Source organism: Schistocerca americana, chromosome 4, assembly GCF_021461395.2.
Source record: "Schistocerca americana isolate TAMUIC-IGC-003095 chromosome 4, iqSchAmer2.1, whole genome shotgun sequence".
In the NCBI taxonomy this organism is placed as follows: domain Eukaryota; kingdom Metazoa; phylum Arthropoda; class Insecta; order Orthoptera; family Acrididae; genus Schistocerca; species Schistocerca americana.
The window spans coordinates 123,884,871-123,956,959 of NC_060122.1; positions in this window are offsets into that span (position 1 = coordinate 123,884,871).

Sequence of the window (72,089 nt, forward strand, 5' to 3'; positions counted from 1 at the left end):
ACAGAAAGCGCCCTAAAACCGTCTTTTGTTTGTTTCGCGGCCGTTAGCCACTAGTCACTTGAATCAGCAGTTGTCTTGTGACAGCCAGAGCGAGAGCACCAGCAGCAGCGAGTACTGTTTGTATAAAGCGTTTATTTTGCATTTTGTTTACGACCTTCCACTAAGGAAGGGATTCTATTTGTGTTTATCTGCTCTGCATAGTAACTAACAGTTCTTGATAAAACTTTACGTAGTTTTCGTGTTAGATTTCTTAGTGTTTTCTTGATCGTTTAGAACAGAAAGCGCCCTAAAACCGTCTTTTGTTTGTTTCGCGGCCGTTAGCCACTAGTCACTTGAATCAGCAGTTGTCTTGTGACAGCCAGAGCGAGAGCACCAGCAGCAGCGAGTACTGTTTGTATAAAGCGTTTATTTTGCATTTTGTTTACGACCTTCCACTAAGGAAGGGATTCTATTTGTGTTTATCTGCTCTGCATAGTAACTAACAGTTCTCGATAAAACTTTACGTAGTTTTCGTGTTAGATTTATTAGTGTTTTCTTGATCGTTTAGAACAGAAAGCGCCCTAAAACCGTCTTTTGTTTGTTTCGCGGCCGTTAGCCACTAGTCACTTGAATCAGCAGTTGTCTTGTGACAGCCAGAGCGAGAGCACCAGCAGCAGCGAGTACTGTTTGTATAAAGCGTTTATTTTGCATTTTGTTTACGTCCTTCCACTAAGGAAGGGATTCTATTTGTGTTTATCTGCTCTGCATAGTAACTAACAGTTCTTGCTAAAACTTTACGTAGTTTTCGTGTTAGATTTCTTAGTGTATTCTTGATCATTTAGAACAGAAAGCGCACTAAAACCGTCTTTTGTTTGTTTCGCGGCCATTAGCCACTAGTCACTTGAATCAGCAGTTGTCTTGTGACAGCCAGAGCGAGAGCACCAGCAGCAGCGAGTACTGTTTGTATAAAGCGTTTATTTTGCATTTTTTTACGACCTTCCACTAAGGAAGGGATTCTATTTGTGTTTATCTGCTCTGCATAGTAACTAACAGTTCTCGATAAAACTTTACGTAGTTTTCGTGTTAGATTTCTTAGTGTTTTCTTGATCGTTTGGAACAGAAAGCGCCCTAAAACCGTCTTTTGTTTGTTTCACGGCCGTTAGCCACTAGTCACTTGAATCAGCAGTTGTCTTGTGACAGCCAGAGCGAGAGCACCAGCAGCAGCGAGTACTGTTTGTATAAAGCGTTTATTTTGCATTTTGTTTACGACCTTCCACTAAGGAAGGGATTCTATTTGTGTTTATCTGCTCTGCATAGTAACTAACAGTTCTCGATAAAACTTTACGTAGTTTTCGTGTTAGATTTCTTAGTGTTTTCTTGATCGTTAAGAACAGAAAGCGCACTAAAACCGTCTTTTGTTTGTTTCGCGGCCGTTAGCCTCTAGTCACTTGAATCAGCAGTTGTCTTGTGACAGCCAGAGCGACAACACCAGCAGCAGCGAGTACTGTTTGTATAAAGCGTTTATTTTGCATTTTGTTTACGACCTTCCACTAAGGAAGGGATTCTATTTGTGTTTATCTGCTCTGCATAGTAACTAACAGTTCTCGATAAAACTTTACGTAGTTTTCGTGTTAGATTTCTTAATGTTTTCTTGATCGGTTAGAACAGAAAGCGCCCTAAAACCGTCTTTTGTTTGTTTCGCGGCCGTTAGCCACTAGTCACTTGAATCAGCAGTTGTCTTGTGACAGCCAGAGCGAGAGCACCAGCAGCAGCGAGTACTGTTTGTATAAAGCGTTTATTTTGCATTTTGTTTACGACCTTCCACTAAGGAAGGGATTCTATTTGTGTTTATCTGCTCTGCATAGTAACTAACAGTTCTTGATAAAACTTTACGTAGTTTTCGTGTTAGATTTCTTAGTGTTTTCTTGATCGTTTAGAACAGAAAGCGCCCTAAAACCGTCTTTTGTTTGTTTCGCGGCCGTTAGCCACTAGTCACTTGAATCAGCAGTTGTCTTGTGACAGCCAGAGCGAGAGCACCAGCAGCAGCGAGTACTGTTTGTATAAAGCGTGTTTGTACTTATTTGCTGCGCTTAGCTTTTAAATAGTTTTTCTGGGAAAGCCTAGCGTAGTTTTCGCGTCTCGTATTTCAGTGAGTGTTTCTTGATTATCAGAGTAGCTCATCAGAAGATTATCTTGGGAATTTGTCACCGTATAGAGTAGGGTAAACATAGTCATGTGTAGGGTCTGTGGTTGTTGTGAGCGGACGCAAGGAGAATTGGCCACTCTTCGGGGGCAGGTGGAGGCTTTGTCTGTTAGGCTCATCGAGCTCGAGGCGCATTCGTCGGCTCGTAGTGGCGTTGGGGCAACTGTGGTGAGACCTATGCCTACTTCGGTGGCCTTGGAATCACATGGAACCCCTGATGTCGCTGCGTCTTCCGGCAGTGAGCATCTTACCGGTCAGCCATGACTCCAGGGTGAATGGCGGACAGTGGTGGGCTCGCGCGTGCCTGGCCGTAAGGCGAGGGTGGGATCTGGCCGCGTGGCAGCTGCCTTACCCCTTTCCAACAGGTACGGGGTGCTTCCTAGTGGTGATGACATCGTTTCCGAGCCACCACAGGATGCCTCGCCTGTTGTGCCAGTGGCCGATTCTCCGGCAAGGTCCCGACAGTCACAGAGGGCGGGCCTATTAGTTATAGGGAGCTCCAACGTTAGGCGGGTTATGGAGCCCCTCAGGAAAATAGCGGGTAGGTCGGGGAAGAATGCCAGTGTGCACTCGGTGTGCTTGCCGGGGGGTCTCGTCCGTAATGTGGAGGAGGCCCTTCCGGCAGCTATTGAACGCACTGGGTGTGACCGGCTGCAGATAGTAGCACATGTCGGAACGAATGACGCCTGCCGCTTGGGTTCTGAGGCCATCCTTGGTTCCTTCCGCCGGCTGGCTGATTTGGTGAAGACAACCAGCATCGCACGCGGAGTGCAAGCTGAGCTTAATATCTGCAGCATAGTGCCCAGAGTCGATCGCGGTCCTCTGGTTTGGAGCCGTGTGGAGGGTCTAAACCAGAGGCTCAGACGACTCTGCGACTATAATGGTTGCAAATTCATCGACCTCCGTTATTGGGTGGAGAACTGTAGGGCCCCCCTAGACAGGTCAGGCGTGCACTACACACCGGAAGCAGCTACTAGGGTAGCAGAGTACGTGTGGCGTGCACACGGGGGTTTTTTAGGTTAGAGGGACCCCCCCCCCCCCCCCCCTTGGGCGAAACGATAAAATACCTGACGGCTTACCAGAGGACATTATCATCGTTGATAAAGAACGTCCGTCCTCAGAGACCAAAAACAGGAAAAGTTAACGTAATATTGGTAAACTGCAGGAGTATCCAGGGCAAGGTTCCTGAATTAGTATCTCTTATTGAAGGAAATAGTGCGCATATAGTATTAGGAACGGAAAGTTGGTTAAAACCGGAAGTGAACAGTAACGAAATCCTAGACACAGAATGGAATATATACCGCAAGGATAGGATAAACGCCAATGGTGGAGGAGTATTTATAGCAGTAAAGAATTCAATAATATCCAGTGAAGTTACTAGCGAATGTGAAATAATCTGGGTTAAGTATCAAAGGTGGGTCAGATATGATAGTCGGATGCTTCTATAGACCACCTGCATCAGCAACCGTAGTAGTTGAGCGCCTCAGAGAGAACCAGCAGAACGTCGTGAAGAAGTTTCGTGATCATACTATTGTAATAGGGGGAGACTTCAATCTACCAGGTATAGAATGGGATAGTCACACAATCAGAACTGGAGCCAGGGACAGAGACTCTTGTGACATTATCCTGACTGCCTTGTCCGAGAATTACTTCGAGCAGATAGTTAGAGAACCAACTCGTGAAGCTAACGTTTTAGACCTCATAGCAACAAATAGACCGGAACTTTTCGACTCCGTGAATGTAGAAGAGGGTATCAGTGATCATAAGTCAGTGGTTGCATCAATGACTACAAGTGTAATAAGAAATGCCAAGAAAGGAAGGAAAATATATTTGCTTAACAAGAGTGATAGGGCACAAATCGCAGAATATCTGAGTGACCACCATCAAACGTTCATTTCTGAGGAAGAGGATGTGGAACAAAAATGGAAAAAATTCAGAAACATCGTCCAGTACGCCTTAGATAAGTTCGTACCGACTAAGGTCCAAAGCGAGGGGAAAGATCCACCGTGGTATAACAATCATGTACGAAAGGTACTACGGAAACAAAGAAAGCTTCATCATAGGTTTAAGAGTAGTCGAATCATAGCTGATAAGGAAAAGCTGAACGAAGCGAAAAAGAGCGTAAAGAGAGCAATGAGAGAAGCATTCAACGAATTCGAACATAAAACATTGGCAAACAATCTAAACAAGAACCCTAAAAAGTTTTGGTCATATGTAAAATCGGTAAGCGCATCTAAATCCCCTATTCAGTCACTCGTTGACCACGATGGCACCGAAACAGAGGACGACCGAAGAAAGGCAGAAATACTGAATTCAGTGTTCCGAAACTGTTTCACTGCGGAAAATCGTAACACGGTCCCTGACTTCAGCCGTCGCACGGACGCCAAAATGGAAAATATTGAAATAAACGATATCGGAATTGAAAAACAACTGCTATCACTTAGTAGCGGAAAAGCATCCGGACCAGACGAGATACCCTTAAGATTCTACAGTGATTATGCTAAAGAACTTGCCCCCTTTCTATCAGCAATTTATCGTAGATCGCTGGAAGAACGTAAAGTACCTAGCGACTGGAAGAAAGCGCAGGTCGTTCCCATTTTCAAGAAGGGTCATAAATCAGATGCGAATAATTATAGGCCTATTTCGCTTACGTCAATCTGTTGAAGAATAATGGAACATGTTTTGTGTTCTCGTATTATGACGTTCTTAGATAATACAAATCTCCTTCATCATAACCAACATGGATTCCGCAAACAGAATCATGTAAAACTCAGCTCGCCCTATTTGCCCAAGAAATTCACAGTGCCGTGGACACTGGCGAGCAGATTGATGCCGTATTCCTGGACTTCAGGAAGGCATTTGATACGGTTCCGCACTTACGTTTAGTGAAAAAAATACGAGCTTACGGAATATCGGACCAGGTTTGTGATTGGATTCAGGATTTCCTAGAAGAAAGAACACAACATGTCATTCTTAACGGTTCAAAATCTGCAGATGTAGAGGTAATTTCCGGAGTACCGCAGGGAAGCGTGATAGGACCTTTATTGTTTACAATATACATAAATGACTTAGTTGACAACATCGGTAGCTCCGTGAGGCTATTTGCAGATGACACGGTTGTCTACAAGAAAGTAGCAACATCAGAAGACTCGTACGTACTCCAGGAGGACCTGCAGAGGATTAATGCATGGTGCGACAGCTGGCAGCTTTCCCTAAACGTAGATAAATGTAATATAATGCGCATACATAGGGGCAGAAATCCATTCCAGTACGATTATGCCATAGGTGGTAAATCATTGGAAGCGGTAACGACCGTAAAATACTTAGGAGTTACTATCCGGAGCGATCTGAAGTGGAATGATCACATAAAACAAATAGTGGGAAAAGCAGGCGCCAGGTTGAGATTCATAGGAAGAATTCTAAGAAAATGTGACTCATCGACGAAAGAAGTAGCTTACAAAACGCTTGTTCGTCCGATTCTTGAGTATTGCTCATCAGTATGGGACCCTTACCAGGTTGGATTAATAGAAGAGAAAGACATGATCCAGCGAAAAGCAGCGCGATTCGTCATGGGGACATTTAGTCAGCGCGAGAGCGTTACGGAGATGCTGAACAAGCTCCAGTGGCGGACACTTCAAGAAAGGCGTTACGCAATACGGAGAGGTTTATTATCGAAATTACGAGAGAGCACATTCCGGGAAGAGATGGGCAACATATTACTACCGCCCACATATATCTCGCGTAATGATCACAACGAAAAGATCCGAGAAATTAGAGCAAATACGGAGACTTACAAGCAGTCGTTCTTCCCACGCACAATTCGTGAATGGAACAGGGAAGGGGGGATCAGATAGTGGTACAATAAGTACCCTCCGCCACACACCGTAAGGTGGCTCGCGGAGTATAGATGTAGATGTAGATAGCTCCCTAGTTGTGTGTGTGAAATCTTATGGGACTTAACTGCTACAGTCATCAGTCCCTAAGCTTACACACTACGAAACCTAAATTATTCTAACGACAAGCACACACACCCATGCCCGAGGGAGGACTCGAACCTTCGCCAGGACCAGCTGCACAGTCCATGACTGCAGCGCATTAGACCGCTTGGCTAATCCCGCGTGGCTAGCTCCCTAGTTAGGCAGTTGCTTTTCTCCAACCAGTGATATGGGATGACAATGTTGCCCAAAGACTCATTTACTCTCGGATGGCAGGCACAGATGGGAACCTCTTAGGTTGTGGTTGCTGCATAGTACGGCGATCCAAACTAAAGGTGGTGAGATATGGTCGACTGAAACCTTGATAACATGTATACCTGTCTCACTTTCCCAAGCCGTCCTACATTAGACACTGTGACATCCCACTGTCCTAAAAATCCGGATATCACACGAGTTAGGTAGCTGACCAAATGGAGACCCACAATGACCACACATTTAATCTTCAGCTGATAAAGTTATCTTACAGGAGTACACAGCATCCCCGTGTGCTTGACAATGATCACTCAACATCTGAAATTGCACTACATAAATCCTACCAGCCTGGAAACAACGCTCAACACGAACAACACTCATACCCCTCTGGTGGTTGTTCTATCCACCAAGGAGAATTGTGGCCCTAAACATTTATACATCCACATATGGGTTGTATAAGTACGAAGCTACATTGGCATCTGATCACGTCTTCTTGATGCTTAATTTTTTTTTTTTTTGTCAGCCAGTGAATGTCAATTCAACAAATTACCTGTGAAAAGTACAATCTGAGGATTAGTTCCGCGTGGGATGTTAATTACATTAAAAGCATTTCAGTCGTCCTCTTAAATATATAGATGTTGTTATTGCCAGATCAAGAGTCCAACAAAAGCAATGTTATTTATTTTACTTAATCGTATGGCTTTGGGCCCCCATTGGGCAGACCGACCGCCGGGTGTCGTTCTTTCAATTTGACACCACTTCGGCGACCTGCAGTCGATGAGGATGAAAATGAGGACGGGACAACACCGAGTCGCTGAGCGGAGAAAATTCCCCGACCCAGCCGGGAATTGGAGCCGGGTCAGAAGGATTGACAGTCTGTCACGCTGACCATCCAGCTACCAGGGCGGACAACATAAGCACTGAGCTATTTTCTGAAAATGGTAAGAAGTTGTTTGGGATGTTACCTTGTAAGTTATTCCCTCCCATTATTCCACATATTGATATGTCGATTACAAGAGTTTTGTAAGTAAAAAGTCCTTATTTTAATTTTTGATCGGAATTTTGTTTGATGTTCCTGAAGACGGATATAAAGCTGCCGAAACGGTAATCCACTGATACTTATGACTTTTTGTATTCGAATGTGTGATAGCAATCATTGACTGCACAGCGAAGATGCCTTTCTTTTTGCTCGAAATGATAAACTACGGTCTGCACTCTGTTCTTGCACGCAACACATCTTTTTAGGGAATAACAAGAAGCTTCTTCTAAATGTCATCTACTAATTCTTCCATAATGTTGCCTATTAATGACATCTCCTCAACACGCTTACTTGAGGTAAACTTCGTAATTTTGCAACATCCGTTTTCGTATAGTGTCCTGAATCTGTTTAACCAGATCGAAGACGCCTGAGAATCGGTAATGTTCCTCTAGATTGTAACTCTGTGCATCTGGTATCGTAGATTCCGCTTGGTGGTGGTCCCTCGACTCTCACGAGCAATTGTAAACTTTTCGAATAGTTTACCAGTTTTGCTAGTTTCATTTTCCCGCATATTTGATGCTTCAGGTACACCTTTCTTGTATTAATAGAATTTATGTTTAGATTTTAGGAAACTGAACTGGCTTTGTGCACTGCTTAGCTTTAAACGTTTTCTCCCACCTTCGTTTAACGAAACAATTACAGTCTGTTCTTTGTCATTGAAAGCTATGACAGTACATGTTTTCTCTGACTTTGAAGGTATTGTATTTTTTTTAAAGATTTTTTCTAGGATAAGAGTCAGCATTCAAGCCACAATGCACAGAATTGTCAGAGTTTTTTTCTGTTTCTCCTAAAGTTTCCACAATGTCTAACGGAACATTGCCGGCGTTCGAATGAGTAACACACATGGAGGTCTTCAGGATAAGTGACTGATTTCAGCTGCAGAACAATTTCTTCATATTTCACTTTTGCAAAACTGACACCTTACTGGATACGTAATTACTGGAAAACTCTGGAATTTGCGCAAAGAACAATGCTATTAGTAAACATGTATGAAACAATAGCAAATAAAATTAATTCAGCTTTATGTAAATTGTTAACACTTAGCAATACTGTAAAGATAACTGATTATTATTACGTATATGAAATGAGTTACGAATTTGAACAAATACTAACTGTGATCAATTCTGTCCGAGAGACTATCAACAGAAACTCAAATTCACTTTGCAAATTACTATCATGTTGAGTCGTGTTCTCCATTTGCCGATGTGCCGTCAACCAACGCCATTTGCCCCCTGTGCTGTGCATGAGTTGGCTGCTGCAGCTACGATAAGAGTGTGCGTATCTCCAGCCACCTGCTGAGGTACGACTTTTGCAGTTTTCTACACATTTTTTTAAATACTTGCAGTGTGTCCTAGCAGCTAAAATCTAGACATTGTGCCTCTTTCAGAAAATTATATCTGTATAGAATATTTCAGGGCATGTCATGTTGGGCCTTTCCCCTGTGAGCTTCAAAAGGGGTATCTTGGCAATTATGTTGTGAAACTAGTTTCGTAAATGCTGGCTACGACATTAATTTACACTTCAGTTTCGACTTTTTATGAGTACTGAGGCACCATTTCTGATTTTGAAATGAAATTTGGGAAAGTTACATTCGAATTGCGGATTTCATGTTTGTCTGTTTAGAATCATCACAAAAGAAAAAAAAGAGAAACTTGCCTGAATTTGGGAGTGGATAAAGAGAAGATGTCAGTTCGGTTGCTTGTTGAGAAACTTTTGGTAAATTACTCAAGAAGGTACTTCAACCACCCAGAATGAAATTAAATAAATTCACAGGTCTTAGAACGCTTCAAGGTGCTGTTAGGAAAGAAGATACACCAACTGGGAATAAGACTGGAAAACACACAGCATTCTTTCTGACAAGTATAGCTGTTTATTCCTCGTCTCTGTAGTATTTGTATGAATTACAAAGTCAACAATTACGAACTTTTTTCCAGCCGATTCTGATTCCACGTACTCGAAGTTTCTGTTTCCCCCATTCTTTGGGTGTAATGCGCGTCTGTGCAACAGCATTTTATTGAAGTCAGTCTCTTCAGGACAGATCCGTATTGACCTAAGAGCATTTACAGAAATTTCCAAACGTAAAAAGGTATGATCATTAATCATTTATGTCCATTCAATCATTGCAGAATGAATTGTGGCGTATTAGTCGTGGGAGAGTATGGCTGGAGTTGCTGCTAGAGCGGACTCTTAAGCAACAGTAAATTGATTTTATTAATAGTTCTAACCATGCAACTACCGAAGCTCATGCATAAGACAAAAAGATACCAGATGTTTTCAGTCAGCTTTCCAAATCACTTAACATCTGACGTCTCTACCAAAGATGGTAAAAGTGACGTGGCCATCTGTCTGTCTTTCTGTGTGAATACGCTCCTCCAAGACTGGTAGACGAATACTCGTGGGTTTTCTGCACGTATCTTGATCACTGTTTGGGACACTGTGTATCTTTATTTCATCAAAATCGTATTTTGAAAAATTTTTATCCATATTTACAATAAAATGTATGTATGTGCACATATGTTCCACATCTGCGAAAGTATTTGTCCGACTTCCACCAAACTTGGTACACGTATCACTTACTGTGTGGAAAGAATCACTGTTGGGGTGAGACCCACCTACATGTCAAAGGGAGAGCAGTAAGGGTGCAGGGGGAACAGTAGCACAGCCAAAGACAATATTTTATTCATTCTTAATTACTGGAGAAGCATTTTGATAGTAAAAGCGTGAATGGTGTTTCAGACCATGAAGCACAAATTTTAACACTAAAAGGCCTTAGTACTCAAACAAATGTCACATTTAATTACAAACTATGCAGGAAACTTAATCCAACAGCAACAGAGTGTTTTCTAAACCATGTCAAGGAACAAGAGTGGCAGGATATTTCTCATGCTCTTTGAGAGTTGCTTTCCATTAGAACGATTTAAACGTGGTACTAGCAGTAATAGGCAGCCCAGGTGGCTGACTAGTGGGATAAAGATATCTTGTAGAACAAAGCGGGAATTATATCAAAGTGTTGGAGGTAGTCACAGTCAAGTTACAGCAGCCCATTACAAACAGTATTGTATAGTGCTTAAAAATGTTATTAGGACACCAAAGAGTATGTGGTATGCAAATAGAGTAGCTAATTCACAGGATAAAATTTAAACCATATGGTCAGTAGTGAAGGAAGTGTCTGGTCAGCAGCACAAGGTCGACGATACAAAGTCAGTTCGCAGTAAAAATATTGCTATTACTGATAAATCAAATAAATGTATAGTATTTAACAATCATTTTCTGAGAATTTCTGGTGAATTAAAGAAAAATTTAGTTTCTGCAGGGAATCACATCACTTTCTTGGCAAATGTCTTTCCGAGATTGATGTCTGAAATACTCCTCATTGATACAGACAAGAGGGAGACTAAGTCAATAATTAAATCGTGAAGACTAGGACTCTCATGGTTATGATGGAGTGCCTAGCAGGATGTTAAAGTATTGTGCTGTACATGTTAGCCCTGTATTTAGCCATATTTGTAATTTTTAGGAATGGCCGGTTTCCTGAACGATTAAAGTGCTCAATAGTAAAGCTGCTCTATAAAAGAGGGGAAAGTGATACTGTAGATAATTTTAGACCTAATTCTGTGCCATCAGTGTTCGCAAAAGTGTTAAAAAGGCTGTGCATGTAAGGATAATTGATCATTTTATATCTCACGATTTGCTATCAAATGTACAATTCGGCTTTAGAAGTCGTTTAACAACTGAAAGTACTGTATACTCTTTTCTCTGTGAGGAAGTGGATGGGTTAAACAAAAGGTTTCGAATGCTTGCCATTTGATTGTGTTGATCGGAAAATATTGCTCCAGAAGTAGGACAATTACCGAATATGGTCAGTAGCTCCCAACTGGTTCACCTCTTACTTTAGCAACAGACAGCGAAATGTCATGATTCACGACGTTGAGAATAGCTGTGATTTGGGGTCTGAGTGGGGTATGGTCAAGTGGAGGCTGCCCCAGGGATCAGTGTTGGTGCTAGTGCTGTTCCTTATTTACATAAATGATATGCCCTCTAGTATTATGTGCAACTCTAAAATATACCTGTTTTCTGATAACACTAGCTTGGTAGTAAAGCATGTTGTGTACAACATTGGCTCGGTTTCAAACAGTGAGGTTCATGACCTAAGTTCACAGCTTGTTGAAAATAAACTAACGTTAAATCACAGTAAGACTCAGTTTTTGTTTCTAACACACAATTCAACAAAACCTGACGTTTTAATTTCACAGAATGGGTATACGATTACTGAAACTGAACAATTCAAATTTGTAGTTGTTCATATATATAGTAAACTGTCGTGGAAATCCCACGTTCAGGATCTTGTACAAAGACTTGATACTGCCATTTTTACTATACGAACGGTATCTGAAGTGAGTGATAGTTCGACTCGAAAACTAGTCTACTTTGCTTATTTTCATTCGCTTATATGTTATGGTATTATATTTTGGGGTAACTCTTCCTATTGTAAAACGATAATTTTTACTGAGAAACGGGCTGTTCTGGCAATAAATGGTGTAAGTTCACGAACCTCTTGTCGACCCGTGTTCACTAGTCTGGGTTTTTTGACATTGGCCTCTCAATACATATATTCCTTACTGTCATATCTTGTTAACAATATTAGCTTATTCTCTAGAATATGCAGTTCTCACTCAGTTAATACTCGGCAGAAATCAAACCAGCATTTGGATCGGACTTCCTTAACTCTTATGCAGAAAGATGTGCAGTGTAGTGCTGCAACCATTTTCAATAAGCTACCACTCGAATTCAAAAATATTAGCAGTAATTCAAGCGTTTTCAAATCTTAACTGAAGAGTTTCCTGATGGGCCACTCCTGTTCTGTCGAGGGGTTCCTTGAGAAATTAAGCTGATTTTTATTGCGTTGTTGACTGCGTTTACTAATGCTTATGGACTGAGTTTTTTTTGGTTCATAAATATTTATTTTTATCGGTTATTACTTTTATGTTGTAATTTTATGTACTAACACGTTCCATGACCTTGGAGAGCAAGTCTCCTCCTCAGGCTGGTCCTACGGAGCTTGACGTGTAAATAAATAAATAAATAAAGAGGCAGGTTATCGTTTTTACGAGGCGAAACATCTTACCGATTCGCCCACCAGTCATCATCAAGGGAGGCCCCATCCCATGGACCGCTACTTACTTTGGGTGAAGCTCGACCAGCGCCTCACCTGACTCTCGCATGCCCGCGAGATCCAGAACAGGGCTGTGGGCGCGCATGTGCATTCTACCCCCTGCTCAACCGAAAGTCGACACACCATCTCCCCACCCCCGCCCCCCTCCCACTTTGGCTTTACGCTGGTTCGTAAAGTGTTCGAGTATGCAGCTATGGTATGAGGGTATGCCCCTACTTCCCACATCCCCGCCTTCTACGGTTGCAGAATTGCCCGTTGAAATTAGCACTGCACAAACCCGGGATCTACCCGATACATCATCTCGATGAGGACGTGGGCGTCTGGCTGCTACAGGACACGTTTTGCTCGACCACATGTGCGTTTTACGAAAAAGCGAGTGTCTCCCGTAACTGACTCACTAGCTGTTTGGGCCACCAACACCACCAGCGATCGACTAGACGCTGGCCAGCCCTCTTGTAGCCCCCGCCATTCCACCACAGGCCATTGCCCCACAACACTTCACACCACTCACATTGTCAGCCCAGGCAAGAACAGCACTTTGGTACTCACGCTGTCACAGGACGCGCCTGATATTCTCACCCTTCTGTGCAAAGTAAAGCAAAGCACAGCTGTCATTTTTACTCAAGGAATTCATGTAAAAAGGTTTCCAAAATTATCATGGATGGATGCTGCGAATCAACTAACTTGGAGCTAGGCGCATGGGATATTTCATTTCGGGAATCTTTACGGAATCAACATTTCGCGATCCATACTGTCAAGAGTGTGCTGAGAATACCTCATTTCAGTCATTACCCATAATGCAGTGACAAATGGAATTCATTTAACGACCAAGAGAAGCGACCGTTTGCTTAGAGATGTCAGTACCTACAGACAGGGAAAACTGCGTGAAATAATCGCAGAAATCAATGTGGGACGAATGACGAAATAAGACGTTAATGGGCTCTGGAAGCAGACGACTTTTGCGAGCGCCTTTGCTGACAACATGTCATCGCCTGAAGTGCCTCTCCTGGGCTCGTGACCATATCAGTTGGACTGGAAAACCGTGGCCTCCTCAGATGATGGTAGGGCTAGAGTATACCACAGACCCACGAAGTCATGGACCCAACTTCTAAACCAGGCACGGTGATAGTTGGTGGTGATTCCATAATGGTGTGGGCTGCGTGTGCATGGAATTCAACGTTTCCTGTTTATGTTCGCCTACTTGGAGACATTTTCCAGCCATTAATCCCAAACAACGATGGAATTTCATTGACGACATTGCGTCATGTCACTGGGCCACAATTCTTGATTAGTCAGACGAACATTCAGGAAAATTCGAGGAATGATTTGGCCACCCACGTAGGTCAACATGATACTCGTTGACCATTTATGGTACACAATCCAGAGTTCAGTTAGTGCACAATATCCTGCACCGGTAACCTCGGTAACGCTCTCGGAGTTATGGGTGGCTGGAGAGGCAGAATGGCTCAGTACGTATGCAGGGACTTTTTGAGTCCGTGTCATGGCGAGATGCAGCACTACACCCGCCAGCAGGAGATCCGACAAGATATTGAGACCTATCTCATCACCTCTGTCACCACAGTATATTCTAAGGAAGAAAATTGGCTACTTTAGAAAGTGTGTAGCACTAGATACTTACTGATTTGAAAAACTATGTTTACTCTCTAATAAAGCTATTTTTTCTCTGACTTTCGAACTATACTATATTTGTGAAAATGCTTTTATGGTTTGATATGTGTCACGTGATGCAATTCAAAGTAATGAATATTATGCTCATACAATCCTCAGTGAATTTTATCCACACATCCACAATATTTGTTGCATCATGTACACGTTGTAAGATGTATAGCTACTTCAATAGTGTAGAGCGACGTCCTGTTCATGCGCCTCTGTATGCAGCACTCTGCAGTGACGCTAAGCGTGCCGCCGCATCGTGCGTACGCACTGCTAGGATTGGATTGATTTGGGGGGAAGAGACCAAACAGCGAGGTCATCGGTCTCATCGGATTAGGGAAGGAAGGGGAAGGAAGTCAGCCGTGCCCTGTCAAAGGAACTATCCCGCCGTTTGCCAGAAGCGATTTAGGCAAATCACGGAAAACCTAAATCAGGATGGCCGGACGCGGGATTGAACCATCGTCCTCTCTCTGTACGCTTTGTTTGAGAGGGAGGGGGGAGAGGGGAGAAGAGGGGAGCACATCATGAGCTACGCTTACATCAACAGGTAAATACGTGAGGGAAGATGATGTTATGCACGATGATTCTGTACTTCTACTCTGTATCATACGTTTTTAGTCATAATTCTGTGACCATGTTGTAGACCATTCTTTGATTTAAATTCTGAGCAAGACATTCCTAGCAGTGTTAAAACCCGGTTAATTCGTTAAAAATAGTGACCGATGGCAGTTTCCTTTCAATTGCACGTGAAGTAACTTAGTTACTCATACTCACTGTAAGAAAACTAACGGTATGCATGCACAGCCATACGTAACAGCTAACAATCACATAAAAATCCAGGTAAAGAAGCTCTCGCCCCACAGCAATAGTAAAAATTGAAAGGGGCACAAATGAATATACAGTCAGAAAAACTCAACCTAATGTACATCTATCACCCGAAATAAATGCTTCACAACACAGGCATTAACTTTAGAAAAGGAGCACCCAGTATAACCGATAAAGACACACGCTGGCAACAAGACAGAAAAAAGAACACCCAGCTATGACTAACGCCTTAAGCAAACAATGATAGACAATACTGACAACATACGCAATATAGGAGGACTAGTCGGAAAGTGAGGTCCGATACGGCTCAAAATGGAAACGACAGTGAAAATCTGATGAAGCGTTGCACAGATGTATTGGGCAATGTACGAAGTATGCCTGTCGATCGCGTCACGTCGCTCTTTTCAAGTCTGAGCACGCACAGAGCTACCTAGAACAATAATGCCTCAAGCCAAACTGGGTGCCCGCTACGGGAATTCATCTGATTTCATGAGACGCCACGTAATGTAGGCCTACCTGTCATGCATTTCCTTCTTCATGACAATTGTCGGCCGCATACTGCAAGGGCAATGAGGACGTTCCTGCAGCGATGGGAAGTATTTGATGACCCACCAGACAGCCTGGACGTGGCCCCCTTTGCTCACAAGATTCGCTGAGTATAAAGACAACATTTTGACACAGACGACAAACTGCAGACCAGAGTAGAAAAGTGGCGGAGAGCACGGATGGCTGTCTTCTATGATGAGGAGATTGGAAAGTTGGTACAACGCTACATCAGATGTATAAGTCGGAGCGGCGACTGTGTAGAGAAGTAGCTGTTAAGAGTAGCAAACTGTTGTCAATAAAGGAGTTTTGCCTTTCATTGTGGTTGCCATTTCGCTACCTATCAGACTTTACTCTCCCAACAGCCCTTGTACAGCGTCAAAATAACAAACCGTGCGTCAGTTGTCAACACACACACACATAAGAGGCATCTTGAAGCACCAAAATACAGTTCCTTAAATAATTAAGTGTTTCACAATGTTCAGGCCCCACACGGCCAAATGATGTTTCAGCACATTTCAATGCTCTTATTACAGGCCCAGTAGAGGGCTCAAAGTGTTTAATCACTGCAGAACCTTGTGAATATGTAAAATGCCACCACAGACGCAAAGGCCAGGGCCACAAAATGACATAAGTCACTGTCATGCACAACCTTCTACTCGTAACACCTGCAGATTCACACTGTATACAGACCTTGGTCTTGGGCGTTTCTTACCTTGGTGCATCAAGCTGCCGCTACTAATTGTGATACGACCTGCACAGAAATCGTACAGTTGCGACGCACCTGGCGCCCTTCTCTGGTTGGTGCCTCAAGTCGCCGCTTGTGCGTTGAACCGTCGCCGGTCTAACCGGATACCTTTCTTCTGCAAACGCTTCCTGGTTCACATCTGCTTTACGTTATGGATGTACAGAAGTAAACACCATCCGCTGATGCAACTCAACGATTCCTCGCTCCGACAGCAGAATACACCCAGTGTTGACCATTCCCAATGCCACTGCCTCGCTGTGCCACTGCCTCGCTGCTTCAGCTCAGTCCGCTGCAGCTCCATAGTCCAGTCATACCGATGCAAAAGAAATTCGTCCGACGTGGTAAGCATGGCCTCCGACACCTCAACGATGTCTTGTCAAAGCTGCTGTCAACAGCCGAGCACTGGCTCCCACTTCAAAGTTGCCAATCCAGGTCCACGCTTCCGAACTCACTAGCAGACCTGCACAATCACAGCGGAACCTCCCCGTGGCGCTGCTTCTGTCTAATAGCCCACATTCATATCTTCTGACGCGACTGGAGAACCGGACCTACGCTATTTTACGGCACAGTAGTTAGGACAGTCATTCAGAGATCATATCTCGAAGAATTGTTTCAGGTGCACACTATATCACACTTAGTTCTTGTAATGATTATCTGCAACACGCCACAAGCAACCATAAATAGTACATCGACCCAAAAACCAACAATTATCACTATCTACACTACTGGCCATTAAAATTGCCACACCAACAAGAAATGCAGATGATAAACGGGGCCGGCCGTGGTGGTCTAGTGGTTCTAGGCGCTCAGTTCGGAACCGGGTCTCTGCCACGGTCGCAGGTTCGAATCCTGCCACGGGCATGGATGTGTGTGATGTCCTTAGGTTAGTTAGGTTTAATTAGTTCTAAGTTCTAGGGGACTGATGACCACAGATGTTAAGTCCCATAGTGCTCAGAGCCATTTTTTGATAAACGGGTATTCATTGGAAAAATATATTACACTGGAACTGACATGTGATTACATTTTCACGCAATTTTGGCGCATAGATACTGAGAAATCAGTACACAGAACAACAACCTCCGACCCTAATAACGGCCTTGATACGCCTGAGCATTGAGCGAAACACAGCTTGGATGGCTTGTACAGGTACAGCTGCCCATGCAGCTTCAACACGATACCACAGTTCATCAAGAGTACTGACTGGCGTATTGTGACGAGCCAGTTCCTCGGCCACCATTCACCAGACGTTTTCATTCGGTGAGAGATCTGGAGAATGTGCTGGCCAGGGCAGCAGTCGAACATTTTCTGTATCCAGAAAGGCCCGTATAGGACCTGCAACATGCGGTCGCCCATTATCCTGCTGAAATTAAGGGTTTTGCAGGGATCGAATGAAGGGTAGAGCCACGGGTCGTAACGCATCTGAAATGTAACGTGCACTCTTCAAGGTGCCGTCAATGCGAACAATAGGTGACCGAAACGTGTAACCAATGGCACCCCATACCATCACGCCGGGTGATACGCCAGTATGGCGATGACAAATACACGCATCCAATGTGCGTTCAACGAGGTGAAGTCAAACACGGAAGCGACCATCATAGGCTGTAAACGGAGCCTGGATTCATCCGAAAAAATGACGTTTTGCCATTCGTGCACCCAGATTCGTCGTTGAGTACACCATCGCAGGCGCTCCTGTCTGTGATGCAACGTCAAGAGTAACCGCAGCCATGGTATCCATGCTGATAGTCCATGCTGCTGCAAACATCGTCGAACTGTTCGTGTAGATGGTTGTTGTATTGCAAGCATCCCCAGTTGTTGATTCAGGTATCGAGACGTGGCTGCACGATCCATTACAGCCATGCGGATAAGATGCCTGTCCTCCCCGACTGCTAGTGATACGAGGCCGTTGGGATCCACCGATTCCATAATCTGCTAACAGTCATTGGATCTCTTAAGGGGTTGATTTGGGATTGAATTGTCAACGACATTACTTTTTACGTAACATTTACAAAAGCGGATTTCCGTTTTATACCCTCACGGGCAGGATGAAATTGATAATGTTAACGAAGTACACAACTGTGCTGGCTGCGTCATAGCCCAATCAATAGAGACCAGAAAGGGTCGAATATCAGGAATAGTTCCCGCAGCAGAAAATTCTTGTACAGTGGCAGAAAGAAGTGGCACGAAGAACATAATACAAATCCTGATTAGTGTGGGATGCATGTACGTTGAAGGTGCGTTTGGAGGTCACTTTTGTATGTTTTTCTTCAGTAACTTCAAAACAGTAGGCTCCAGCCCAATAATACATTAAATTTTCTACAAAAAGGCCATGTTAACTTTTTCATTTAGGACTAATAGTTTGCACGTAGCGAGCGAGAAAATATGAAAACCTCTCGTGGTTTATGAAGGCCACCTATATCATTGCCGGATTCATAAAACGGCAGCGGTAGGGGCAACTGAATCACACTGTATATTGTGAAAAGTAACAGTCCTGTAATAATACCCAGGAGAACACCAGAGGCTACTTTTACGTTTGAAGACTTCTCTCCATTCAGAATAATATGCTGTGTTCTGTTTGCTAGAACCTCTTCAATCTAATCACTATTGATGAGTTTAAGTTGTTGAACGAAGAGATCGCTATGTTAGAAAAGTAGTCTCAGACACCAGTTACTGAATGCTTTTCCCTTTTTCTATTGCACATGAGGTGGGATTCTTTCTACATGTGAATGAGGAGGCCTATAGATGGCGTAGTGAAACACCGGAACTGGTCGCATAAATAATTGACACTCGAAATTTAGGCAGCTGAATGTGTATTTGATTTTACACTTAATATTGAACGGCCGATGTCATTGAAACATCCTGTGCAAAGATGTACACACAGAGAGGATTCGCTCTGGTGTAAACGGTAGGCAGTGCGAGCGGACTGTGTTCGGTCGTAATCTGTTCGCATTCGCTTGTGTTAGCTCTTGTTCCACTGCTTGTTGTTCTGTTAATGAATCATCAATTGATGTTGGTGTAATCTACTCCTCGGCGCTAGCGGCACGAAAATCTTGGTTTGCTATCTTCCCTACTGTTGTTGCCATAACTTGCTCGAACAACTGAGTGGTCTAAGGAGAATGCTGTGTTGCTGATCAACAATACGGATACCATGCGTGCTTCTGGGATCTTTGAGGCCCACAGTATGTATACTGAATGAAAAGAACTACGGTCGGTAGAAAACTGCCCATGCACTCAGAGGTCCTACTGAGGACGTGAGAAAGACGAGAACTTCGATAGATGCTTGCGGTGTACTGTGTGAATAAGCACAATGTTTGTACTTCTTCTTCATAAAAAAGAAAAATCACCATAAACTGAAGTGAAAATAAACAACGGTGAATATGCGCCTATTATACTTACTAAAATCAAAATACACGAAATAAGTGGTCATTCACGCTGTTTATTTTCATGGTATCTGTAATTGCAGAGAGAGTTTTAATGATAAATCCCTCCGTCGGAGCCGGCCGTTGTGGCCAAGCGGTTCTAACCGCTTCAGTCCGGAACCGCGTGACTGCTAAGGTGGCGGGTTCTAATCCTACCTCGGGTATTAATGTGTGTGATGTTCTTAGTGATGTTTAATTAGTTCTAAGTTATAGCGGTCTGATGACCTCAGATATGAAGTCCCATAGTGCTCAGAGCTATTTTTGAACCTCCGTCGGAGGTTAGAGTCCTCCTTCGGGCATGTGTGTGTGTGTGTGTGTGTGTGTGTGTGTGTGTGTGTGTGTGTGTGTTTGTGTGTGTGTCTGTGTGTGTGTTGTCCTTAGCGTAAGTTAGTTTACATTAGATTAAGTAGTGTGTAAGCCTAGGGACCGATGACCTCAGCACTTTGGTACCACAGCGACGTACCACAAATTTCCAAATCTTTTTAATGATAAATAAATATAGTTTATCCGGGATCACGCTGCCCCGCAACAAAATACAGAGGGTGAACACAGATAAAACCGATAAAATGCAGGGACGGATTTCTGACTGGAAATGGAGGAAAAAAGTACTATAAACATTTCTCCGGAAATGCATCGTTGCCACGATAGATGGAGCTGACCACGTTCCGTGTGTTCCTTATGTGTTGCAGACTGCATGATTGACGCAGTATACTGTAAGCAGCAGAATGGTCCGGTATTCATGTCGGGTACAAACCGAGATGGTATTTGTGTACGGCCAAGCAGGTTCAAAATGGTTCAAATGGCTCTGAGCACTATGCGACTCAACTTCTGAGGTCATCAGTCGCCTAGAACTTAGAACTAAGTAAACCTAACTAACCTAAGGACATCACACACATTCATGCCCGAGGCAGGATTCGAACCTGCGACCGTAGCGGTCACGCGGTTCCTGACTGAAGCGCCTTTAACCGCACGGCCACACCGGCCGGCGGCCAAACAGGTGGAAACGGTCGAGAGGCAGCACGGCTGCACAGGAACCAATCATATTACGCAACATTTCAAGCCCTTTTGGAGCATTAATGTGACCACGGGTCCTTTACGACAGACGAGCGTGCAGGGGTGCGTACACCAGATCTGGAGGACCGGGTTCGACGGTATATTGAGACGAACCCTAGCACAAGCTCCAGGCAAGTGGCCCACCAACATGGTGTAAGCTGAAGTGTGATTACGTGTATCCTGCATGACACTGCATCCAGAGCAGGCCACTCTGAACATCTTTCGTGGCCTGGAGGCGATGCAGTTCTGTACTGTCTTCCAAGAAGATTTTTGCCGTTGTACGCACATCATACATTTCCGTTCACGTGTGCATAGGAGCTTTTTCCTCCATTTCCGCCAGGAATCCGTACCTGCAGTTTGTCGGTTTTATTAATGTTCACACTCCATAGTAGATTTTAACAAGTCTGTGGCAGATCGTATGTGTATTTCACAAAAAAAAATGGTTCAAATGGCTCTGAGCACTATGGGACTCAACTGCTGTGGTCATAAGTCCCCTAGAACTTAGAACTACTTAAACCTAACTAACCTAAGGACAGCACACAACACCCAGCCATCACGATGCAGAGAAAATCCCTGACCCCGCCGGGAATCGAACCCGGGAACCCGGGCGTGGGAAGCGAGAACGCTACCGCAAGACCACGAGATGTGGAAAGTATTGCATATTTTAGTAATCAAATAATGTAACCATTTTTAACAGTAGTATGTGACTGTTCATGAGAAGAGTCACAAAATTTATACTTAAATCCTGTCTCACCTGCTTAAGCATGTTAGTTACGAAACACCTAAGCAAAGCACTTGAAAACTTTTACTCAAAAATGCCACGAATTCAAAACTAGCTGAACATATTACTTCTGTGGAGGTATTAAGAAAAACATTCTACTACAACGTGTGCGACACGACTTAAAATTCTGAATTGGAATTGCATTTTCTCCAAACAGACACGACAGAGGCAACAAATATTAATGCACAAAAGAGAACCGCAGAAAAATGATTCCATTCGCTGCCTGGCAAATCACAAAATCGAACATGCGCTCAACAAACATACGAAATAAACACGAAGCTGACGGACGTGCTCCCTCTGCATAAACAGCCAAACGGCCGGAGCGCTCGTTACACAGGAAGGAAAAAGCGAGCATGAATTATGAGCGCAGACAAACACGGAGGGCATATAGACAGTACAGACAAAGGTGAAATGGACTTAATACAAATACAAGGGCAGAGCAAACGAGATTTGCCGGAAACTTTGAGTGAAAAATGCGATTCGCTATCTCATTAGCTGGAAAGAAAGTCTCTGAATATGCTAGATGTTGAAGATCTTCAATTCCGCGAGATAGTTGTAATCAATCTCGCAACCAACACTAATTATGTATAGCTGATAAACGCATAACGAATCAGATTAATTTATAAATAAAATGAAAATAGAGGGGAAAAATAGAACACTAAACAACAGATGGAATGGCAAAATCACCGTTTTACTGAGGTAGGACCAGGATGCGTGAGAACAATGGCTACTTATATCGAAAATGGAGAAAATATATGTATCTAAATACGGCATCTTGATAACTTGGGAGTTCATCGACATTACCAGCATATCAATACTACGACATCGGAATGTACTATGATATCGATACATATTATATTAAAGCCAAAACTATTCTACGCATCCATTAAATTGATATGTAGTGTGTGGCTACAAAATAACGGACTGATGCTGTGACAGAACAAATACCCATGCGTCAAATATGAACGATCCATAGCTGTGAATCATGAAACCTTCTCAGTTGAATATCGCATCTCTGGTGTATGTAGACAAGTCAATGCAGTTGTGCCCTTCGTTTATGTAACAGCTGTTATTTTGTTTCGCCAGAGTAATGATCAGTTTAAGAATAAACCGAGGAATTGTCACGAACTTTCACATGTAACTTCGAAAAAACTGGTATTGAAACCCATTTTTTATTAAAAGACGCCTGTGGCGAAGACTGTTTATCACATACACGAATTTTTGACTGGTTCAAGCGTTTTCAAGATGGCTGAGAGGGCGTTGATGATGACTCATGCCCTTCAACATCAAAGACGGAAGAAAATATCGAAATGCAGGTTCAAATGGCTATGAGCACTATGGGACTTAACTTCTGAGGTCATCAGTACCCTAGAACTTAGAACTACTTAAACCTAACGAAACTAAGGACACCACGCACATCCATGCCCAAAGCAGGATTCGAACCTGCGACCGTCGTGGTCGCGCGGTTCCAAACTGTAGCGCCTAGAACCGCTCGGCCACAGTGGCTGGCTAAAAAATCAGACAATCTCATCCGATCTGATCGTCGGTTGAGCATTCGTCAGATTGCTAGAACTGTAGGAATTAACGGTGGATGCGTAAAGCAAACGTTTCATATCCAGTTTAATACTAGAAAAGGGTGTGTGAAACTGGTGACGAAAATTCAGACGAGCGAACTCAAGGAACGTCGTCAAAAAATGTTTCTACTGACATTTTGAGTACCACTGAAAACTTTCTTCGAAAGAGCGATGACGTGACGAATGTTTGTTTTTAACTTACTATCTGGAAACTAAGCGTCAGTCCATTCACTGAGAGGGCCCAACTTCTCCGAGAGCGAAATGAACTCGAATGAGCAAATCAAAGATTCAAAGCGATGATGACAGTTGTTTTTCGATATTCATAGAATTGTGTACCTTCACTGGGTTCCTCAATGTCTATTTATCAGCAGTACTCCATTCAGGTTCTCGCTCACTTACATGAGATAATAAGAAAAGCCGTCCAAATTGTGGAGGAAGAATTCATGGATTCTGCACCAAGGAACGCACCATTTCGTATTGCATTGTCTCTCAAAGGTTCCTGGAGAAATGTTACACCACCCACCTTATTCGTCTAAACTACTACACTGCGACTTTTATCTATTCCCCAAGGTCAAATCTCCCTAAAAGGAACGAGTTTCCAGTACGTTGAAGCTGTGAAACAAAAATTAGCACGTCTTATCAAGTAGCTCACAGAGAAAGACTTCTAGCACTGTTTCCGTTAATGGAAAATGGGTATGGGAGCGTTAAATGAATAGAGGAGAGTATACTGAGGGTGAAAATTACAAAATATGTATGTCTTTGAAATGAAATATTTTATGGTAGAGGTCACGCTATTTTATAGCCGCACCTCTTGTTACTACCCTCTCTAGAAACTGCACGAGTCTAGCTGAGCCACAAATAAATAATGTCCCCAACCATTGGCAATACCGCTCAGAGAATGGAGAGACGCGACCTACTAAGGTTCCATCAATAAAGAAGCAGCTGAATAAGGCACAGACAACGAACTATTCAACAGGGATGCAGAACGTTTGCTTAAGAAATTGTGAGTGCCAGTATTATATGCGTTAGGACGTTGGAGCAAAAGATGTGTACATCAAAAGGACCATGAGACACAGGGAGATTCCAGCTCGGCCACATCATGTCAGACAGAGATTCAGAAATCACATTGCGGACTACAAACCGTAGTCCCGTACCCGTGGACTGAAGTTTAAGAGAATCGTGTGGAAGTTTCAACGTGGATAGATGACTGCTGAGGAATGATTATGTGCGTTGGAAATTCTCTGGGCCTTCATGTACTGCGATAGTGAATAGCACAGCACATGGTCCAGTTGAAGACTAGTGGACATACCTAAATAGGGTAATCACAGAAGTTTGAGAAACTAAGGTCGAAGAAGATAACTGCGAAGAAGCTACAATTAAGTTGATCTTCAAAAGATAAATGTATACAATTACTCAGGAAGAAGCTGGAATAAAATAAATAAATAAAAAAAAACACTTAGGACTGAAATTAATAGGAAGTGCAGGGAGGCCTGAGTGGAATGATTCCAGGACAAATGTGAAAAAAAATTTAAAACTATTTTTCTTCTGATAGATAGAATTAGCATGTGTAAAAGCTAAACAATCTACAGTGAAATTATAATTAGAGGTGTCAACATTGAGAGTGCAATGGGAATGCCGCTGTTACACGCAGAGGAAAGAGCGGATTAGTGAAAGCGTACAGTGAAGTCCTTTTCGAGGTGTAGGTACTCTCTGATGACGTCATAGAAGAACAAATATGAAGTATCTTCGACATGGAACAATTTTGCAAGACTTCAGGCTTTCCCGGCGATCTAATGACATCTTGGGTTGTCGGGTGTTCTGCCGGATATCAGCATCGTACTTGCACTATATTTCGGTCACGTAGCTCGTAAACTTCATCAGGTGCGACCTGAGACTGCTCCTCGAGTGGACCTGGTCCAGTATTTATGCCTATGGCCTTCCCCCTCAACCAACGGCTGCAGGCGCTTCCTCTGTGGTCCGCGCCCATTCCCTGCGACCTGCTGGAGCGTTGCTGCTCCGTTTTCCGTCCGCTGCGGTTCTGGATGTTCCCTCTGCGGTCCGCGCCCACCAACCCCGCACCTGGGGGTTTCATCTACGGTCTGGGGTACCAAGCGTTCCCCCTGCGGTCCGCGCCCGCTCACTACGACCTGTTGGAGCGTTGCCACTCCGTTTTTCGTCCAGTGCGGCTCTGGATGTTCCCTCTGCGGTCCACGCCCACCAGTCCCACTTCTGGGTGTTCCATCTTCGGTCTGGTGCTCCTGGCAGTCCGTCAGGGGCTCGTTTTCCATCTCCATGTCTCTGGTTCTTCTGTTTGTGCAGTGTTGCAGCTGGCTCCGTTGCTCCTTTAACAATTCCAGAGCCGGATCCCAGGCTCTGCTTAGCTGGTACCCTGTGTCACAGTTCATAAGATTGTCAGCCATTTTAATTTCTATCGATTCTCTTATAACACTGTCCCAAAATCTGGGTGTTTGCGCTAGATTCCTGGTATCCTCATACTTCATGGCATGATCTAGTTCTAGACAGTGTTCAGCAATGGCTGACTTAGTCACCTGTCTTAATCCTATGTGCCTCTGATGTTCTTTGCACCTGATCTCCACAGTTCCTGTCGTCTGGCCAATGTAGGACCTGCCACATTGACAAGGTATATTGTAAATCCCTGGTTTTCGTAACCCCAGGTCGTCTTTGACACTCCCCAGCAGTCCCCCAATCTTGTTGGATGGACAGAAAACACACTTGATATTGTGTTTACGGATGATCCTACTGATTCTGGCAGAAATAGAGCCAGCATAGGGCAGATATGCCACCATCTTTGTTTCATCTTGGTCTTCTTCAGGAACCTGTGGTATGGTGGCTGGTTGGAGTGCCCTCTCAATGTGTCTGTCCGTGTGTCCATTCTTGGAGAAAACTGTTTTGAGACGTTCTATCTCTATAGGTAGATTCTCTTGGTCTGACAGGGCATGTACTCTGTGGACCAAAGTCTTCAGAACCCCATTCTTTTGTGCAGGGTGGTGACAGCTGCTGGGCTGCAGATATAAATCAGTGTGTGTTGGTTTTCGGTACACACTGTGGCCAATTGATTCATCTGCTTTCCTCTGGACTAGTACATCCACAAATGGCAGCTGGCCATTCTTCTCCAGTTCCATGGTGAACTTGATATTAGGGTGGCATGAGTTAAGATGTTCAAGAAACTCATTGAGCCTGTCCATCCCATGTGGCCAGATCACGAAGGTGTCATCCACATACCTAAAGAAGCATGTGGGTTTAAATGTGGCTGTCTCCAATGCCCTCTCCTCAAAACTCTCCATAAACATGTTAGCAACCACAGGGGACAGTGGGCTGCCCGTAGCTACACCTTCAGTTTGCTCGTAATATTGGTGTCTGTACAGGAAATACGTGGATGTCAGTGTATGACTGAACAGGTCCAACAGAGCACCGTCAAATTTCTCTACAATCAGTTATAGTGAGTCCTTCAGTGGGACCCTGGTGAACAGCGATACCACATCAAAACTGACCATGATGTCCGAATCTGTGATGTGCAGTTGCTTGAGGCGTTGCAGGAAATCTTCTGAGTTGCGGATGTGGTGAACACATTTGCCCACATATGGAGACAGGAGATTGCAAGTACTTGGCTGTTGTGTACGTATGTGCCCCAATATTACTGACATTTGGACGTAGGGGCACGCCCTCCTTGTGTATTATAGGCAGACCATACAGTCTAGGTGGCACTGGCGCTTTTTCCCGTAGTTGTCTGATGATCTTATCATGCATCCCTATTTCCTTCAAGAGAGCACTAGTCTCCTTGGCCACCTTGTCCGTGGGGTCACACTCCAGAATTCTGTATGCAGGGTCGTCCAGAAGTTGGCGTACTTTCTCATCATAATCCACCCGCTGCAAGATGACAGTGGAGTTCCCTTTGTCTGCTGGCAGTACCACAGTGCTGTTGTCTTCCCGGAGTTTCTTGAGTCCAAGCCTCTCCTCGGTTGTGATGTTCGATTTCGGCGGCCTGGCCTTGGTGAGGGCCCTGCAGGTCTCTCGGCGGACTTCCTCTGCCACATTAGGTGGAAGTGTGGCTGCAACTTGCTCTACTGCACTGACGAAACCTGAAGTGGGTACATTTCTAGGGGTCGTAGCAAAGTTGAGACCCTTGCTGAGTGCTTTTAAGGTTGTATCATCAAACAGGGAGCTATCCACAAGGCGCAATCATGGGCTGTAGCCCACGCCTTCCAGTTTTCAGCGACAAAATCGTCATGTTGTTTATCTGGAGCCAGAACTTTACCTTAACGACGATCCACACACCGTAGTGGAGACAAATCGATTCTTAGGACTGGTTTTAGATGCCCGGATGACTTGGCTTCCTCACCTTCGTCAACTTAAACGGAAGTGCTGGCAGCACCTCAACCCCCTCCGCTGCCTGAGCAATGCCAACTGGGGTGCAGATCGCTCTGCGCTGCTGCAGCTCTCTTTTTCAATCCCGCCTTGACTATGGGTGTTTTATGGTTCGGTGGTGCCCTCGGCGCTGTGTTTCCTCGACCCAGTGCGCCACTGTGGCGTTCGCCTTGCGACAGGAGCTTCTAGGAGTCTGGTGACCGGCATCCTGGTGGAGGACAGAGTCCCTCCATTGAATGTTATTCGTGCACAAGTTCTCGCCAGTTACGTTCCACACATTCATCTCCTAAGCATCCGAATTACTTTCTCGTTTTCCCAACCACTGTGGTTAATCTCCCGCATCAGTGGCTCAGGTCAGGGCTTACGATGGCGGTTCGCGTCCGATCGCTTCTGTCTCAACTGGAGTCCTTCCCTTTACCACCTCTGCTCGAGGTCCATTCATGAACACCTCCATGGTGTAAACCTAGGCCTGGACATGTCGCATGGACTCAGTTAACCCCGCGGCTCTCCACTATCACTTACTCTCGATTCTTGACGTTTTCCGGGGCTCTGAAGTTGTTTACACCGATGGCTCGATGGCTGATGGTCATGTTGGCTTTGAACAACATTCCTTGCCAGGTGGCTGCAATGTATTCACTGCAGTGATGGTGGCCATACCTCGTGCACTTGAGCACATCTTTTCACGCTCTCGTGAGTCTTTTCTTCTGTCTACTGACTCTCTGAGCATCTTACAAGCCATCGACACTCACTACAGAGGCCTGCGGGACCCCATTCTCCTGCGTATGGGGGGCACTATGGAAGGCACCAAGTTGGACACGGAAAGTACGGAGCGACAGGAAATTTTTGATAAAAATCGGGAGCGGGCTCCAGAGACCCAACTCATATAACATGGCAAAGATATGACGTCGCCAGGTCGTGTCGTAAGTTTTCGTAAATAAAAAAGATGGCAACCAGGTGCTGGCGTCTAGAAAAGGCTGTTCGGATGGAAGACTCGAGGGACACAAGATTATCAGTGGTAGAGCGACCCTGTCTTGGTGCCAGTAGGCCACGTGTCTCCGGGATCCAACACAGCTAGCAGCTTACAAAGAATGTTGGTGAGGCTGATGGGCCAATAGGTATCCACATCAAGCAGGTTTTTACTCATGGGAATGATTGTGCTCTCCTTCCATTGCGATGGAAAGATGCCATCGCACCAGATCTGGTTGAAGATAACGAGGAAAAGTCGCTTGTAGTCGGACGAGAGATGTGTAATCATCTGACTGTGGATCCGATCTGGTCCAGGAGCTGTGTTGGGGCAATGTGCAATGGCGCTGAGGAGCTCCCACTCCGTAAATGGGGCGTTATAAGGTTCACTGTGGCGTGTAGTGAACGAGAGGACCTACCCTTCCATCCGCCTTTAAGGGTGCGACAGGCTGGGGGGTGATTCGCCGACGCAGGGGCTCGAGCATAGTGCTCGGCAAAGTGCTCGGCAATCGCGTTGGCGTCGGTAGGTAACATGGCGTCGACGTTAACACCAGGGACACCTGTTGGGGTCTGGAACCCAAAAACACAACTGATCTTCGTTCAAACTAGGGAAGGTGACGTATGGCACGCAATGGTCGAGACGTACTTCTCCCAACACTCCTGTTTTCGTCTTTATGTAAGCTGGCGAAAGCGATCACAGAGCCGTTTAAAATCTATTAGGTGCTCCAGGAAATAATGCCGCTTATGTCATGTAGAGCCCGCCTACGCTCATTAATTGCCGCAGCAATTTTCGGCGACCACCAAGGTACTGTCTTTCGCCTGGGGCACCCTAAGGAACAAGGGATCGAGTTTTCCGCCGCAGAAACGATCTTTATAGTGACCCGCTCAACCACCACATCAATAGTACCATGTGGGAGAGATTCAACGGTGACAGCAGAGGTGAAAGCTTCCCAGTCTGCCTTGTTTAAAGCCCCTCTGGGTAGGCTTCCGTGGGCATGACGCTGGGGGAGTGACAGGAAGATGGGCAAGTGTCACTACCAAACAAGTCATCATGGTCTCTCCAGTGGACAGATGGGAGAAGTCCTGGGCTGAAAAGCGATAAATCTATGGCCGTGGAACTATCATAACAGGCAGAAGTCGAGGTGGGACAGTACATTTTCGACATCTCTGCCTCGGACAGTAAGCACAGCGCCATCCCACAAGGGGTTATGGGCGTAAAAATCTCCCAAAAGTAGGAAAGGTTTAGGGAGTTGACGAATCAGTGCACCCAGTACGTTCAGGGGTACCCCCATGTGGATGGACATATATGTATCCTGACAGCCACAGCTTCAAGATGAGTCTGAAGGGGCACAGGCTCACTACATACCGAGTTCAGGACATAGACGCAAACTCTACCTGACACTCTAGTATATTCACTACAGTTCTTGTAAAATTCCCTATAGCCGTGGAGCGCAGGGGCCCGCATTGCCAGGATCCAAGTTTCCTGGAGGGCACTGAAGAAAGCAGGAGTAAAGCTTAACAGTTTCGGTAGCTCAGCCAGGTGGTTGAAAAAACCGCACCAATTCCACTTGAGGATGACGTTATCCTGAGCCTGGGAAGGCATGAAATGCTCAAAGAGGTATTTACGCGAGATCTAGGTCCTCAGGGGACGCCAGAATCTCCACATCATTCTCAGACGAAGAGCTGGTAGATAACAGTGGTATGGGTTTCGCTCACTGCTCCTTTGGTTTTTCTGGCTGGGAAGGCTTCACTGAGTCAGTCTCAGGACTGAGGAGGACTGTGAAGCCCTACATCCAGCTACCTGAGGCTGCTTCAGCCACTGGAATGTGTCTAATTTTCACTGGTAGTAACCTGGGAAAAAGTGACACAAGGAACCCCATTCTAGAGAGAGGAGCAGAAGAAGACTTATGCTTCTTCAGCTGAGAAGTGGGGACTGATGTCCCTGATAGTTGGGGGTGGGGCAGTGTTCCCACAGTAGTTGATGCAGGAGCAGCAGGTAAGGAAGTGACCCCCCCCCCCCTCCCCACCACCATCAAGTGGGCAGGTGTAGTCTTATGGCTCAGAGAGCTGACTGGACGTGGCGGAACTGATGGGGCTAGAACAGCTGTCGTAGCGGCAGCTTAAGAGGATGTCATACACACAGGATATAGGCATTCAAATTTCCCCTTAGTTTCAGTGTAGGTCAGTCGGTCCAGGGTCTTGTGTTCCATGGTTTTCCTCTCTTTCTGTAAAATCATGCAGTCTGGGGAGCAAGATGAATGATGCTCTCTGCAGTTGACACAGATGGGAGGCAAGGCACATGGAGTACTGGGATGAGAATGCCGTCCACAATCTCGACAGGTGATGCTGGAACTACAGTGGGAAGAAATATGACCGAACTTCCAGCAGTTAGAGCACCACATCGGGGAAGGGATATATTGCTTGACATCAGAGCGGTAGACCATCATCTTGACCTTCTCGTGTAATGACGTCACCAGTGGCACCTGATTATCCCTCGGACCCAGATGGACGCACCAGACGAAATGAACACGTCCTCGCTCTAAATTGGCGTGCAGCTCATCGTCAGAATGTAAATGAAGGTCCCTGCGGAATATAATACCCTGGACCAAAACCTAGTTCTCATGGGGCTTGTCACAAGTGAGTAATGCCCATGACTGGGCAGAGGATGCTGCTTTTATCAAGTCTGACCCTGACCGCATTTTGGACAATCCCTCCACTCCCCAAAATTGTCCTCCAAATGCTCTACAAAAAACTGAGATTTCATCAACACAATTTCATGTCAGCTCTTTTACATACTGTGTACTGGGGCCATCCATAGCCTGGCTTTCCTCCCACCAGCAAGAGACGACTTACTACCTCCATGGCGTGTCATCCGCCCTGGTGCCACCCACTCGGACCAGGGGCCCTCCCCACAGGTGCCACCCAGCCACAGCAAAGGCCACCTGGCAGGATGGCCTTTGGCGGGAGTCCCGATGCCCCAGGGTGATAGACATCTACTCCTTGGCATACGTGGCGAGTTAACGGCGCAGGAGAGCGATACCCTTGTGGTCAGGGGGCTACAACCAACAGGGAACATGGCAGTACCACCACAAAGACTGGCTACGATGCTGGATATGAGGTGCAGAGAAGTCCATGGTCATCGTCGGCGCAGAAAACGAGACTGCATAGTGGAGGAAAACGCACCCAGGAGGGTGTACTCGCACAAGAGATGGAGGATGAGCGGGACTGCAAAGCCAAGACGATAAAGTGGGCTAAAGATCTCAGTGCACGATGGACACGATGCACCATGTAATGCTCCCTTCCCCAATTGGGTCACTCTTTGACAAAATTAGGAACAATGTGGTCAAACAGTACAGGGGACCATCAAATAAATGCCGATACGTGCGGGACTGCTTTAGTCGCCTCTTACGACAGGCAGGATTACCTCTAGCCTATTCTAAGGCCCGGACCCGCAGGGGGGACTTGTTGATGGCCCAGCATTGAAATGTGCAGCAATTTGCGGAAGGGTTGCACTCCTGTCACGTTGAACGATTCTCTTGAGTCGTCGTTGGTCCCGTTCTTTCAGGATCTTTTCTCGGCCGCAGCGATATCGGAGATTTGACGTTTTACCGGATACCTGATACTCACTTATTCCTGATATTTGCTTATTATCATTCGCTTATGTTGTATGGTATTATATTCGGGGTAACTCTTCCCACCCTAAAAAAGGATATTTTTGGCTCAGAAGCGGGCGGTTCGGGCAATAAGTGGTGTAAGTGCACGAAACTCTTGTCGACCCCTGTTTACTAGTCTGGGTATTTTGACATTGGCCTCTCTTACTGTCATTTATTGTTGACAATATTAGCTTATACCCAAGAATAAGCAGCTTTCACTCAGTTAATACTCGGCAGAAATCAAACCAGCATTTATATCGGACTTCCCTAACTCTTGTGCAGAAAGGTGTGCAGTATAGTGCTGCATCCATTTCAATAAGCTGCTAGTCAAATTAAAAAATCTTAGTAGTAATCAACTAGCTTTCAAACCGAAAGTGAAGAGTTTCCTCATGAGTCACTCCTTCTATTCTGTCGAGGAGTTCCTTGAAAAAGTAAGCTGATTCTTGTTGCATGGCTGATTGCGTTTACGTAAACTTATCGATTGGCTTTTTCCGGGTTCATAAACATTTTTACTTTTATCTGTTATTACTTTAATGTTGTAATTTCATGTACTGACACGTTCCGTGACCTTGGAGATTTGCTTCTCAATATGGTCCTACGGAACTTGACGTGTAAATAAATAAATAAATAAACGGTGCGCTTGTGAAATGGTCCCCACTTCATCCCTACCTCGGAGATGCTGTGTCCTATCGCTCTTGCGCCGACTGTAACACCACGATCAAACTCATTTAAATTCTGATAACCTGCCATTGCACTAGCAGTAACTGATTTAAGAACTGCGTCAGACAATTGTCCTATATAGGCGTTGCCGACCGCAGCGTCGTATTCTGCCTGTTTACATATCTCTGTACTTGAATACGCAGGTCTATACCAGTTTTTTTGCCTCTTCAGCGTAAGTTCACAACTAAACGCAAGTACACATGGTGTGTCGTGGGGCGATCAGTTAGTTTTTAATATAATTGAAAAGCCACGCTCACTTCAGTCGTTTATTAGATGACCTTTTTTACGTCGTGCAGAAAGGGAGATCGTTTTTTACGCGTTTCCGTGAGCAAACGAGTGCCCATAATAAATCCACTTTGGGTGACCATCTGCGGGCTTCGAATCATAAAATTACTGATATGCAGCAAGGTATGAAAATCTTGCATAAAGCACCGAAACGAAGCAAACTCAACTGTTTGGAAAAAATCGAAATTTACAAAAACGGGAAGAGGTCTCCTAGCAAATTGTTGAACGACCAGTTAGAATCGGCGGATCATAATTTGTTTGACATATCTGACGCGGTGCTCTAGAGACCTTGTGCGACCTATTCACACATTGTGATGGGTGCTGTGTATCTATTATGCTCGGAAAGCCACCTTTAGAATACTGCTAATGTTATTTATATGTTTTTTAGGAGGGACTACCTTGGTAAAGTTGGCCAGCTTCGCCAGTAAAACTTTACTCGATGATTACCATTGCCCGCGAAGCGTGTCTTCGTTACGTTCTTATTTTATTTATTTTTGTATTTTACAGATATATTTGTGCATGAAGCTAGACCGCTTGTGGTTTTGGTATCATAGTAATATAGTTTGTCATTATTCCCCATTCGGTGAGGCCCATGGGTGAAACTAGTGCCATACCGATGGGAGTGTACGTGGAGTCACTGTGCAAAAAAAAAAAAAAAAAATAGTTCAAATGGCTCTGAGCACTATGGGACTTAACATCTGTGGTCATCAGTCCCCTAGAACGTAGAACTACTTAAACCTAAACCTAAGGACATCGCACACATCCATGCCCGAGGCAGGATTCGAACCTGCGACCGGAGCGGTCACGCGGTTCCAGACTGAAGCGCCTAGACCGCACGGCCACACCGGCCGGCAGTCACTGTGCATCTTGGTCCGCATGTTATTTTCCCCCCTGTTCTTGTGGTCTTCGGTTTGCTTCTGACATGGCATTCCTTAATTCCGTGTGCCTATGCAGGTTTGTGTAGTTGATTCTCACCTTGCTCATAACGAAGGTATAGATGGCGAGACACTTTATAGCAAGTGAATACGTTCTTTTTTAGCGCTTACAATACCTAAGACCATAGTGCCTAGACAGGTAAAGCCCAAAATACAGGTTTTAATCGCTCGTCACATTGTACCTAAGTCGTGTTATGAACAGCTTTGTGTGTGCATATTCCTGACGCCCTTATATGAATAAAGGTAAATTATAATATGTAGTATTGTAAGGCGCTAATGGATAATGTCTGTGCCTCATAAGCTTTTACTTTGTAATTGACGCACTTTATAGTGATTATAGTATATACAGGAAATGTATGCGGAAATGTGGGCTTTGCATGGGTATGTGACAAGCAGTTATAGTAAAGTGCTTACACACTGGGACTGAGTATGCGCTGCTTGGACAGCGCTATCTGGTGGCCGGTTGTGAACCGCTAGAATGACAGCAGGTAAGCCTGCGCGGAACAGGGCAGTGATGATGGCGACCGGTGTTAGGCGAGCAGTGGCAGTTTCATCTGGTGACTTCAGTTTTATATTGGGTGATCAAAAAGTCAGTATAAATTTGAAAACTGAATAAATCACGGAATAATGTAGATAGACAGGTACAAATTGACACACATGCTTGGAATGACATGAGGTTTTCTTCTTCTTCTTTCGTTTCACCCTCTTTGGGGTACGCTGGATCAATCATTTCTTTGTGCGTTGTTCTTTTCTTAGGGTCCAGTATTTCTTCATTCTTTCTGATCTTCTTCTCCTCTCTTCTTCCGAGATGAAGGATTTGGACTTTTGCGTGGATTTGTCTTGGAACCTTATGTTTTCATCTTTAGTAATTAATTTAGCAGTTCGATCTATAAGTGAATTTTCTGAAATATTTAATTCCACTAGGTTTTTCTCAATTTCTTTAAACCAGTTGGGCTTCGTTTTTCGGTTACGGAAGAAGTCAAAGATTTGTTTAGTTAATCTGTTGGAATCCATTCTGAGAAGATGACCATAAAAATTTATTCTCCTTTTTCGCATAGAATCTGAAAGTTTTTCAATTTTCTTGAGGTTTTATTAGAACCAAAAAAATACAAACGTTCAAAGAATATCCGACAGATGGCGCTTCATCTGATCAGAATAGCAATAATTAGCATAACAAAGTAAGACAAAGCAAAGAAGATGTTCTTTACAGGAAATGCTCAATATGTCCACCATCATTCCTCAACAATAGCTGTAGTCGAGGAATAATGTCGGGAACAGCACTGTAAAGCATGTCAGGAGTTATGAGGCATTGGCGCCGGATATTGTCTTTCAGCGTCACGATACACTTGCGACTTCAGGTAACCCAAAGCCAATAATCGCAGGACTGAGGTCTGGGGACCTGGGAGGCCAAGTATGACGAAAGTGGCAGCTGAGCACACGATCATCACCAATCGACGCGCGCAAGAGATCTTTCACGCGTCTAGCAATATTTTTTTTTGGTTCTAATAAAACCGCATGTCATTCAAAGCATGTGTGTCAATTTTTACCTCTCTATCTACATTATTCCGTGGTTTATTAAGTTTTCAAATTTGTACTGACTTTTTGATCACCCGGTATTTTATGGAGAGAACGACCATGAGAGTAGATTCTTATTATTTTTTATTGGTTGTGACAATGATTTTATCAGAGTGTCTGCCTCATATGCCATGATGTCCATATGGTTTTATAAATGTTAATCCAAATTTGAGGTATGTGGTTCTGTAATAATTGTAATGAATATAGTTAACTCATGTAAGCGCTCCCTCAAACCTGTTATGTTATACCTTCACAGATCTGATGATGGCACCTTCAGAGTGATGAAAATGGTCATCTAATAAACGTCTGAAGCGATCGTGGCTTTTCAGTTATTTTATAAACGCAAGTACTTGGAATCCAAGTTTTGGTTGCGGAGACAACAGAACGAGAACTTATACAGTCGGATTTCATTCTTCGATAGTTGGATGTTTAAGTCCTCGCTTACCTTGAGCACAGCACATTGGAAGAGACTGACACAAGCTGTACGAGTTCACACTTTCTACAGTTTTGCCAACCTGACAGAATATCAACAGGCCTGCGAGCACATCGCACGGTGGAGATACTCTTCCTCCTGGTTGGCTGCATTGGCGAATGCAGCGAAAGCTTCGTGGCAGGAGCGACCTCTCTGGCTTTTGCTTTGGTCCGGTGTACGCGAAGGCCCTCAGCAGGTAGTGCTGCAAATGGCGGAGCTCCAACGTCGCGTAGTCGCAGGGGCTCAGCAGGCAACCAACCCGACGGCGGTGAATTACCGAGTGGCGTCGGCGCTTGACGCCTTTTGCGACACGCCAGAACGGTAGCCCATATGGAAGATAAAGAGGATGCAGTATTAGAGTCAGAGTTTAATTTAGCTTTGGCAGATTAGAAATCAAAGAAAACTGGACGTACAGAAAACTTTCCTTCTAAATTTCTATGATCATTGAGAGAGGTGGCAACCATATTGATTTGTGGAATCTGCGTGACCAGACTTTCGTGACAATATCATCCACACAATCCCAAAGGTACTAAAGGCAGGTAACTGCGATACTTATCGTAGAATCAACTTAACGTATCATGCTTCACTGTTGCTGACAAGATTAACATACTGCAGAATGGACAAAAAACTGAGCATCTGACGGACGACGACCACTTCGCAATTAGGAAAGGTAGGGGCCCCAAAGTTTCGCTACGTTTGGTACTAAATGCAAGAATTAAGAAATAACAAGACATGTTATGTTTTTCCGACAGATAATTTCACAAGACCGCTTCTTTTGCGAGTCTTCAGCATCTCAATTCCCCAAGCATCTGCATTTCTGCAGAGAGTTATCACATATATAGCCTGTCCACAACGCCATTCTACTGAATACCGGTCAACTAAGACCGATAAATAAAAAGTATATTGATATCCAATACTCTTTCTAAGACAACTGACAGGTACTGAGTAAGATAAGCAAATCTATTCGTCTCGATCAATCACTATAGTGAGATCTGCGACGTCAGTCACTGAAATATTTGTGACGTTCTACCTGAGGTAGAAATGAAGATCAAATATAACGGGATAATACGTTCATGAAATATACTTCTTTAATTTCACGTATGTTTGGTTAGAATTTTAACTCCTGGATTTTGTTTGCTCTGATTGACATGTTACGCCAGATGTGTCCAGATGCAAACAACCACGGCAATTGATTGTATCGATCCTGAGAGCATGTCTCGGGGAGATACCAAAATATGGGCTGAGAATTACGAGGGACATGCTGTATGTACAAGCCATACACTTTTTACAGCTGTCATACAAGATTTATAACTTAGGAGGGAGCTGGTTTAGCTCGAACTAAATATCATCCACACACGTCTTTCTGCTTACTGAGTAAGTCATAAAGATAGGTGTCAAAATGACCTGTCGTATTTGTGAACTTCATTTTCGCACAGCTCATCCTCAGGTACCAGAGAGCCCCTGCGCCTCGGTCTAGACTCGTCTAGAATCTAGCGTGCTTCAAGAATTCATCGTAAATACTACTTTCACATAACGTTTCGGCATGAAAACTTCGTCATGTTCAACCAACTGCACAAGCAGGACAGTTTTATCTCCTTGCTGCATTCTATACCTGATGGATCATTTATTCGTCACACAGCGGTTCCACTCGCAGATAACCCAACATCATTTGGCATACACTGTCTGTGTTCTCGTGAGAACTGTCATTATATTCAAACCATCACATATGCGCCACTTTTACAAGTGATTGTGTTCTATAATAGCAATATGTCTCTGTCAGGTGGTGAAATATCCAATCTAGCAGTCGTTGAGGCTACTACTATTAGTGGTCGAATTTTGTTCCTAAAAAGTAGGCAAATTTACTTGTGTAATCACAGTTGACGCAAATTAAATCTGAAAATATATCTAAAAGAGTAAAAATGTCATGGAAAGGATAATTACACTCGACTTCGAGCGAGGATGCCACCTAAATTTGCATTATTGCATTAAAAATTAAAAATTACGGAAAAGCTACCAAAGAACGGACTTTCATGAAAAATTCACCTTTCTTGGTATTTAGAAAATTGCAAATGATAAATCTAAACCGCTTCCTTATTTGAAATCAGTGGAAAAAGCTGCGTTATCAGCAAGAAAATTTGTATCAGATACCTGTTATCTCAATACCCACGGCGACCTCATTTTCCCACACACAAAACCATTCTAAACTCAGGCCGGAGGATAGCGATACCAAAAATGTATAGTATACACTATCTGATCAGAAGTACCCGACCATCCCTACGTAATGCGGAATTGACCGCTAGATGTGTTCGAGAGGCGGACCCCCAGTGCACAGCCTACCGTGGTGGCCGAGCGGTTCTAGGCGCTTCAGTCTGGAACCGCGCGACCGCTACGGTGGCAGGTTCGAATCCTGCCTCGCGCATGGATGTGTGTGATGTCCTTAGGTTAGTTAGGTTTAAGTAGTTCTAAGTTCTTGGGGACAGATGACCTCAGATGTTAAGTCCCATAGTGCTCAGAGCCGTTTTTGAACCTAGTGCACAAGGAGTGGGGGAGGGGCGGGGGGGTTTATTTTGTTGTCAGCAGAAAAGCAGTGAAAGCTGAATGGACGGTTCAGGAGATGGTTCTTCGCATGTCATCTGAGTGACAAACCTCTCAGGGACATTTCAACCCTCATAAAGCTGCCCAGTTTTATTGTTGCTGATGCGAATTCCCAGCGGAAACGCAAAGAAACAACGACGAGGCAGTCCTCATATACTGCCGAAAACAGACCGTCAAGGATTGAGGAGAGTGGCTGTAAGACATCGCATAAAACCTACTGGGGAATCACTCGTGACTAATAGAATGTTAGATGCAGTCCAGCTGGCGCAGTGCATGTGCCTAGGGAGAAATTCAACAGGTTGTATTACTGTGGTCCAACAGCTGCTTGTAAGAATATCTGTAGTCAGTAGCAACTATCAGTTGATGTGGAGTAAAGAGCGCACATTGGATGACTAGAAACGAGTGATTTGCAATGATGAATTACTCGAAACTCTGTGGCTATCACACGGAAGGGTTTTATTTAGGGGAGTCTGCCTGTAGAGCGTTATTCATCATTCGAGTGCAGTGCCAAAAGTTACTGTGTATGACTTCATATGCTACGGTAAGAAGAGGTGGCTTAGAGAGTGGTATGGGGAACTGTCACCTTAGGATAGCTGGACAGGAGCAGAGATGATTAGTCGATAGGTTTTACTTCACTTGAATTTCTGTAAGCGTCGAAAACGTGTTACAAATAATGCAACAACAGATAGAATCTAGCTATCAGTGTCAAGAAGGATGAGGGTCTCTGAACTTGATGTCACAGTCGGAACTAGATGGAGTCTGCGTAGTGTCACATAGCGAAGTGGAACCAAGTGTGAGTGGGCTATGTGGCTGCCACCGGATGCCTACATCTATATCTACATTTATACTCCGCAAGCCACCCAACGGTGCGTCTTTACCTCCCTTTCCTGTTCCCGTCGCGTATGGTTCGCGGGAAGAACGACTGCCGGAAAGCCTCCGTGCGCTCTCGAATTTCTCTAATTTCACATTCGTGTTCTCCTCGGGAGGTATAAGTAGGGGGACGCAATATATTCGATACCTCATCCAGAAACGCACCCTCTCGAAACCTGGACAGCAAGCTACACCGCGATGCAGAGCGCCTCTCTTGCAAAGTCCTCAACAAAAAAAAAATGGCTCTGAGCACTATGGGACTTAACTTCTGAGGTCATCAGTCCCCCTAGAACTTAGAACTACTTAAACCTAATTAACCTAAGAACATCACATACATCCATGCCCGAGGCCGAATTCTCAATTTCCAATTGGATAACAATATCACTTTTGTTTTGTAACATCACACAGCATGCTGTAATGAAAGAGGTTGAAATTTATATATGTGCCTATGTTTATTATGATAATTTAATTTACATGCAGATTTTATTGCAAAAATATCTCCTGAGGCACTCCTCTTATGAAATCCATTTTCCTTGTGCCCGTTCCTTTTGATCCTGGTTCATTAACCTAGAACAAGGGTCGACTAATAAAAGGCACGTGTGCTTCGAGGCAAAGCAGTGCTTATGAGAAATGAGACACGTAGCGCGATGAACTTCGCTAGCTTTGGTAATGTTTGTTATGGACAGGTTGCGTAAGCCCAGTGAAATGTGGTTAATTCCATTCATGCGAAAATTAGTAGACACGCGTTACCCTATTTTTTTTTTTTTTTTTTTTTTTTTTTTTTTACAGAGAACGATTGCTGAGTACATGAAGCGAAGAGGGAAACCTATTGTTATCCAGTCTGCCCTCAAATATTAAAAAAAAAAAAAAATTTGGCAAGCACAAGGGAAAGCACAAAAGAAAGGGTTCAGCGTTAAATGCGTACTCGTTAAGTAGTAGATATGCTGCGTGGCAGTAGAAAATGATCTTGGGTGCACTAAAGAATAAATGCAACGAGTGTCGCGAAATCTGCAGTTTTCATAATGAGGAGATGAGCCCTTAAAAAAAATTTGAAAGAATATTTTTAGATTCACTAGTGAAAGTAAACCTTGAGAAACAAAGAGTCCATTCATAAAGCAGTTGTTCAAAGGATTAACAAAAGGAGTGACAATTAATTGTAAATATTAGCTCGTAAGTGATCTTTTGTAAATAGTAGAATATAAATCTTTCTGTACCAATGGAGGAAACCTGCAAAATTGATTGTTTTGTAAATGAACGCTATTGACGAAGGAACTGAGCACGAATGGTGTGTGAAGATGCACACTAAAGTGCGACGTGCATAGTAAAAATAACTGTTCAGTGTGTATTAGTGGTAATGCTGTACTGCAAGTGTAAAAAAAAAAGTCAAGGCTACGACAACAGGTGCAACGCAAAGTTCAGTGTTGTTCTAAGTGCAGCGACAGCTAAAACATTCGTCGTCACTTACCTGCGAGCCTCGTGGGAGGCAGTTGACTGGGAAGTATGGAGGCAGCTTCAGTGTCCGGCTCCTCCGATGGAAAACGCGCGCGAGGTGTTTGTATCGATGCACTCGCGTGATACGAAGTTCACCAAAAAAAAGAGCGATCGAGGACCGGCAGCTCTGTTACAGCCTGAGCGCGAACGGATACTGAGTACTGGAGCTCACGCAGCACTGTGCAGCCGCTGTGAGTGGCTGACGTGTGGGTGACGAAACAATCCAAACTTTAAACTGCTAACCGCCATGACTTCAATCGTACATACTGGAGGAAGGACATTTGCACACTTGTGTGACTACATTTTCATACGTAAATAAAGCAATTTTCTTGAGTTGAAGTTAAGATGATTGAGAAGTAGGTTGTTAGATTACTCAGACCTTAAAGTCATTAATACCGGCACTCCTGAACACAGCTAAAATGAATTATAATCCTGTCTCTTGATGGACAAAGAAAATGAATGTGCACTATAGGAAGACCCTGAAATCCAGACCAGTCCCGATCCTTAACAAATGTATCCAATAGGTTGTAAGTTATACTAATAATTTTCCACTTCTTCTGTTTCATATTGTAAATAAAAACCCGGGAAGCCACTTGAATTCCTGGCACCACAGTGGAAAGGACAGATATACTGCATGATGAACACCGTAGACAGCTAACACAGAAAGTCAAAGCATCACGAAGTGTAGTGCTACGCTATTAAACTGTAATTGAACCACAATGAGTCAACAGATGCTCGAACATTGTCCACTCTAGTTTAGCGTAAATAAGCACTCACTGTACTCCTGTGTTAGTTATTAAAGTCAAGAGAATGTAATTTCTGAATTATATCCCCTGAAGTGTGAAATGAACGTTCACTTATTGTTATAAGCAAATATGGACCAAATTAAATATGCACATAAATGTTAATCTTGGTATTATGGAATGAAGTGACTGATGAACAAACAGTGAAAAACTTTATTTTGAAAAATGATAAATATCTGATATATGTTTATAAATGTAATTTCAATTTATGTACTTTGTACGCCAGTAACATTATGTAAATGTCACACCAAAAATCACGAATATCTCATGAGGACATGAGAATCGAGGTGATCCTTCGGCATTCCCTCACTCTCCTCATGGGAGGCAATGTGATATTCGCTATTTTTGACTTCATTAAAACAGCAAATACGAGTAGTTAATACTTTTAGCTAGAAGGCAAATACTTGTTTATAAATAATGATTAATGTATAATAAGGCGTCGCATAGCGACGGTGGAATTTTCCAAATAATGTAATTCGTCGTCTTTGGGCGGCAATATAAACAGAAAAATACGGATAGATATGCGATCCTTCACTATTATGTTCGCTGGAGAACAAATGAAGCCTTGAGCTCTAAAGACTTGTACTGTTTTTCTTAAGTAAGACGGACGCAGATTTGTGGCGGTCTGATCTAAGTTTTTTTACTAAATAAATAAAAACGTGTTCCGTCTAAGTTTGAGTGAAGTGTAAGAAGAACTGTTATAACTTATAGTGACGACGCACGTGTGACTCAAAAGGACAATGGCTATATAAAAGAGCGCTCAATGGACATGATACGGACATAAAAATCTACTGTCATTGTAGTACTAAGCTTAAGGTACGATATATGTTTTAGTTATACTAAATATTTGTTCTGGGAATACTGAATCATTTAGCAGTGCTCATTTCTATCATCTCCTCAGTATTATTTTCATTTTAATTATGCATTTTGCTAAGATTACAGACAGCAAGATCAGCAGTCCAATATGCGTGTTACATTGATAAAAAGAAAACTGTTTTATCGTCATCTTGCATCAGCTATAATATTGAATTTCCCTTGTGTGTGATGTTACAGTTGTTTTTGCGCCCTTAAGAACTTTCTGGTCCCTTAGGAAATTGTTTTGTCATAACAATAACTTCACAACCGGGTGTGATCGTATTTACGATCATGAAGTAATTAGAAAGACGATAATGCAATTTCTTTATCAATAGCACGCTAGTTGTGACTGCCTCAAGCTACGCGAAACTGCAAGTAAAATTTATTTACATCTCATAATGCAATATTTTATGACAATGGTCTAGCCATGATTCTTACGCCAATTGTGATTGATAAAACAGTAAGCGAAATCTCAATTTCCAACTTTCCATTGAATAACAACATCACTTTTATTTTGTAACATCACAAGGTGAAGCGTGGACACGTCTCATATTAATGTCCAATTATTTTGTTCCTCGTACCTGCCTATTCACCGATGTCGAACTTTGAACATGTAAGTGTTATTTTCCCGTTCTGGTTCGAAATAAATTATTTTGTGATCTAGATACAAATTGGATTTATTTATAAATTCATTATTTTCCTCGATTTCTGTGTAATGAACATAGATTTATGTGTATTTGGCTACTGTGTCAGTGTCCGCATCGGAAAGATTGAAGGTGGACTGTTCGGTGGTATAATGACCGCAAACTTTACTGAACGGTCATCCATTATCCAACGATGACCTCGCCAATTGCCTCAGGGGTCTAATGTATCCGGTTTCTCGGTTCATTATTGATGATGAGTTATTTCATACACTAATGCTGACCTTTGATTACTTTGTATTTTACGGCATTTTGTCTAAAAAGAGACTAATTTTATTCATCGTCATTGGGTTTCTCTTCCTCTTCAGGATATTGATGTTACACAGAACTGCTTTGTATTCATTGTATATTCATATAGTGACTTATTGGAAATTTTTTTATTGAAATATCTCAGTCTTTAGGTAGACGAGGAACGCTTAAAGCTTGATGCGTATGACAGTGACTAATGCAGCATGGCAATATTCCTTCCTCTTGGAGCCTTCACGTACACATATAGATTTCCTGATCAATAGTGTCCAAACACATTGAACGATTCTCTTCAGTCATCGTAGATCCCGCTCTTGCAGGATACTTTTCCGGCCGCAGCAGTGTCTGAGATTTGATGTTTAACCGTATTCCTGATATTCGCGGTACACTCGTGAAATGGTCGTACGGGAATATCTCCACTTCTTCGCTACCTCAGAGATCCTGTATTCCATCGCTCGTGCGCCGACGTTAATTTCACATTGAAACTATTTTAAATCTTGATATCATGTCTTTGGAGGAGCAGTAAGTGATGTAAATACTGCGCCAGACACTTGTTGTCTTACATAGGCGTTGCCAATCGCAGAGCCGTATTCTGCCTGTTTACACATCTCTGCATTTGAATACGTATGCCAATACAAGTTCCTTTGGCGCTTCACTATAGTTCGTAACTCATGTGCGAATATTATGATTTGAGTCGTGAATAAATATTAAATGGTTTCTAAATTATGTTCATAATGTTACTTTTGTAAGCCATCCAAATTTAGTTTGGCTCCCTCAGAGTTATCTAATATAATTAATTGTTTTTTGTGTTTTATTTGGTCTTAATACGAAAGTTTTGTTTTAACACTGACTTAAGACTAGTCAGAGTAATTCAGTGTAATCATTTTATTGCTTATTAGTTCGCAAAGTTAATTGATTGTGACTTACTCCTGCCGGCCGTGGTGGCAGAGCGGTTCTAGGCGCTACAGTCTGGAACCGCGCGACCGCTACGGACGCAGGTTCAAAACCTGCCTCGGGTATGGATGTGTGTGATGTCCTTAGGTTAGTTAGGTTTAAGTAGTTCTAAGTTCTAGGGGACTGATGACCTCAGAAGTTAAGTCCCATAGTGCTCAGAGCCATTTGAACCATTGACTTACTCCATGCAAACGAACACTAGGCTCGCTTTCAGTCGGACCGATGGGATAGAATGCCTATTTCAAGAACGAGTGGTATCATTAACTGTAAATATATACAGGGTGAAAAGTATTTAAACCGACAAACTCTGGGAGGTTGCAGGGGACATCAAAACAAATATTATTCCCTAATATCATTTTTTCCTATGAGGATTATTTAAACCGGTGGAGGGCGTGTTACGTTCCTCAGTTGTTAGAGGCCGCATTACGATCTTCAGTTGTTAGAGGGCGTATTACGCTCTTCAGTTGTAGTTAACTGCTGTCCACCGATGTAGTTGTGGATTGTCTCTTTTTACTAATGGAGCGATACACCCGGAGTGAGTACACTGATATGGTTGGTGCGTACTGCGTAGCGCACCCTAACGAACGACCTGCACAGCGCGTTTATGAACAACAATATCGTACGCCGTATCCCGGATCATACGAACTTTGCTGCTGTGTACCAACGTCTGCGTGAGACCGGGTCATTTAGCAGATTACCTGGACAGCAACACCGTCACACGGTAAGAACGCTGCTTTTTGAGGAAGCTGTCTTGCAGCATATGGAGCGGGATCCTTCAATCAGCACTCGTGCAATTGCACGTAACATGGGGACGAATCAGACGAATGTAAGAACAGTCCTTCGAGAGCAATTGTTACGTCAATTTCTCTTAAAACCTGGAACCAGTTGATCATCCACCCATAGCACAGTTCCTCTACCGGTTTAAATACTCGCCATACGAAAGAGCTACATTAAGGAAAGGCAAACCTACGTTTCTAGCATTTGTAGAGAAAGCTTTTGACAATGTTGACTGGAATACTCTCTTTCAAATTCTGAAGGCGGCAGGGGTAAAATACAGGGAGCGAAAGGCTATTTACAATTCGAACAGAAACCAGATGGCAGTTATAAGAGTCGAGGTGCATGAAAGGGAAGCAGTGGTTGGGAAGGAAGTGAGACAGGGTTGCAGCCTATCCCCGATGTTATTCAATCTGTATATTGAGCAAGCAGTGAAGGAAACAAAAGAAAAATTCGGAGTCGGTATTAAAATCCATGGAGAAGAAATAAAAACTTTGAGGTTCGCCGATGACATTGTAATTCTGTCACAGACAGCAAAAGACTTGGAAGAGCAGTTGAACGGAATGGACAGTGTCATGAAAGGAGGGTATAAGATGAACGTTAACAAAAGCAAAACGAGGATAATGGAATGTAGTCGAATTAAGTCGGGTTATGCTGAGAGAATTAGATTAGGAAATGAGACACTTAAAGTAGTAAAGGAGTTTTGCTATTTGGGGAGCAAAATAACTGATGATGGTCGAAGTAGAGAGGATATAAAATGTAGACTGGCAATGGCTAAAATAGAAATTTGTTAACATCGAGTATAGATTTAAGTGTCAGGAAGTCGTTTCTGAAAGTATTTGTATGGAGTGTAGCCATGTATGGAACTGAAACATGGACGATAAATAGTATGGACAAGAAGAGAATAGAAGCTTTCGAAATGTGGTGCTACAGAAGAATGCTGAAGATTATATGGGTAGATCACATAATTAATGATGAGGTATTGAAAGGAATTGGGGAGAAGAGGAGCTTGTGGCACAACTTGACTAGAAGAAAAAAAAATGGTTCAAATGGCTCTGAGCACTATGGGACTCAACTGCTGTGGTCATAAGTCCCCTAGAACTTAGAACTACTTAATCCTAACTAACCTAAGAACAGCACACAACACCCATCATGAGGTAGAGAGACTAGAAGAAGGGATCGGTTGGTAGGACATGTTCTGAGACATCGAGGGATCACCAATTTAGTATTGGAGGGCAGCGTGGAGGGTAAAATTCGTAGAGGGAGAGCAAGATATGAATACACAAAACAGATTCAGAAGGAATTAGATTACGGTAGGTACTGGGAGATGAAGAAGCTTGCACAGGGCTGAGTAGCATGGAGAGCTGCATCAAACCAGTCTCAGGGCTGAAGACCAGAACAACAACAACAACAGGAAAAAATGACATTAGGGAAAAATATTTGTTTTGATGTCCCCTACAACCTCCCACAGTTCGTCGGTTTAAATACCTTTCACCCTGTGTATTTTTCCTGTAGTTGCCGTTTTAATGGTCTGTGGCGTGCCTTTGATGCATCTCAGATTGATTGTGGTCAAATACATCGCTACGGTAGATATCATGACACGCTGGTGCTGCACAACTCACTTCGTACTTTGCGTCTACGAAAGAGCCGTCAGAGCTGGTTCCCGGATTGGGTGTTAGATTCTGCGCTATGGACTGCGGAGTCCCCATTAAAGCCGCAGCAGGTACACCTGTTAAGCAAACCTTTTTCCCCCTGTCGGATTCGCAGTCGCAGAATTCGTCCGGCACCTGTTAACGCGCACCTAAAGGCACAATGCGAGAGCGGGTAGCGCGGATTCCGTCGCGGGGCGAGGTGTCGGGGCAAGTGGCAGGTTATTTGGTGCGGTCGTTAGAATCGCGGGGCGTGTTGTCGACGGCTCGCAAACTCGACTCTGCGGCTGGCAGCGGGCGGCAGTGCGATAACGAGGTGAGGCGGAGGCCGCCGCTGCCGCCGTAATGGCGCCCGCGCACAGTGGGGGCTGCGGGGGCGCCGCAGGCAGCGCTGCCGACTGCGGGGGCGGTGGGGGCGGGGCTGAGGCCCTCGCGAGGGCCCTGCTGTAACCTTCTGCCTTCTAGAGCCTTCCGTGTTGATAAGTAACGGGGGCGCTCAGAACAGACCTCGGTAACTTGTACTGTTGAAGTAGTTCTGCGTCTACACACGTACTCTGTAAACCAGTGTGAGGTCCGTGACGGAAGGTACTTCCCATTATAACAGCCGTTAGGGCTCTTTCCTGCTCCTTTCAAGTAACGAGCGCGGGAGGAATGAGTCAACGTCTGTGTTTACCTTGTAGTTAATCTAATCAAATAACTCTGCAGGAGTAGGCCTTCCCGGTATCTTCAAGTGTCTGTCTGTTTAGTTTCAGCAGTATCTCTGTGGTACTTGCAACGCTTATATTCGATATCGGCTATACGTATTTCGTGTAGTGTCTTTGCCTTTTCACGCTTGGTGTGATATTTGTGCCATTACATTCTCTGGCTGGCCACGTTGGCCGAGCGGTTCTAGGCGCTTCAGTCCGGAACCGCGCTACTGCTACGGTCGCAGGTTCGAATCCTGCCTCGGGCATGGATGTGTGTGATGTCCTTAGGTTAGTTAGGTTTAAGTAGTTCTAAGTTATAGGGGACTTATGACTTCAGCTGTTGAGTCCCATAGTGCTCAGAGCCATTTTAAATTCTTTGATCCAACCATGTGATTTGACATTTTCAAACACGGAGAGGGGCTATCTATCATAATGTGTGGATCAGAATCCTAGATCAAGATCCCTTAAAATTTTTCACATCTTTGACGATCCATTTTCAGATCTAAAATACAGAAAATTCCATGAAAGAGGCGAGCAATGGCAAAATACATTTGCTATTTAAAGCTCCACTCAGTGATACTTAGCAATAAATAAATTACTTAATTCAGTGTGCATCACCACAAGCCATTACACATAGTCGTAATTTGTTGTACTGGATCGTTCTTGTTGTCAAGATACCCACTGAAAAAATTTTATACATCGTGCCAAGAAGAAAAACCGTTAGGAACGTACATTTCGTAAGTGGTATAAAGCTGCAATCTTACCAAAACAAGGTCTTAATACTTACATAATTTACAACGTTAGCCACATATACCTCCGGTGCTCACATTGATTTAATGGACAGTGCTAACTACACTACTGGACATTAGAATTGCTACACCAAGAAGATGACGTGCTTCAGACACTAAATTTAACCGACAGGAAGAAGATGCTGTGATATGCAAATGATCAGCTTTTCAGAGCATACACAGAATGTTGGCGCCGGTGACGACACGTACATCGTGGTGACGTGAGGAAAATTTCCAACTGATTTCCCATACACAAACAGCAGTTGACTGATGTTGCCTGGTGAAATGTTGTTGTGATGCCTCGTGTAAGAAGGAGAAATGCGCACCATCACGTTCCCGACTTTGATTTGCTGGATTGTAGCCTATCGCTGTTGCGGTTTATCGTATCGCGACATTGCTGCTCTCATTGGTCGAGATCCAATGACTGTTAGCAGAATATGGAAGCGGTGGGTTCAGGAGGGTAATACGGAACTATGCGCTGGATCCCAACAATCTCCGGCGGTACCTCGCAATGAGTACCGCCCTTCGATTGATGCCTGTCTCTAATTGAAGTGTTAGCGTTGCAGGTGCCAGCTGGCAGCGGTCCAGCCAGCCAGCAGTGGTCCAGCCAGCCAGCAACGGTCCAGCCGAGCAGCGGCAGCAGCAGCGGTCCAGCCAGTCAGCAGTGGCGGTCCAGCCAGCCAGCCAGCAGCAGCGGTCCAGCCAGCCAGCAGCAGCAGTCCAGCCAGCCAGCCAACCAGCCAGCAGCAGCAGTCCGGCCAGCCAGCAGCAGCAGTCCAGCCAGTCAGCCAGCAGCAGCGGTCCAGCCAGCCAGCAGCTGCGGTCCAGCCAGCCAGCCTGCAGCAGCGGTCCAGCCAGCCAGCAGCAGCGGTCCAGCCAGCCAGCCAGCAGCAGTGGTCCAGCCAGCAAGCCAGTGGCAGCGGTCCAGCCAGTCAGCCAGCAGCAGTGGTCCAGCCAGCCAGCCAGCTAGCAGCTGTGGTCCAGCCAGCAGCAGCAGCAGCACCAGTGGCCCTGGCCCTGTACGCGGCAGCAGCAGCTGCGGCGTTCCTGCCAGCAGTCGCCAGCTCCAGCAGCGTGGGACCTTGGGCCTCATTCGTCCGTCTTCGTCTGTCCCTGGTTTTTCCTCTGTTTTGTTCATCCTGTACTGTCTTAGTTCCTACCTGTTGCCATGTCAGCCCCCACCACCACTGCCAATACTACCACCACTGCCGTAGTTTATACTTCGCCCTCTGCTGCCACGACCACCATTACATGGTGTGCCCAGTCGCCCCCCCCCTCTTTCCATCCCTCCTCTTCTAACTCTCCCTTCGCCCTCGCTCTTTGTCACCCCCTCCCCAGCTTCTTCCTCCCACTCCTCTACCTCTGATCCTTTCCCCCCACTTCGCCAGCCTGTCACTGCAGCTCCTGCTAGGGTGGTGGCCTGACAGGCCACTGCCCATGCCCACTCTCCCCATCGCCTTCGCCATCACCGTCATCACCATCGCCGTCGCCTTCACCATCGCCACCTCTGACGGCGACTACCGCGTCCACACCGGGACCTGCCACTTCCCGTCACCTCCCTGTGGCTCCCGTCCCTCATGTCACCTCTCACCCTTCCACCGCCCTTAAATGCCCTAGTGGCACCACCACCTCCTCCACTCCCATAAAGGCCCCACCCCATCCTCCTTCCCCCCAGGATACCATGGATGTCTCCCCACCTAGCACTGCTCCCTCTGCCTCCTCCTCCTCCTTCTCCCCCCCTCTTCCTACAAATACCTCCTCTCTCATCCCGATCCTTCCCTTCTTGAGGCCCGGAACCTCTCCCTCCTCCTCTGCCAACACATCCCTGGAGCCCCCATCTCCCTCCTCACTCCCAGATGGGACTCAGTTCTCATCTCCTCCCCCAGCCCCACCCTCCATACTGACATCCTCTCCCGCATCCCCATCACCCGGTTTGGCCCCAATGCCTCACTTACCCCAGCTCCTTCCCCGTCTCCTACCTGCCAACCCAAACCCCTCGCATCGCCCGCCGACCCTCACCGCCATGATCACTCGGCTTAGTCCGACAATCATGGAGGAGGAGGTGTTGTCGGAGCTCAAGGTGCATCCCTCGCTGGAGGTGCAGGCAGTCTGCCGCATTTTTAACTCCGCCAGCCCCACCCGCCTTATGTGGGTTTTTCTTAGAGGATGCCCCCTCCATTGATCGCCTCCTGAAGGAGGTTGCCCTCCTCTTCAACCAGAGATACAAGGTCGACCCCTCCCATTCCCCTCCTCAATCCCTCCACTGCTAGAGGTGTCAACGCTACAACACACACACAGCAGCTGAGTGCCGTGAGGCCCCCACCTGCCCACACTGCAAGCAAGCGCACTACCTCCAGCAGTGCCCTAACCTTCAGTCCCCTCCCTCCTGTATTACCTGAAATCTCCCGCATCCCACCTACTCCCAAAAACGTAAAAACCGACCCCCTCTAACCCCTCATGAACTCACCGTCCCTGTACGCCCTCTGGACGCCCCAAACCCTCCTGGCAATTCCCTTGGTCCCCCCCCCCCCCCACCGCTGAGGACATCATCAGGTTCCTCACCTTTGTTCTACAGAATGTCCACCCTTTCCAGCGCCCTCACACCCTCCACCACACCGTTCACATCTCGCCCTACCTCCTTCACCACTCCGGCAATCCCTTCCCAATAGCACATGGCGGAGTTGCTATTGGTCACCAGCGCCAGATCCCAGTTTGGCTTCAACCTCCCCCTCCCGACCCCACAGAACACCTGATCCTTAGTCTCTTCATCCCTGGCCTTACCATCACCTGTGCCACCATCTATGTCCGCCCTAATGCCCCTATTCCTTTTGACTTCCTCTCCCACATTGATTGTACCTTCTCCTCCCATGTGATCGCCGCCGACCTCAACATCCATAGTCGTTCCGCCACCCAGCTATGGCGGTGGCATCGGTTCCTCTCCTCCCTTCAAGGCGATCTCACCCCCATTCCCCAGCACACCTGCCCCGAATCCAACTCTACTCCTGATGTCGTCCTCTCCTCCCCTAACATCCTTGGCTGCATAATGGTGGATGTCCTGGAGCCAATTGGTAGTGACCATCTCCCTGTCCTCCTGACCATTTCAGATGGTCGTCGCTCCCGCCCCGACGACCGTCATGACCCTCACCTGAAGTACGCCCATGATTATTCCATGCCAACTGGAATGCCTACTGTGATACCCTCTCCACCCAGGACGATGGCCACCCCATCGCCTACCACTACCCTGATGATATTACCCATGCCGCCTCCTTTCGCCAGCAGACCTTGTCTGAGGCCATGGAGGCACATGTCCCTTCAGTCACCATTCACCCCCACTGTCCTACCTTACCCCCACAGGCCGTCCTCCACCTCCATAAATCCCACCGTCTCTACTGCGCATTCCTTTGCACGCATGATCCGGACACACTACGATGCCACCGGCAACTCCAGAGACACATCTGTAACGTGCTCGCGGCTAATAAACGCCGGGACTGGTGACAGACATGCACCCGTTTAAGTGCTACCCTTTCTATCAACTCGTCCAAGTACTGGTCAGCCTTCCGCCGCCATACCAGATCTAAACCCTCGCCCTACTATCCTCTCCTTCATGACAACCACCCCTTCCCTGACAACACTAGTAAGGCCAATCACTTTGCCTCCTACCTCTCCGATGTCTTTACCATCCCTGACGATCCACAGTTTGATTACTCCCTTTTTCCAGATGTCCGCGATCGAGCTGATGATCTCTGTCCATCCCCTCGCACCTGGTTTCCAGTACTTGGACAACATTGCACACACAGAACTCAATGCCCCAATCACTACACAAGATCTCATCACTACACTCCGCACAAATCGCAACACCACTCCTGGTCACGATCGTGTCACCTATCACTACCTTCGCGAAGCTCCTGCCTCTTTCTTCTCCACCCTGGCCAGGCTCTACAATGTAGTCCTGTCCACTGGCTACTACCCCAACCTGTGGAAAACCTCCCATATCCTGATGTTCCTTAAACCCGGTAAACCACCATCCGCTGTCTCCTCCTACCGTCCCATCAGCCTTACCTCGGTCTTCAGCAAGGTCCTGGAATCCATCCTCACCTGACGCATCCACCAGCATCTCCACCAGCACTGCCTCCTTCCCATTACCCAGTGTGGCTTTCGGCCGTTCTTCTCGTCCGCTGACCTTCTCCTTCACCTCACTCATCTTTTCTCCGAACAGCTTAATTCCCGTCATTCCACTATCTTCCTCTCCCTGAAAGAGCCTATGACCGCGTGTGGCATTCCCGTCTCCTCTTCAAACTCCAAACCTTCGCCCTTCCTATTAACTACGTCCGTCTGATAGGCTCCTTTCTTTCCCAACGTCCTTCCTACGTCACCATCCACAACACGGATTCCTACAGCTTTTCCCCTCCGCCAGTGTGCCCCAGGGTTCCGTCCTCTTCCCTTTTCTGTACCTCTTGTATATGGCAGACATGCCGCCGCCTTCACCCCCCATCCACTTTCTCCAGTACGCTGATGACACCGCCTTCCTTACCCTTGCCCTTGTGCCCACCCTGCAGTGATTTTTAGCAGCTTGTCGAGATAAGCCACGTCCACTCTCACGAAATTCCGAAATTCCTGCCGATCTTCAGGCCTCAATTCCTTCATTGACAGGGAATATGTGCCACGACCCATGCCCTTCCTTCCCATTCATGTTTGAATCCAGTAACACCTGGCTTGACCGGTTCACCACTTGGTGCAACCGGTGGTTGCTTAAGATCAATCCTTCCAAAACCCAGGCGATCATTGTAGGCAAAATCACCCCTTCCTTCCGTCTCCTCGATTTCTACATCACCATCTATGGCCGTCCTATCGCCCTCACCCCCACCCTTAAGTACCCTCGACCGTCGCCTCTCCTGGACCCCCCACCTCTGGACGATCTAAGGCACATTCCCAACTCTGTCTCCTCAAGCTCCTTTCTGGCTGTACTTGGGGTCTTGACCCCTCCACCATCCTCTATACCTATAAATCCCTCATTCACCCTATCCTTTGCTACGCCCACCCTGCCTGGATCTCTGCTCCCCCTACCTTTTACAAATCCCTTCAGATCTTAGAACGCCATGCTCTTCGACTCGCCTATCGCATCTGTCTCCCCTCCCCCATGCGGATCCTGTATGACCTAATTCCCCTCCTTCTTTTCCACGAACAGATACAGATCCTCCACACCTCCCGCAAACTCGATCCTCCTCACCCGCTGGTCTCTTCCATCCTCTCCTCTGAATGCTGCCGCGCCTGTACTTCCACGTCCCACTTGCTCTCCATCTCTCCACTCTCCATACCCTCTCCCACGGTGTCTTCCGCCAGCTCCCAGTCCCTGATGATGCCCTCCTCCCCTCCATCTACCCCTCCTACCACTTTGATCCTCCCTCCCTCTTCCTCTGTTTTTACCTTTGGGCACCCTCTCTCCCTTCTCTCCCCATTCCCGCCCTCCTCACTTTCTCCCCACTCCTCCCCTGGCCTTCCTCTACCCCTGTTCCTCTACTCCTCCTCCCATCTCCTCTGCCATCGGCATCTTTCCTCTCCCCTCTCCCTCCCTCTCACCCCTTCCCTCTTGGCACGTGCCCAGACTTCCACACATTACATGGACATTCGCGCGCTGGAGATCATCGCCATCCGTTTCTCGGGTGTGCCGTCGTGTTTTGTGATTAGTGTTCACCATCACGCTCCTTCGTTCACATGTGCCATCGAAATCATCAATGTTTGTGCGTCGTGTCAACAATTTGTAGTGTGGTTTATCGTCGAGTGTGAACGGCTCCATGTTTTGTGTTCTATGTCTACTGTGTTTTACCCGCCATTATGTCAATTATGAGTATTCTTTCTGTTTTTTCTCATTGTCTACTCTGAGGCTGAAGAGCGGCGTAGAATGCTGCTGCCAGTCTACCAGTTGTTTGTACGGGTATCAAAATTACAATAAAGGAAAAAAAACTGGATCTCAACGGCCTCGTATCACTAGCAGTCGAGATGAAAGGCATCTTATCCGCATGGCTGTAAGGGATCGTACAGCCACGTCTCTATCCATGAGTCAACAGATGGGGATGTTTGAAAGACAACAACCATCTGCACGAACAGTTCGACGACGTTTGCAGCAGCATGGAGTATCAACTCGGAGACCATGTCTGCGGTTACCCTTGACGCTGCATCACAGACAGGAGCGCCTGCAATGGTGTACTCAACGACAAACCTGGGTGCACTAATGGCAAAACGTCACTTTCTCGGATGACTCCAGGTTCTGTTTACAGCATCATGATGGTCGCATTCGTGTTTGGCGACATCGCGGAGAACGCACATTGGAAGCGTGTATTCGCATGATGGTATGGGGTGCCATTGGTTACACGTCTCGGGCACCTATTGTTCGCATTGACGGCACTTTGAACAGTGGACGTTACATTTCAGGTGCGTTACGACCCGTGGCTCTACCCCTTACTCGATCCCTGCGATACCCTACATTTCAGCAGGATAATGCACGACCGCCTGTTGCAGGTCCTGTACGGACCATTCTGGATACAGAAAATGTTCGACTGCTGCCATGGCCAGCACATTCTCCAGATCTCTCATCAACTGAAAACGTCTGGTCAATGGTGGCCGAGCAACACGCCATCTAAGCTCTGTTTGACTCAATGCCCAGGCATATCAGGGCCGTTATTACGGCCAGAGGTGGTTGTTCTGGGTACTGATTTCTCAGGATGTATGCACCCAAATTGCGTGAAAATGTAATCACATGTCAGTTCTAGTATTATATATTTGTCCAATGACTACCTGTATATCATCTGCATTTCTCCTTGGTGTAGCCCATGTGTCGATGTAAATTCGGTGTGTCACTCTTAGCGCTAGCTGCCGGAACAAGGAAGTGGCTATACTGTGGCTGGCAGAGGTCTGGCCGAAAATATGGGATCATTGCCACACGAAAACGTGGGCAAGGTGGCGCTTCAAACCAGCCAAGGTCTACAAAGTCGAGCCCCTACAATAATATAAAGAATTGTAACGTATCGAACTGACTGCTAGGTTTATGTTCCGTAGAGTGTTCAAATGGTTCAAATGGCTCTGAGCACTATGGGTCTTGACATCTGAGGTCATCAGTGCCCTAGAACTTAGAACTACTTAAACCTAACTAACCTAAGGACATCACACACATCCATGCCCGTGGCAGGATTCGAACCTGCGACCGTAGCAGTCATGCGGTTCCGGACTGAAGCTCCCTAACCGCACGGCCACCGTGGCCGGCCCGTAGAGTGTAAGGAACTATGCTCAACATGTACAAGCTGTAGTCATCATATACCAAACATACGCTTTTCGTTAAGTAACAAAAAATCAGGACATACTAAAAAAGAAGGGAATTCATGTGGTCACAAATGAAAGCAGTACAACATTTTAAGCTACAGGTAATTGTATAGTGACAGTGATACATTATAAATCCATAATATCGAATAATAAAGCGAGTAATACTATAACACAAAGTCTAGGTCAGTTACAATTGGCGTTACAAATGGCTTCAATTACAAATCACTAAATAGAAAGATAAACCCTACGTGGTACAACTCAACCACCTGATATTACTTCAGTGACCGTTACAATGACTGAAGTTCATGAATACAATCATATTACCTTACACCTAGGTATCTGATATATTATGAAACAATAAAAAATGCAATACATTTTGAAATACACGTTGACTGATAAACAATAAACTTCTGGTTACTTTGTAATACGGGTTCGTGAAGTCAGTCATAGCCGAACCAATATCCAGATGACGTGTAGATATGTATAATCGAAATGAAACTTAACGTCTAGGTGTTACAAAAACAATACATGCTTACCGACTAAGATAACTCAGTTTTAGTGTATCATTTAAAAAAGCGAAAAGCTGAAGTTACATACCGTTGTAACCCGAAGTGTAAATACCCTGATATAAATAGCATTATATGTGGTAACTTTTACGAATCCGAACAAGCACTACAGGAAACACTAAAGTGGTGCACTCCATACATTATTAGTTGAAACTTCCTGGCAGATTAAAACTGTGTGCCGGGACTCGAACTCGGGACCTTTGCTTTCGCGGGCAAGTGCTCTACCAACTAAGCTACCCCACGACTCACGGCCCGTTCTTACATCCTCACTTCTGCCAGTACCTCGCCTCCAACTTCCAAACTTTACAGAAGCTCTCCTACGAAACTTGCAGAACCAGCACTCCTGAAAGAAAGGATATTGCGGAGACATGACTAAGCCACAGCCTGGGGGATGTTTCCAGAAAGAGATTTTCACTCTGCAGCGGAGTGTGCGCTAATGTGAAACTTCCTGACAGATTAAAACTGCAGATTTAATCTAACAGGAAGTTTCATATCAGCTCACAATCCGCTGCAGCGTTAAAATCTCATTCGGGAATCATTATTAGTTAATTACAGTAATAAGTGGCCTTATGATTATGTATAATGCAGAATAAGGTATCACCCGATCGTGTATGAAAAGGCACTAATGGACTGAAATATACGCTGTGAAACGAACATTAGCTTTCTAGTGTTAAATACACGAAGCATATGTTCGTGAGAGCTTTTTTGTTCCAAAACACGTTGGGATTCCATCTGTGTTGCTCGCAGCAAACTTCTGTTCCAAGAATTTTTAGCTGGTGCAACTCTTTCGTGTCCTGTTTACAAAACGGGTTTAGTACCAACTACAGCCATATACAGTAATTAATTTTCTTAATTAAGAGTATTAACACTTCGCATCACTTTGGATAATTAGCTGGACGATTGTTTGGCTTTTCATAATTTACAGTTTACTTTAAAACTAGCACAACTTTGGTTCGATTCCTGCTGGTTCATCTACTGGTCTCTCTCAAAGCTAATCATTTTATTATCGACAAATAGTTTGATAGCTTTTCTGTTAACACACAGACATGGTCATTTCAAATCGCTTTCGTAGGTGTAACGCTATCGCCAAATTGCTATAGTAGGAGCAGCCGATAGTGCTGTAGACTCTCCCACGAATCAGACACTCCTGTCACGTAAATCGAGAAATGCTGCCTCTAACCGTTCCACTGATCGAAGCTTTTCCGGATGCCATTAGAGAAAACCGCGAGTTGGGTTTCACACGTAAGAAATCCACCATGGTTGACAAGATCGTTCTGTTCAAGATACCTCATTAGTTTTGACATCAGAGTATGTTCTTGGTTTCTGCAAGAAACGGATGGCAAAAGTATCAGGCGATAGTTTTGTAGACCACTGTTGCCATCCCTTTTGTAGATGGGTGAGGCCTGTATTGGTGCTTCTGAAACCACCTGCAAATAAAAGTGACATTTCCTTTCCCTCTCATCGTCCTCTAGCTGTGTCACCCATTTAAAGATGGTTTTACTAACCAGCTATTGGTTGAAAGAATCCCGGATCCCACTGTGAAATATCAGAACGGATAAACGAGACGTCGATTGTCTGTAAGACTGGTGCTGCGTCATTCAGTTACTGAAAGAAATTCAATATTAACTGTATTGCAAATCAGGGCTCTTCCCGGATAACTCTTCTGGACGTACCACATTAAAGTTATAGAAGTTTATGTACTATCTTTTATAGGGTGCTTCCACAAAATTCAAGTTATTGCGAACTGATTTGGCCTTTTAAGTCTGCTACCCTGACGGAGACAACGTGCCCAGTTATGGCCCAGCAGAGACCGGCACAAAGGCTATCGAAGTGAGACCTAACACCACAGTGGTTAGAAAGGAGATAATTCTTCTTCTATTGTTGCAGCGGCGCGAATTTACTTGATTCTATCAGAAAACAAAAATGCACACTTGGATGGAGGGCATCCACTTACTCACGCAATTTAGGGCCAACGCTCATCACCAACTAGGGAATAGCATGAGCAGTATGAAATATTAGCACTAAAGCAGTTACTCACCTATTAATAGTGAAGTTTGTAGCTGCGATAGACTGCAGTCGCTTCTAATGCTCAGGTCACCTGTAAGAGTAAGATCTGGGCCGACTATTGGCGGGGAAGTGTCTAATTATCCTACTAAAAAGTTTTCTTTATCAATTAAAAATTATAATACACCTCACATTAATTAACCGTAAATTAATCATATTCAGCACCTGAATTTAGAAAAAGCTAGTGACTATTAAAATGAAGTAATATGTGTACGTACGACACACTCAGAGTTAAGACGATGTAAAATGACTATGAATGGTTATGGTGTGCAGGGTCCTTATGTCAGACCCGGGAATATATGAAAGGTGCAGCAAATTTCGTACGAAAATGAATAAGTAAGATTAACCACAGCCATATACTTCATTTGAGCACAGTAGTTTTTTACTACGGACTGCACAGTCGGAAAATTTATGCCCATAGTAGGAAACCAACATCGACTTTGGACCATGTTAAAAATTAGATACTGACTTCAAGTTCTCTTCCCTCTCTTCCCCACACCCTCCACTTCCTTCTATCTTGGATCCAACACCCCCCCCCCTCCGATTCCTCCCCTCTCTCATTCCTGATCTACACCTATTAACCCCCCTGCCCCTCCCCACTACTGAGGCTGCACTTTTCGTGGGAATAAGACAATCAGAAAGTACCAAAGCCGACGCGTATTAGAGGTGAACAAAACCGACAAACTGCAGCCGTCGTCGCCAATTTTTTAAAAGACTCGTCGCTACTGCTGTGGAGGCCGAGTTGCCTCTGTTGTTACGGTAGGCCGAGTCTGTGACTCTGTGAAACGGCTTGCAGTGCAGTAGACCGCTAAGACAATTTCTCCCTGCCACTATTACATAGCTATGCCCCAGCCTCAGGTAACAGGATAGGACAACGAAGGTTCTACAATACTCCAATAAATTAGTAACAAGGTCACACAGATGAGTTTAAGACGTTTACTTGTCATTGTGACATTTTGAATGATTAAGTCTGCAACACGGCTTGTAATATAACCCAAAAAAGGCCCTGAATGGCTAAGTGAAAATAATCGTAGCTCGACTTCACGGTACATAGCAATGCAGTTTATAACAACTGTCTGTTCACTTCTAAGTGTTCATTAAACGGTGTCCCCTGTCTATCAGCTCTGGTCGCTGATCTGCAACAAAGTGGGCTACAGCTGCTCTTCTGTCTTCCGAGTAGGCTTCTGTCAGTCGTCGTGCAGTCATTGGCGAATTATACACGGGCGGCAACTGGCCGAAGCGAAGTCGATATCTTAATCCTCAGCGCCGCCAGTGGCGCTGGAGCAACTCGCTTAAGTGCCGAGTCCCTAAGGCACTGGCACCGGCTCGCATCTTTAAGCCTCCTGGCTGTGTTCGGACGACACACACTATTAACATGTGTCTGGAAATGGACGGTGTGCGTGCAACAACAACAAATCGTCCTGGAACCCAGTACAGAGCTGCATCGCATCCATGTTACAGCAGGTGACGTCTATGTACATTGTTGATGCCAGTTCTGGTAAAGGTTGCTTCGTCGGTAAAGAGGACTGATAACTAAAATGCCATAACTGTGATGGTTGGTCCAAGAACCATTTACAAGGACATCTGCTGCTGATAATTCTTGCACTTATTACAGATGATAGGCTAAGTTGCAGTTCTCATACAGGATACACATAATCGTACTTTATCTTACACCATGATGGCGGGCCACTTGTAATAGGGTTCGTCTCAATATCCTGTAAATGGTTCAAATGGCTCTGAGCACTATGGGATTTAACATCTGAGGTCGTCAGTTCCCCTAGAACTTAGAACTACTTAAACCTAACTAACCTAAAGACATCACACATATCCATGCCCGAGGCAGGATTCGAACCTGCTACTGTAGCAGTCGCGCGGTTCCGGAATGAAGCGCCCAGAACCGCATCCTGTAGAATTCGGCCGGTCGGTGTGGCCGTGCGGTTCTAGGCTCTTCAGTCTCAATCACATCTCATCGCTTTACCACCATAAAAATCAAATAGCGAATGAAGCAGCTTTCTACGATGAGTATGGGTGAGCGCAAATGATATCATTCACATGTAGTAGTGATGGTAACTGAGTAATGGTATGCCTTGCTAGTCGTAACAAGTGAATACTTTGCTTTTCTGTCTTCAATGCCGGTTGAAATGGATATGATAGGTACAGACCACAAGAAAAATAATTGTATATGTACCTCATAATATACACTCCTGGAAATGGAAAAAAGAACACATTGACACCGGTGTGTCAGACCCACCATACTTGCTCCGGACACTGCGAGAGGGCTGTACAAGCAATGATCACACGCACGGCACAGCGGACACACCAGGAACCGCGGTGTTGGCCGTCGAATGGCGCTAGCTGCGCAGCATTTGTGCACCGCCGCCGTCAGTGTCAGCCAGTTTGCCGTGGCATACGGAGCTCCATCGCAGTCTTTAACACTGGTAGCATGCCGCGACAGCGTGGACGTGAACCGTATGTGCAGTTGACGGACTTTGAGCGAGGGCGTACAGTGGGCATGCGGGAGGCCGGGTGGATGTACCGCCGAATTGCTCAACACGTGGGGCGTGAGGTCTCCACAGTACATCGATGTTGTCGCCAGTGGTCGGCGGAAGGTGCACGTGCCCGTCGACCTGGGACCGGACCGCAGCGACGCACGGATGCACGTCAAGACCGTAGGATCCTACGCAGTGCCGTAGGGGACCGCACCGCCACTTCCCAGCAAATTAGGGACACTGTTGCTCCTGGGGTATCGGCGAGGACCATTCGCAACCGTCTCCATGAAGCTGGGCTACGGTCCCGCACACCGTTAGGCCGTCTTCCGCTCACGCCCCAACATCGTGCAGCCCGCCTCCAGTGGTGTCGCGACAGGCGTGAATGGAGGGACGAATGGAGACGTGTCGTCTTCAGCGATGAGAGTCGCTTCTGCCTTGGTGCCAATGATGGTCGTATGCGTGTTTGGCGCCGTGCAGGTGAGCGCCACAATCAGAACTGCATACGACCGAGGCACACAGGGCCAACACCCGGCATCATAATGTGGGGAGCGATCTCCTACACTGGCCGTACACCACTGGTGATCGTCGAGGGGACACTGAATAGTGCACGGTACATCCAAACCGTCATCGAACACATCGTTCTACCATTCCTAGACCGGCAAGGGAACTTGCTGTTCCAACAGGACAATGCACGTCCGCATGTATCCCGTGCCACCCAACGTGCTCTAGAAGGTGTAAGTCAACTACCCTGGCCAGCAAGATCTCCGGATCTGTCCCCCATTGAGCATGTTTGGGACTGGATGAAGCGTCGTCTCACGCGGTCTGCACGTCCAGCACGAACGCTGGTCCAACTGAGGCGCCAGGTGGAAATGGCATGGCAAGCCGTTCCACAGGACTACATCCAGCATCTCTACGATCGACTCCATGGGAGAATAGCAGCCTGCATTGCTGCGAAAGGTGGATATACACTGTACTAGTGCCGACATTGTGCATGCTCTGTTGCCTGTGTCTATGTGCCTGTGGTTCTGTCAGTGTGATCATGTGATGTATCTGACCCCAGGAATGTGTCAATAAAGTTCCCCCTTCCTGGGACAATGAATTCACGGTGTTCTTATTTTAATTTCCAGGAGAGTAGCATGGAAGTCTTTTGTAACAAAGTAGATCAATCCAATTTTTCTACATCTATAACCAGCGTGTTACAATTTAATTATCGTGGTGTATACACAGCCACTGTGCTAGGTTTCGATCAACATAATACATCGATAACATATCGGCTACAATTTCTGTTACTATTACCCTCACACTTTTTCTATATGTAAAACATGTAACTTACAATTCCATCACACTGTATTACCATCACACGTAGATTACAATTTCTGTTGACTTGTTTTCTACTTGTACAATGAATAGGTTACAACTTCAGTACGTTGCATTCATACCCACTATATGTCTGTTAAATCAATTTCAAATCACCTCCTTTAGTGCATACAGACACTGACTAGTCCATCCCTGTTGAATATGAGCCCACACTGAAGTGCTCACATTGTCAAAGAGTATTAAGCACTTAAAGATTTTTGCTTCTAATGGAAACTTTTGAATCATTTTGGAAACTGTATGCAGCTGGGATAAAATTGCATACTGGATTTATCGATATAAATAACTACACATTCTAAGTAATCATCGACGTTAGATTTTTTGCTGACGAGTCTTCCACAGAGTCTGCTCTGTGCATTACATAGTTCGTTTCAGTGTGGAGAGCATGCACTTTTTGATCTGTCAAATTAATTCTCTTTTAGTGAGAATCTTTTGACAGATCATCTTTCATTAAACCCATTTCATTTTTATTAAAGCTTCGGATACTATGAGGTTATTATCGGGGTAACCCAAGGTTCTGAAACATTTATGCAGAACAATTTTAATAACATCCTAAACATGGGAAATAGTTACTTAATATATGAAGCTATCTGTGTTTGTGTAACACATTTTAACATTTTTAACCTAAGTAACTACAATATAATGAAAATCCACAAGAAGCACCTTACAGATATCTGAAACAGCCATTCCTACAGCTATCGATTTGACGAAGACAATATTCTGTCTTCAAAGGCGTCAAACAATCCGCCTCTTCTACAAATTGATGGTTTTGCTTTTTCAAGTTCGCTAGGGTGTCTCTTCTTTGCCTGCTGTTGCTCATATTTTCTGTGCCAGATAGGAAGTTCACACTGGGAACCTAATTCGTGTGTGTATAATATTAAATCTATTACAATCGATAGTCAGCACGATATCTATCCACAACCACATGTCATAAACATGGTTTTGGAAGTAATATGGATGTACCTACAAATGCGTCTAACTAGGTAAATTCAGATGAAAATTCTTGATAGCCTTGGAGTACCGCCTTGGGAAGGGCAGTTAAATGTAATTTTCGGAGCCAGCACTCGCTGGGGACCGTCTGCCACAACACTCTGTCACCACATTCAGGGAAAGAGCCAGGCATTGCGTCTCCTTTCTTCTGGTGGGAGGCGAAGTCTGCTGTTAATGGCGACCGCATCGTGGAGTGTAGTCAGTGCGCCCCCACCAGATTTGTTCGCTGTCTGTGCCCAGAGACGAGACAGATAGGGTTCTGAACAGAAGTTACCAGCGCGTGGATGAGACGGTTTGCAGCAATCAGTCGCTGCGTCGTGGCCAAGCAAGTATGGCGAGCTGCTTCATTGCATACGTGAACACTGATTTCTGTATGGGAGTTAGTTCAATTTTGAGTCCACATTATCTATATCGATTGAACATAATTATTAGGAGCAATACGGGATTCTCGCAAGTGATTATTTTTGAAGTCTTTTGTAGACTCAGATAAAACTGAGCTTGGTCCCTAATCAGCGCGATTCGCTTCATGTGTGGTGTGCTCAGTCAGTTCTCCCGATTCCTTTCGCTGTGAGTCACTAACCGACTTTGACGGTTGTCACTTACCTGCAACATATAAAGCATAAATTCGTCTGTGAAAATGGACTCGATAAGCCACCTGAGCCGTCAGAAAACGGATTCTAACATGGATAACACTGTGTGCGTGTTGTATGAGTATCAGTTTTACTGTCATTTAAGCCCTCAACAGATAGTTAACTTAAGACTAACATTTGGATAAGCTATATGACTGCATATTTGAATAAGAATTTGCAAGTGATACAGAATCTGGTTTGTGCAACTGAATTTACTGGAGTAGTGTACATGACATGTTATGGTGTGTCAGTGTCTTTGTTTTGGCCCTAAGTTTTGTACTCACTTTTTTAGATGACTGCCTTTTTCCAAGTGGTTTACAGCAATTCGCAGCAGAATGCAGCAGCGGCAGCTATAGCTTATTGTTGCTAAAAATGAATTTAATAAAAAGGAGTTTGCTTGGGTCCTGTTGACTACTAAATAACTTGTAAGAAAGGATTTTATAAATTAAGTCTATTTAAAAACTTAAGAAATCATGACCATTAATAGTTTTACAAGTATTAATAATGGCGAAATGCCTGGCAATGGCCTTATAAGTGTCAATAATGTCGGAGTGCCAGATTAACAAGTTATTTCAATTTAAAAGTTAGATTAACGTTTAATAACCACAGCATATTTACGAATTAGATGTGGAGAATAATTATTGTTATTTGGAGGATAACGAGGCTTCTTTAACTGACAAGCAAAACATGGGATTACTGAAAACTCGGACTAACAATCACAAGCCTAAGCCTGTAATTGCGGTTTACGCTATGCTTGCAAATTTTACCTTGAATTCCATCTTCAAGCCTAGTTAAACTGTCTAAATCTATTCTGGTCAAATAAATGAAATCAGGCCTTGAATGTGGTAAGATATGTCATCAGCGACGAGAGGGCTGCGTTACACGTCTTCTGTCTGTGAGCTCTCGACCAACACTACTGAAATTTTACACAGACCTCGTCTCACAACAATGCTTAGAATCGCGCTTGCATCTTTCACCCTCAGTATGTTACTATCGATAACTGAGTGCTTATTTATTTCCATAGAGAATCGCAGAATCTTACACACAGCAAAGAATAGCTTTATGTTGGCTATACTGTTTTCGATACTCAGTGTATTATTTAGTCAGTGTAATGGGGAGCTCTGACACACTCATTTCGCGATTCCATTATCAATGGGAAGTGGCACACAGTTTTAATCCGCCAGGAAGTTTCATATCAGCGCACACTCCGCTGCAGAGTGGAAATCTCATTCTGCAAACGTCCCCCAGGCTGTGGCTAAGCCATGTCTCCGCAATATCCTTTCTTTCGGGAGTGCTAGTTCTGCAAGGTTCGCAGGAGAGCTTCTGTAAAGTTTGGAAGGTAGGAGACGAGATACTGGCAGAAGTAAAGCTGTGAGTACCGCGCGTGAGTCGTGCTTCGGTAGCTCAGTTGGTAGAGCACTTGCCCGCGAAAGGCAAAGGTCCCGAGTTCGAGTCTCGGTCGGGCACACAGTTTTAATCTGCCATGAAGTTTCACACGGTGAGTTGCAATCTGTGTATGTGGGTCCGTGTTGCTATCCTTAATCGTGCCAATCCTCGCTGACAAATGGTAATCAGTTCGTTATGACCGTATGTTGTACAGGACGGTATGATTAGTATGTTTTACGTGTGTTCCACTAAAATTCGGTTTCAGGAGCATGCTCTATCTGTAAATAAGCATTCATTATTCAGCTACTTTTCCACATTGTGCCTACCTCACGACATTCCTCCTCCTGTGATCGTTAGTCTCACGACCACCCATAAGAGAAAATGACTTGACATGTTTAGTAAAGTGCAAACCCTGATCTGAAGTTCACTAATTACTTTTCCACTGCGTAGTTTTCCCGTTTCGATAGAAAATAGGACTTACAGTCAATTAATTTTCATGGAATTTCGGATGACTTGACACTCAGGTCACGTAGACAATGTTGATCACTATATTTGCGCAACGGATAGCTCTCAGATATGAGACGTTGTTAGTATAAGGCGAAGGACGCTCCCACTATAAAACAGGGGGAGTCTTTTAGTCAATTCAATAGCAACAAAATTTTTCCTCGAATTCAACATCGCACTGGAAATACACTTTCCAGTCAGAGTAGTAGGTCTCCATCTACCCTGCAAATAAGTTACTAGCTTCATGTCACGCAATTTTCACACATAAACCGTTACTAATTAATCGTGCATTGTAGGCTTTGATGACCATCGTGTTTTTCAGATAAAACGTCTGGGCAGAGAAGTCGCAGTCGATGTATAAAGATTTCTTCTTAACATTTCGTTGCAACTGCGAGTGACATATGCCGGTGTAAAACGGCTACTTCACTAACGCTTCAGGGGCTGTCGCACGTAAAGAGAGAATAGAGGCCACCACCATGCGTCACGTCATGACGACCAGTGTATCTCTGGATGGCGCCACCATTCTGAATTAAAAATAACCGATTGTCATTCCGTTGGCGCTAAGTTGACATCCATATTTTATTTTATTTCAAACCTTTTTCTTTGTTATTAAAATTATTGTTTCTCTATATATGCGTGCATGATAATGTAATGTCCGCACTAAAAGGCTCGTCTCTCTGCATTTTATCTCGTTTTGGCTCATCTCGAAAGAGATACTGCAGCGGCTGATATTTCGGTGTGTCCCAGACGATAGTGCCTTTTGTGTTCGACTGTGCGGGTGCTGACACTTCTTTTCGTAATTCCAGTACTCACTTGCCCGCAGCTGCACGAAATGTTATGTGTGTGGAGTGTTGCTAGGTGGTGACGCGTATCTTTTACCCATCTTAATATTGATTAATCTTCTTGGTGGGTCTTAAGATCGTTTCTACCCCTTACCTGGCCAAAACTTCTGCAATGCGATCTCTAATTTATTGATAAACTGGAGAAAAACTTTTCCAGATGGCGGCCGGTGTTGCTCAATATTTCCGGCTTCTTCTCTTCGTTGATGGAGTGCTTGATAAACCTCCATATTAGCGTATGTTCCCTGAAGGCTGGCAGATCTTATTGGCTCTGTCCACCAAGGTTTTAAATACATTTTTGTCGAGGGTGATGGTTTGATTCCTTATGGAGGTATCGATCAGTGTGTTGGTGTCCTTTCCGAATACTTTACGGCCCAAAGTCTCATCTACCAGTTTAATACTAGACCATTCCGGAAAATTAAAATTGGCTATTGTTCTCTTTCTCCATTGTAAATTGTATCATTGGGTTAATACCACTGAGATGCACAAGGAAGACATCCATACTACAAAGGTATAGGCCACACAGCAGTACCATTTAGCTCGTCTTTTACTGGTTGTCTACAGCACCCATTGTTCGATGAATATCATAATTAGATTGAAAAAATTCTTTTCGAAATCGATTTTTGCATTCATGCGTTTCTCACCATAATATCAATATACGATTTCATCCACTGAGCTTCACCGAATTATAATAAATATCCTGTTAACACGGCACAGAATAAGGTTGTGCTCCTGTTTTAAGAATCTGTGCTGAATCAAGTATCAAGTAAGTATTTTTGTCGTATACTGTGACAATTAGCTTCTATAAAACTCCAGACTAGTTGGTACTTAGTTGCAGCATCATTTTCTGTAGGAATAAAAGCAGTTTAGTGGATAATTTCTAGATGGTCAACATCTACTTATAAAATGTAACCTATGCCTACATCATGTGGTAAATTCTTTCAAAACTGTCCGCAAACAGCCTTGCAAAATCAGAGAATATTCGATATTCCATTACTGTACAGCTGTAGAAGCTATTAGTATCGAGGTACATAATACGAAGTTCACCTTTATTTTTGTTACTGTTTGCGTCTCTCTGTGAACAGGGAACTATACCATCTTTGATGACACGCTCAAGAAATTGTAATTACTTAGTGTCCGTAATAGGTTGCAATTTTACATTAGTAGTTTTCAGCAAAGCATCAAACACTAAACTCATGTTATGAACTGCGTCCATATAATACATTTTGATTGTCTCATATCCTAAAGAACACATAAATGTTTGATGGAAACCATGGACACGTATACACGGCATACAGTGCGCTAAACGTGAGTGAAAAGTTATAAGAAGTAAAAAAAGAAAACAAACTAAAATAATGTAAAGTAGTCTCGATGTGTGTCCCGAAACACCATAAACTTGTCAAACATGTGAATCTGTTAATTCAGCCGGCTGAAAACATAGAAACTTACCGTTTCTCTTAGATAAAAAATCTTTTGAGTCTGTCACATAACAGAGTAGCTGCTTAAAAAATTAGTTGTTGTGGAACAAGAAGATGAATTTTAACCTCAAAAAGGGATCAGAATTTAAGATGAATTTTAACCTCAAAAAGGGATTAGCATTTAGAGCAACAGACGCTCTACACATCTGCCAGGAGTGCTTGAAGCAAGCTCATGAGAAACACAGAGTTTTGACACTTTACAGGCAGATTTCTATGGGTTGCACGTGGTACTTGTAATTTAAACTATAAATCTTATTTCATGGTGCCTGTTGTTTTTCACATTCACACAAATTATAATACTCATTTCGTACTTATGAACCTATGAAAACACGTAAAAGAAATTGTGTACAACGAAACAGTGAAAATAAATCCAGTTAGTGTTTGTGGGATTGTGACGAATATGGATAAGTATAATATGTTTACTAAATCTATCTCAGTGGAATGTTTTTATGATACAAAATTTTGGTTTATAGGTTACTTGCATATTCTGGTATACAGTTTAGAATAATGCGATGTGTGTTTAAAACATGACAAGTTGAAAGTAACAAGAAAATATTTGCCTTACAGTGAACAGGTTGATTCATAAAAACAGTGCTGTTGGATGAATTGTGGCTATTAATTAAAACGTTAAAAAGCATGCTGATCAGTGAAACAACTCTCTAAGAATAAGAATATCAAATAGCTTGCAAGTACAGTGTTCGTATTAAACATTAGAACATTACACCAATTTACGTCTGAAAACCGATTTCTTGCTATTAGTCCATTTGTTGGAAAATTTTCATGCACTCTGTCTCAAAATGTATGATCTGGACGCTGTTCATAATATGGCTTTACACGGTTCAGCGTTGGATGCTTTGTTGAAAACTACTAATGTTTAATTGCAAGTTTAATGCACACTGAATAAGAGATTTCGTTGGACACGTAGCTCACATGGTTATTTTCTGGGCACTGGCTGCTATAATTAACCATTTGCAGCAACAGTTATTGTTCTTTGAATTAACATTTACTGTAAAACATTCGTCTGCAATCACGTTTGGTAATTTTCAGTACATTCTTCCACAAAAGCCTTTGTTTACGTTCACGTTCATTCAAAGCTCTAAAATTTTTTCTGTGTGAAACTGGAATCATGCAAATAGATAATTCCCAGTTTATTTGATATTAACGTCTGTTGTGCACTGTTCACTGATGTAATTTGATGTTACAAAGACTCATTCTCGCTGTCCATGCATGTTTCCCTAACCTCACTCGACTTTGGCTTGCGAAGTGGGAAATTACACAGCGCTCGTCTTAAGCGGCCGATTGTACTTATGCACCTCGTTGTGAAAACTAAGAGGTAAGCACTACGAAACTTGTTGAGATTAGTAGCTATTACTCCAGTGAATATTCGAATTTTAAAAGAAGCATTCACAGAAATCCATTCCGGAGTACCATAACTGTCTTTAATACGCTCTGCAGACGACCATACCGTTATTTACAGCGACTGATGACCTCAGACGTTAAGTCCCGTAGTTCTCAGAGCCGTTATTTACAATTATTTAGGCAATTGAATGATCTGTAGCTGCTCATCACCTTCACCTACAGCTTGCAAACAGAGATGTTAAAAATATTCCGGAATTCTGCGCTTGTGTTTTGATGCTGCAAGAAGAAAACAATTGCCTTAAGCTACACGAACTCTAGTACAAAACAGTAAGAACTGAGGACAGAGCTCTGCCACAAAAATATCAATGGCTAACTCCCAGTGGCCGTGTTGCATTTAATGACTATCTTCCTCCACCTCAGTTCGATATCAGACAAATAGAGATTTGCTGACATCTGCACGTGCCCCTTCAAGGAACTGTTGACGTGTTCCCCAAGCATTTCATATTTTGTTGTGTCGACGTAAATGCACTTGCCACATTCATTTTCTCATCATCTGTGAGGTAGATAGTTCCACGTAAGAAATAGATTTCGCGAAATGCATTCCCAACTGCCAATACGAACAACCATCAGCATTGTAAGGAATTTTTGCCGGACAGGGAGTGGAATGTGGAATTCCCGTTTTACGCGAGCGGTGTCCCTAACAGATTTGGATATCCGTGGATACCTCGTGGCTAGACTCAAACTTTTGTATGTTGTCGTTCCTGCGTCACAATCTGCACTCGTATGTACAATATGTCATTTCCGTACAGGGGAGGACATTTTAACAGAAAGTCACTGCCTGGTTGTTGTTGTTGTGGTCTTCTGTCCAGAGACTGGTTTGATGCAGCTCTTCATGCAACTCTGTGTATTGCAAGCTACTTCATCTCCAAGTACCTACTGCAAACAACACCCTTCTGAATCTGCTTAGTGTATTCATCTCTTGGTCTCCCTCTACGATTTTTGGCCTCCACGTTGCCCTCCAATACTAAATTGCTGTCCCTTGATGCCTCACAACGAGTATTACCAGACGATCCCTTCTTCTAGTCAAATCGTGCCACAAATTCCTGTTTCCCCAATTCTATTCAGTACCTCCTCATTAGTAACGTGATCTACCCGTCTATCTTCAGCATTCTTCTGCAGCACCACATTGCGGAATCTTCTATCCTCCCCTTGTCCAAACTATCTATCTTTCGTGTTTCACTTACATAGTACATGGCTGCACTCCATACAAATACTTTAAGAAAACACTTCCTGACACTTAAATCTATGTTCGATTTTAACAAATTTCTCTTCTTCAGAAACGTTTTCCATGCCATTGCCAGTCTATATTTTATATCCTCTCTGCTTCGTCCATCATCAGTTATTTTGCTGCCCAGATAGCAAAACTCATCTACTACTTTAAGTGTCTTACTTCCTAATCTAGTCCCTCAGCATCACCTGATTTAATTCGATTACATTCCACTTTCCTCGTTTTCCTTTTGTTGGTGTTCATCTTATATCATCCTTTCAAGACACTATCAAATTGGTAAAATGTTTGTATATTCCCAGGGGACCAAACTGCTGAGGTTATCAGTCCCTAGACTTACACACTACTTAATCTAACTTTAACTTATGCTAAGAACACACACCCATGCGCGAAGGAGGACTAGAACCTCCGGCGGTAGGGGCCGTGCAGTCCGTGACATGGCGCCTCAAATCGTGCAAACATTCTGCACGGCAAGACACTGTCAATTGCGTTCAAGTACTCTTCCAGGTCCTCCACTGTCTGTGACAAAATTACAGTATCATCTGCAGACATTAAAGTTTTTATTTCTTCTCCATGAATTTTTAATTCCTACTCCAAATTTTTCTTTTGTTTCCTTAATGCTTGCTCAATATACAGATTGAATAACATCGGGGATAGGCTACAACCCTGTCTCACTTCCTTCTCCACCACTGCTACCCTTTCATGCCTCTAGACTCTTATAACTGCCATCTGGTTTCCGTACAAATTGTAAATCGTCTTTCGCTCCCTATTTTTGAACACTGTCACCCTCAGAATTTGAAAGAGAGTATTTCAGTCAACCTTTTCAAAAGCTTTCTCTAAGTCTACAAATGCTAGAAACGTTGGTTTGCCTCTCTTAGCTATTTTATAAAATAAGTCGTAGGGTCAGTATTGCCTCACGTGTTCCAAAATTCTTACGGAATCGAAACTGATCTTCTCCGAGGTCTGCTTCTACCAGTTTTTCCGTCGTCTGTAAAGAACTGGTTTTAGTATTTTGTAGCCGTGGCTTATTAAACTGATAGTTCGGTAATTTTCACACCTTTCGGCCCCTGCTTTCTTTGAGATTGTAATTATTATAATCTTGTTCAAGTGTAAGGATATTTCGTCTGTCCCATACATCTTGCTCAGCAGATGGTAGAGTTTCGTCAGGGCTTGCTCTCACATGGTAGTTCTAAAGAATGTTGTCTATTCCCGGGGC